General features: G+C 48.4%; 1 protein-coding gene across 1 annotated transcript; it reads left to right on the top strand.

The window, feature by feature from the left end:
- The first annotated feature begins 16,852 nt into the window (after positions 1-16,852).
- LOC144114405 (protein FAM13A) lies at positions 16,853-66,457 on the top strand. Its single transcript, XM_077648127.1, is given in 25 exon segments — positions 16,853-17,065; positions 35,333-35,620; positions 37,486-37,605; positions 39,080-39,263; positions 43,174-43,383; positions 43,685-43,868; positions 44,492-44,672; positions 45,102-45,223; positions 46,188-46,240; positions 47,638-47,840; positions 49,714-49,893; positions 51,091-51,304; positions 52,015-52,105; positions 52,223-52,279; positions 52,843-52,905; positions 54,884-54,945; positions 55,042-55,100; positions 55,266-55,347; positions 58,197-58,393; positions 59,131-59,343; positions 59,345-59,386; positions 60,771-60,934; positions 63,547-63,648; positions 63,773-63,827; positions 64,319-66,457. Coding segments are annotated over 23 exon segments (2,847 nt in total). The 5' UTR covers positions 16,853-17,065; positions 35,333-35,620; positions 37,486-37,545; the 3' UTR covers positions 64,388-66,457.
- The last annotated feature ends 5,081 nt before the right edge of the window (positions 66,458-71,538 follow it).

Below are 71,538 nucleotides of genomic sequence, written 5' to 3'. Positions count from 1 at the left end.
AAGTGCTGCCCGCGTATGACCCATTGGTCGGCTTTCGAAATCCTATGTTCCCGACAATGATTTTGAGGCCGTGCCGTTTGTTGGCCCAAACGGAGTTAGGCACGTCTCTGCCACGTTAGCGCGTTCGGCGCTCGCGTATCGGAGCGGCATAGAGATGCTTGCACAGCGCGGTGCTCACACAATTTCCTCGAGGCGGAGACGAGACGAGCGTTAGTCGCTCGGCTGCGGCGTAACATGACCGGCGGGGGGTGCGGGGGTGGAAGAAGGGGGGGGAGGGCTCTTCCGTTTCAAGAATGCTCACTGGTTGGGGGCGTGAAACACGAAGGAGAATGCGGTGTCGGTGCACGCGGAACCCGCGGGACGCAGGCGTCTTGGTCGCCTCTGAGGAAAGCGATTTCACTGAACTGTTGCCGATTTGCGGGGTGGACACTCGCTGGCCGGACCCGCAAGAATGACATGAATCATTATAGTTTGAAAGTCGCTCGGGCTGCCCCGGACGCGCAACCGTGGGTGGTGTCCTCATGATGACACTCTAATAACTGCTCCGCTAAGTGGCGCCCATCTCTGGCCTCAAGCGGCTGACATCGGGGTGCAAGCCATCGCTCGCGGGTATGCACACACAGCAGCCGCTCGCGTCGTCGATTGCATATGAACCGCGCTGTGCTGAACGCCGGCAGCGGCGAGGACTGTTTTTTTCTTCTTTTTTCCCCCTTCTGGCGGCCGTGTCGTAAGCGGAAGCGGCCGGCGGGCGCGCAAGGGCGTGACGTCCGAACGGGGTGCACGTAACGCAGCGCGCGTGGAGTTTCTAGCTGGCGACATTCCATTGCATCGCGTCGCATGCCGCCCGGGCGTGTATGAGGGAGGCGTGACTAATCACGACGATGGACCCGGTGTGCCGTGCACTTTCTTTTGCGGTGTCGTCGTACGTGGGCGAGCTTATTCTTTGTACGGTATATGTGCGCAGTCTGAGTAACGTCTGAGTAAGCGTGAATTCTGCCTGGAATTGTTTGCTTGTATCAGACGCACATGGAAGGTGGGAACAATGTGCCCCTTTTGAAGACTATATATATATATATATATATATATATATATATATATATATATATATATATATATATATATATATATATATATATATATATATATATATATATATATATATATATATATATATTGTGTGTGGGTGTGTGTTGAGTGAAGCAGTCACTTCAAAGGCACATTAATGTGGCTTTGAGAAGTGCCTACTTCACTATATATATGATATGCGCGCTTTCGGAAAGCATGCAGCCAAGCAACCTTTGTACATAGCTAGTCGAAAAAGTCAAATTTTGTCAAGCCACAGCGCACCGAGGGTAATCACGTTTTCGAACAGCTAAAAAAACTGCTATGGCTATTACGACCGCCGGCCACAATTCTGTAATTGCAACCAGTAGCCAACTGTCTGTATATATATATATATATATATATATATATATATATATATATATATATATATATATATATATATATATATATATATATATATACACGACTCCGAGCTCAAATTATTCGCGAGAACAATTTTTTTTTTTTACGAGTCGTACACAGTTCGCGAAGATGAAGTCGTTTTTGTATGCTATAAGGAGGGGAACGGTGCACGCATTTCGTCGAGCGTAAGCTTGCTCGTAGCGCAGGAGTCGGCAGCGCACTTGTCGCCTCCGTGATGCAATGCAGCGCGGCGGCATCGCACATCGCAGGCGTCATCGGCCCCGATATTTTGAGCGCGCCAGAGGAGGAGGCGACGCGGCCACCGATTTTAATCGCGGTGGGGAAAAAAAAAAAAAAAGGTGCCGCTCATGACACAACTCCTGTGGGCAGGTCTCACGGGAGGAGCTTTTTTTTTACGAGTCGTACACAGTTCGCGAAGATGAAGTCGTTTTTGTATGCTATAAGGAGGGGAACGGTGCACGCATTTCGTCGAGCGTAAGCTTGCTCGTAGCGCAGGAGTCGGCAGCGCACTTGTCGCCTCCGTGATGCAATGCAGCGCGGCGGCATCGCACATCGCAGGCGTCATCGGCCCCGATATTTTGAGCGCGCCAGAGGAGGAGGCGACGCGGCCACCGATTTTAATCGCGGTGGGGAAAAAAAAAAAAAAGGTGCCGCTCATGACACAACTCCTGTGGGCAGGTCTCACGGGAGGAGCTCACGGGGGTGACAGCGTCTGCGGGGAAAGAAAGGCCCGCCGCTGGGGGGGAGGCCTTTCCCCGAAGCCGCGGAGGAAGCTGCAGTCCGCGGAGGCGTGCTGAGTCAGCGCATGGCCGCGTGGTGCAATCGGGTGCAAGCGTTGTAGCGCCGTGGCCATCAAAAACTCTGCAGTGGACGTGTTTGTTCAGGCGGGACGAGTAGTCGTATCTGCATCGCCTTTGTCGCCACCCAGCTGTGTTGGCCAAATTGGAGGCCGTTGGTCGTCGATGCCCTCCTCTGTCGTGACGATCGCCTACACCCCTGCGCGCGACTCTTCGAACTCTGTGGGTTCGCTTCGAAAGACTGCAGTGCTTTATAAGTGAACGGGGCTACAAAGAAAGAAGCGTAATAAAGGGCTTTAGACTGTAGTGCAGTTCAGGAGAAAGAAAAGAAAAAGGCAGTATTGAAAGACGTAATGTAATCGCGAACTGCATTCGGCAGCGGGCTTTTATGTGCCGCTCTGCCGTCCTCTCTGCGCGGCATCTCGAATGCTCGTTACTCATTGTTCTGCTGGTGCTGTGCGCTCCCGCTGCCTGATGAAGTCCGCTCTCCCAGCGGCTCCCGGGGCTGTATTAATAATTAACGGTTGCCTCTTGCGAGTCATGTTCGCACTTGATTGGTGGCGACGGGTCGATCAGCGCATGCTGCAGCTCGCACGCGCTCGTCCCCGTCTCTGCAGCCGCCGGGAAATTACTGGCGCGCGCGGGGTCGACCGAAGGGCGCCTTGCGAAAGGGTCGCCGCCGCCAGCGCGCGAGCTGAGCTCCGCTTTCCTCTGGCCTTCTCGTTCAATAAATTAAACGGGCGACGGGGGGGTTCTCGGGCCCAGCATTGGAAGCCGAGCTTGTAGTCTTCTCTCGAAGAGCTGCGCAGAACAGTGACGTCAGCAAACGGCGTGGCGCCGGCCGCGGAAGTGCGTCGGCAGCGAGCTGCGCGAGCTGAGGAGAGGACTCAGCTGCCGCCGTTGGCACGTGCCAGCCCTGCGAAGCGCGCCGTTTCGGCTTCACTTGCGAGCTGCGCACGGGAGCCGCCAGGACGGCTCCCTGCAGTGCCACCGCAAGCCCGCCGGTCTGTATCGAGAGCACGGGCGCTTCGCGACACGATGCCGGTGTTGTCTTTTTTCCTCGGGGAGGAGGGCGTTCGCTTGGAAAAGGCTGCTCGAAGACATGGGCAGTGCCTAGGTATGGGGAACCTGCGCTGCCATGGTGGCACTGCAATTGTTCCATTCGGTGACTCAAAACTGCTTTTGTCAGCCGCTTGGGCCGCTGCAAACGCGAGAACACATTCTGCGCGATTAGGTACCCGCGTTTGGCTGGCATCATTCATTGCCTAGCTTCTCTCGGCGTAGCCCAGATAGCTGACGCACGGCACGTGCGCCTTCGACAGAGCGCGGAGGCTCACGCCAATAAGCGCCTGAAGGTGGCGCGGAAAAGTACTAAGAGTACTACCCAAAACTGCTTGCTCTTCTCGCTAGGCAGTGTGTTATGGCGCTGCTATCGGCACCGCAAACTTCAGCGCAAGTTTCCCATACACTGAGTATTAATGGATAAGTGCATTCATCGCCGGCATCGTGCATTCATTTTCGTGATGCCAATTAAGTCGGCATTTTTCTTGTCCATTAATACCCATTTGTGAAAGCCCAGGGTGGCGTTAATCTTTGAGAGTGTTACAGTGTTGCGGATAACTGCGATCTATTTGCGCCCCCGTGATGCGAGCATGTTAATTAATGCATGAATGTAGCTGGTGGTGTGACATAGTTGATTGTCGGTTCGTCTACGCGTGGTCTTCAGTGATGACCGTCGAGGAAGTGAGGCTACTTCAGCCGAGAAAGGACGCCAAGTTGCGCGACCGCTTGAAACCACCTCTCCTCGGAGGGCGTCTCGGCCGCGCCTGCGGCCCCGCAGAGGGCACTGTAATTACATGTAATAAAGCGCGCAACGCTCTGCAATCGGCACAAAGTACCCTCTTAAGCTTACAGGTGACGTCACACTGAGCGAGCGGTAGGTTACGTGGCATTTCATTATGACAGGCTTAATTTCCTTTTTTTTTTTCGTTCACGGACTGCTTTTCCCGCCGTCCGTTGCGTCTTCGCGGCGCAAACAGTGACGCTTGTGCCGCGAACTACCACTGTCTCGCAGCGCCTGTTGGGTGGTTTCCACTGGGTTTGTCCGCCGTTATATCCTATAAAACACTGGTTGATCACGAGGAATGCAGAGTCGCAGTGGCTGTCTCACGGTGGCCAACCCGACCGCGTAGAGATGGATGTGATGGAGGAGAGGAGGGAGACCGGGGGGGGGGGGGGGGGCACCGAAGTGAATTTCGACCACTTGAGGCTCTTTAACGTGCTGTGACGCGTGGCCGCATTTCGCCTCCATCGAAACGCAGCCGCCGCGGCCGCGCACAGTTCCGCAGCCGAACGCTGTAGCCACTTAGCCACAGCGACAGGCCCATGGTATAGACTCCTCGTGCCGGCCCTTTGTGCCTCAACTCGGTGCCCTTTCAACAGCGTCCGCCCCCACGGTGCAGTGTCGAGCATGGCGGGTGCTCTCGGAGAACCGCACAAAAAGTCCGCTGGTGTAAGATCGCGCTCGTGACAAAGTTCTTCCTTTTCATAGCGCTTCTAATACGGTCTGATTGGCGAACAGTGTTCGCAGTATACAGTGTTGTCGTTTAGACAAAAAGAAAGCAGTTCCAACGAACTTTTTGCATGCACCATTGAATGTTTTTTTTTTTTTGGATGTTCGAGTTAACAGGAGGAGCTTGTTGGAGGGTCTTCCTCCCGTCTTCAGGGAGTTCCCGGGGCACTTCTCACACTTCACGCGCCGGCGACCGGGCGGGAACACGTTCGGCGGCATTGAAGCGCATTGAGACTAGCTTCTGCGCCTCATCACCTGGGGCGACCTCCGTTTTTGGGGGTCGGCGCGTTTGCGGCAGGGTTCCTGCGTGTTTACCACCTCTGCGTCGCCGCCCGCGTCCGACATCGAAGTGTGCGGCCTCGCCGCTGACGCTGTGCGCGCGAGCCAAGGCACGCGTCTCGGCGTGGCATGTTTTGCAGCGCGTCGCGAGGAGGGGACAGCTCTGCGGGGGATCCCGGCCGGCATCTCTTGGCCGCGTCGGTTGTGGTGCGGCGGGGTGGTCGGTGGTGATTCGCTTGGCGCGCACCGCCGACCGACGACCTCGGCGCGCAAAAATAGGAAGCAGGTGGGCCCTTCGTAGTGCGTGTCTGCGCTGCCAGCGACGAGACTCGCGGCGCTGCCGCTGTATTCTGGGAGCGCGCGGGAAGGCAAAGCGGTCACGTGCTTCGCATGCCCTTGCCTGACTGAGCTGAGCAGGCACACGACGTTTCTCAGGCGGTGGCCTCGTTGCAGTGTCGCAGAACGCGAGCCCTCGCGTAGGGGCTTCTCCGAGTGCCGCCACTCCAAGTGTTTACCCGTGGCCCTGTTAACGTGAGGCAACGGAGCGCGCCTGTCTCTCGCACCCCCCTTGGGGAAAAAAAAAACAGAAAAAAGAAAGACGAATGAAGAGAGAAGATTTGGAATTGTGCCTGGAATAAGTCGTTTGCGGGCGTTCTATGGGCGTTCGATGAGCGCTTCGCGACCGCTGCTTTCTGCTCTCCTCCAAGAAATGCGCTTCTCACGCTAGGAGCGCGCGCGCGGGGTTAGTCTGGAGGGGAAGCGGCGCACTATGGCATTCGTAGCCGCCGGGAATAGTAGCATAGGTTTATTATTGAAAAAAAAAAAGAATACGAATAGGAAGGAAACGGTGCTGCCGGCCGCGGCAATTGCTATCGGATATCTCAAGCACCCGAGCTGCAGCCGGCGGAAATTAAGACAGGGAGGGGATTGCTAGGAAACTAACAGAGGGGAGCGATAGCGAGAAAGGATAGGGGAGAGTTTTATACACTGTTTAGAATATTTACAAAAAGAAAGAAGGTGAACAAGTTTGCGCCGCTCGCTCGCGAGTGTTCAGGCCTCGCCTTGCTGGTGCGAGGTGCCATCTACGCTGGCGGTGTAGCCCTCTGGACATTGCGTTTCTGGGAAGTCCCCTATGAAGGCGACACTCATAAAGATTCACTTACCAACTTCGGGACTCGCCTACGCCTTCTATGAACGTGCCAGAATCCGAACTCCCCGCTGCCAACGAGGTCGTTCATTAAGCTCGCCTCCACCTTTTCCACAGCTCATCCGTCTGTACTCCATTTCACTATTCGCTTGCAGTGCTGTGAAGGTTGCGGTGATCTGAGCCAATGAGAACGGCATGCGCCTCTCACCCCGCGACTGGTGGCTCCACCCCTGCGAAGGAACGAGCAGCTGCTGCGCGCATGGAGACTCGATCGGCTGTAGTCCTCTAAAACATGGAGCATTTAATTCGGCGGATACGACTTCGCAGCAAACATCCGCAGTGCTGTGTTCGTGCGGACTTTCCCTGCTAGTTTAACCAGTGAATGAAACGCTCGCTGTACTTTCAAAACGGCATCCTGAACTACCTTTTCAGTTACTGCAATAACTTTTAAAATTAGCACAACACTGCTTAGATATTTGGGAGACTATTTGTTGCCTTCCTTGGCCCTGACTGGACGGGAGGGCTCCACCTTTCGCACTGCTGCAGACAACTTGTGGGATGAAATATATATCCAGCATGACAGCCAGTACGGAAGCCGTCAAAGATCTTGTAATGGTTGTTGATATATCTCCGATTAGGCCACAACATCAGCAGAGTGCAAGACGTTCCTCGCAACACACGTCGTTCACAACGTAACCATCGCTTGCGCTCTCCCGTGATCGCTCCTTCGCGATTACTTCTGCTCCGGTAGCACCCTCCACTCTACCCCATCGATTTCAGACGGACGGTCTCAGCGCGTTATTATTCTCTTAAGGACACATCTGAAATGTGTTCCTCATGCCTCCTGCTGTAGTCGTTCGGAGAAGCCTGCAGAGATTTTGCAGGAAACCGCGATGCGGGAGAACTTATCAACGATCGCCTCTTCTTTGTGCGAGCCATGGTTACAGCCGCTGTCGCGTAACTGGTCGGCGTATTCAAGTGGACGACATCTGAGGTTTTGGAAACGGCTTACATTCCCGCTGCTGGCAATGAGGGTAACAACCGCTTATCGTGCGCGGCCTGCCTTCCGCTCCGATGGGCATCGATGGAGGAGAACAGGCGAGATGGAAGCGCGGGAAAGCGCGAGCGCGTTGCAGCCAGCGCGGGGTAAACTGATCCCCCGAACCGAGGCCGGCGTCTCGCTTTCATTCTGTTACGCCCTCGCGTGCAATCGGAGTGGAGAGCACTCAAGTGCCGCGTTGCGCCGAGAGCTTCAGCGTGCCTCTCATGTTCCGTCTGTACGCTATACATTACCGTCTTAGGTGACCTAACACACGCTACAGCGAACAGTTATTGCGGAACTGAGGCGCGCTCTACGTGTGTGGATATTCTGGGTCAGTCGTTAACTTCGGTTGTTCCAAATTAGGTCTTTCTCTTAGTGCGTAAGTTGCAGGAGGCGTGTTTTCCGGGGAAACTGTAATTTCTAAGCTGGCCCCGCTTTGACAGCAGGAAGCACGCGACGACGGCATTGCAGGCAGGCGTCTCGGGCCTGTCATACGTAGTGACGCTTCTGGATCGCTCAGATGGCGACTCCCCCGGCTACATTCTTCGGCCTAAGGAAGGAAAGAAGAAAAAAAGATCGTTGAGCGGGAGTCCCGTGGGCAGCGTGGCTGTGGAGGTAGGCAAGCGCTCATGAATGGGGTCGGCGCTGCCTCTTTCCCCATTAGAGTGAGCTCCCCCGCTCCGGGTGATTGTACTGTGCGGTGCGCAGTTGAGCGACCGGCGTCGGCAGAAGGTCTTCCGGGGCCCGTCTCTCCTCCGCCGGCGTGCATGAATAAGGCCTGTCGGTATTTGGGCGTTATGGACCGGCCGAAGCGGCGGCCTCGCTCTAAATTTGGACCCCCCTTTCCCCCACCCCTTCTCGCCGCGAGCAGTTATACGCGCTCGCGGAGTAAACAAGCCTTCGAAGACGACGCGCTCTCCGCTTTCCCGCCGGAGCTTGCTGACGCGGCTGCGTCGTGCCTTCGCTCTTTGTCGTCGACGCTGTTTACGCTGGTGGGCACCTTGGAGCGCCGGAAATCGGTGCCACGCGAGCGCGTTCCTCGGACAGCCGCCGCCATCTTGGCGCGACAATTGGGCGCGCGTGCTCGTCCGCGTCCTGTCTGCGGTCTGCTATGAGAAGGGTATACAGAAGCCTTTATCCACAATGTGCTGCCGTTTCGGCGTCTGCAGGTTTCAGACAGGTTTTCACTGAACTTGGCGCCGCTAACGTTGCGGTTGGCGAAAGTGGCGCTCCTTTCGCGCCCCGTATGCAGTGTTCCTGACGCATCTTCTTCAACCAACACAAGTTTTCGGACAGCAGCACCAGCGACCGGAGAGTGTGATTGGACTCGGCTAGCGCCCTTGGTCCCTTGGGGAAGCCGAGCAGAAAAAACAGTTATGCGTTCCCACCATCAGGGTTTCCGTCCCGCAAACGGGAGGAATTGCTGGAACCAGTGGTGTACGCTGATTGTACGTGGCGGTTTGTTGTTCTAACCTGCTTGCGCTGGTTTTTCTGGGGACATCTGCGGGCGCATGCCTAAGTCGCTTCCCTCCACCGCCTGACGCCATCGACGTTGGTGGCATTCCTGTCTCTACGTTGACGCGCCGGCAAACCAGCCCTAGTCCGCCCAGACGGTAAATAACGTGCTGGTTCTCCTCTTCCGGCAGGACAGGCTTTACGATACGAAGACCCGCAGAACACGGCACGTGACTCGCACTTCGATTTCTCCGCGTGTCTCATTTTACTTCTTTTGGCAGCGCCCGAGTTTTGGCTTCCGGGCTTGTTCCGTGGGTGGTTTGAAGCTGCGTGCCTGCGACTTTAGCTGCCTGCAACCCCCGCTTCGAGAACCTTCGCGAACGCTCTCTAGAATCTAAAGCCCGCGGTTTTCGAACGGCCAGTTACTTCTGCCTTTTTTTCCCCTTTCTGGCGCGCAGCTGGCGGACTTCAATGTGCCTGATGCAAGAGTTGGACAGCGCCACTGTTCTCCGCAGGCGTAGCCTACAGCTTGTCGCACATGTGCGTATGCAGGGGCAATAAATGTCGCGAATACAGTCCTGCGCTCGTCTGAGTTTCGTCCTTAAAATGACGAGCGGTGTAATCGAAAGCGAGGTTCGAGCCCGCGCCAGTGACACATTGGCTCTTTTCGCCTCAGATATCGGCGCGGAGGAGAGAGCTTTCGCATACACAGCATTCCCTCCCGAAAAAAAAAAGATAAAGCAGTCGCGTCAGTGTTTGTGACGTGGTCGATTGGGGCGCGTCGCCGCTGGCGTGGACTACGTGTCTCAGCCCGGAACAAACAAAAAAATTGCGTGCGTGCGTGTGTCTGTACAAGCGCGCCCAGATCTATAGCTCACTCGGTGGATACGCGGCGGTGAAAAGCGGAAACGCCTTGTTTACGTTGTGTCCCAGCCAAGTTACGGGCGCAAGGGCCCGCGGGGCTGCACCGTTCGTCGCGCGAAACGCGTGTGCGAAAATATGCCTCGCCTCGCGCGGTTCAGCCGTGCTGGCCCAAGGAGCGGCCCCGGAGATCGTTCTGTTCCAGGAAAAGAAAGTCGGCCACCAGAAGACGGGGGGGGGGGGGGGGGGGTGCTGCGAATAAAAGCATTGTAGGCCATGGCCGATGCCTCAGTGCTTTATTTATTTTTCTTCCTTTGCATTACTCCTTCAACAGACAAGGCTGTAGGTGGTAGTCTGGTGTGTGAAAGGCCAGTGTGTTTCACTGCGCGGTTTTCTTTTTTGCTTTTATGTGGGGGAGAATATTTTGTATTGAGGGGGGGGGGGGGGGGTTGGTTTGAAGACTCTGCAGACAAACAAGCCTTCGCCCGTGACTTGCTCAAACAACTCCGCGACTACCCTGGGTCTGAAATATAGCCGTATTGCGATCAGTAAAAAGAAAGCTTGGCGAATGTTGTCTGTTTATTGCGTTCATTAGCACATATCGCTCGTTTTTACCTTTCTTAAGGGGGAGGGGAGAGTGCAGTTGCCATCACTAATAACGCGTTCCTGAAATAATGGAAAAAGAAACCCTCTTTACGTCTAGTGTACTGGCTTAACGAGTTTCGCCAGTCTTCGCCGAAGCACCCGGGTGTATGCACAAGGACAAGCAGCTTCAGTAAAACAGCGCTTATTGGCGACGCGAAAATACTGGAGAGGCCGGGACCTCAATCTTTGCTTTTTATCGTTGCCCGCGATCTTGTTCGGATGGCGAAATTACCCACTTTAATTAGGAGTTCGATTACATCACTAATTGTGTTTTCAAAATTTACAAGAGTTCGTTTAATTTGGCGCTGCTGCGGTAATTATTGAAGAAGTTCCCTTGCACTGCGATTACATCTATAGATAATAATGAACTTGCTTTGAAATGACTGGTAGAAAACTTCGGGCGACAGTCGCTGCACGTGTTGTTTTTGTGCAAAGCGTTTGAATCCTCTTTCCTTTCCCTTATATGATAGCTGTATGTATGCGGTTATGCTCGTGAAACCTCTCCTTTCTATATGTTTGTTTCTGAAGGCTTACGAAGTTAAACGCAACAGTTTCGCATTTTGGAGGTGCGCTTGCGGAACGTAGGGAGTAACTGAGTGCAATATTTCCGCCGGACTGCATCAATAATCATCGGCCGGGAACAACAACATGTAAGTTACTTATTACTGAAAAAAAAATTAAACCGGAAAATTTACGACGTTAATGAAACTGCTTCGAACATTTCGGGTGCCGGCACCTTAATGAGACTGAGAACAGTGGGCATACACCCTTTTATTGAAACAATGCGTTGAATTTTCCTCGAGGTGTCTGCGAACTATTTTCCATTTGGAATATAGCCACAGGCATGAGATCGAGCATTCTTTATTTTAGGCGTACGTGAAATTGTTCCCTTGGATGCGCCATGCACACTCTCTGTCGCTCTTCGCAGGGACAGTGTCCGTGCGATATGTTCTGTCCATTACCGCCTAGGACGACGCCACGTGCGTGGTATGGCTAAGTAAGGAGACGGAGCGAAGCTGCTGAGTTTTTTTTTTTATACGTCCCAACTCTCACGTTTTTTTTTTTCCTTTCTCAGGTTGTAGGGGAACGGCTGTTGCAGGGCTGATCGATGTATCCTTTTATCACAGCGTTGCGCATTGTTACTACTTTGTGACGACAGAACGCTGGTCTTGTGTACCTACGTTAGAGGTGCACCATAGTCGGATACAACTTAAGTCTGCAGTGAAGCTCCGCCCACATTCAGGGCCGCTGCACAGAATTCCTCCACGACAAAAAAGTAGTCCGTTGTTAAATCTTTTCTTGTCACCTAAACAAGAAGCAAATCACAAGAAAAAAATTATAAGTTCTCAAATTTTGATAGCTGTCTCGTTTAATAAAGTCAAACATTAAAACGCTGATTTCGTTTACTGTTGTGATTGGCTAGCGGAGTAATACAAGACGCCGCGGACCGTGGCACAGTGTTGACAACTGCTGTTTTTTTTTTTTTAAGTTGTATCCTACTATAAGCAAGATTCTGAGCTCGTCTTTTTACCGCGGGAACTCGATCTACACACTCCGAGCATTCTTAGAAACCTCGATTTAATCTCCGGTGCGGCCGATTTCCCTATTAAATGGAATTAAACGTCCCGGCTCCCGCCTTTCTTTTTTTTTTTTTTAACTCGCCCACGAAAACAGGAGGAGTCAACCAACGCGCGAAGTGCCTGCCTCTCAGCCTGACGACGCGTGGCGGCTTGCCGCTCTGCCATCGTCGGAGTGATACATAAAGCTATGAGTCCACGCGTATTTTTGTTTCCGTGGGCGTAATGTGCGGCTATAATGTCTGAGATGGAAACTATTTTTTTCGCGAAAACCAAAAAGCAAAATAAAAGAGAAATCGACGGGCTGAATGGCACTCCAGCGTTGGTTGACTCCTTTTATTTTCGTAGGTGAGTTCGAAAATAAATTGCCGGTGGTTTAGCGCTGGTTAAACATGGAGTGACGCGATAGCTACAGCTGGCCGAGTGGAACTTGGTCACGTGACGAACCACGTGACGAACCACGCGATCAGCCACGGCGCCGCGTCGCCGGCAGCTGGTCCTCACCATGTGACCAACCACGTGACAGCGAGGCGGCACAGCCACAGGGTTGCGGCGCCGCCACCGCCACGGCGCTGCCACGCTGAAGGGCTCGAAATGCTACCGTAATGTAGCTATCGCTACAAAAGGGCGGAGCCGGGACGTTTAATTCGATTTATTGAGGAAATCGGCCGCACCGAACAATAATTCGAAGTTTCTAACAATGCTCGGAACGTGTAGGTAGAGTTCCCGCGGTAAAAAGACGAGCTCGGATTAGTGAACCTCCAAGAGAAAAAAAAAGGGGGGGGGGGGTAGCGGTATAGCTGTAAAAGACGGGTGAAAAAAAGGACACGCAGGGTGCTGGAGCGCAGTTTACGACGTATGACCCAGCTGGCCTATCATTGAGAGCGCAAACTGACTAAAAAAGAAAGTTGGTCTCGCATTCCCGACCTGTTTACAGCCCACCGTTAATGTCATTTGCTGCTTTTTTCGCTCTCCCTTTTGTGTAATGGAATTCCCCTTGTGTCTGCAGCGCTTCGTTTCGTTGCCTCGTGGCGCGTGGATATCGCGTGTAATGTGGTATTTCTCATGTGGAGAAGTGGCGATGTCCTTAACCTGTGGCCTATCGAGCGTGCTGGTTGAGTATCTGCGGCATTCAGTCGTGTCTCGTGCACGATATTGGGGCAGCCATTTTTTTCTCTCTGTTTTGTTCAACGAAATGAAAGAGACGGCAGGACTGCTCTCGAGGGCGGTGTTGTAAGCGGACGGCCTTGTTATGGCCGTCGGCGTCCTCCATTCAAGAACGGAACGTCTAAGCTTTCGAAGAAGCAGTCTAGCGATTTCGCGTAATCGTTGGAGCAGTGTTGCTGCCGTTTGTTGCAGTACACTGCGTTCACATCAAAGGGGGTACTGAAACACACCTTACCAGGTTGCAAAGTATATTCAACATGAAAGGCGTGCCGAGGGGCCGGTGCGCGCGGTTTTTCTTCCTCTTCCTTTTATTGGCAGGCGGGACTTGAAGCTTAACGCTGTGCACTAATATTTCTCAACGAGTCAAGTGGCGGTTATGTGTCTTGGAAGTGGCGAGTCGCTGTCTTTTTTTTTTTTTCGTGCCAGACGTCTCACGTCAGCGCCCCTTCCCCATTTGTTCCATGGTAAATGTTCACCTGAAGCTCTCGGCGTTGTTAAATGCGGTATCATTTATACGCATCATTTTGCGAGTCTCGTGTGCTGCAACTTTGCAGAAGCGCGTCCGTTCGGCGGGGCAAATTTGCGCTACAGTTGTCTCTTCGGCCGGATCGGAACGAGGGGCGTCTACTGGCCATCGAAGCATGGACCCCCTGGTTGCTCGGTACGCTGGAGCTTGCGATGAAACGGGGAATACAGGAGTGAGCAAGTAATCCATCTTGACCGGTGTGACACGTGTGCGAATAACTATCGCGTAGACCGCCGTAGACCCCGCCCTCGGCCAGCAGCTGTGGCTCTCGGCCCTCCCGTCTTGACGTCAGGCCAGTGCTGACCGTAAGTGGGCCAGTGGACGTCATTTCGCACTCTCTTCTCGCGGTCGGTATGCTGTGATGGGCGTGACGACTCCTTGGGCGCGCCCCCACGGCCGCCGCAGTGTCTAGGTCATGAACAGAACGCACTTCGCCTGTGCAGCCTCGGCATGATGTAACTGTCGAAGCGGTTTTATGTACTCGCAAGGACTCTCGTCGGTGCTGCCGCAGGTCGCTCGCATTTGATGGTACGCAAGGGGGCATCCGCCTTCTTTTTCGTCTGTTCCGCTTTTGCGGGTTCGAATCTCTGCCCCTCGGCGGCTCCCTGTTCCTACGGTGCGAAATGCTATAACACTTGTGTAGGCAGATTTCTATGCATGTTAAACGTACCCCCCCCCCCCCCCCACCATCTAAATCAATTCGCATAACTCCATCACATGCGGGTCTGATAGTGCGGTTGGAACTTTTGATCCTGAAGTAAATGTTTTAACCCTTTCTAACCATTTTTTTTTCATTTTGCACCTGTGAACTTAGATGGTAAACCCAATCTTCAGGTAGAATGAAAAGCCGAAATATCAATTTCACAGCTGTCAATCTGAGTTACGGCTGCCTGATCAGATATCAAGTTATGCAGCGAAGTACAAAAAAAATTCATTTGAAGTGTAGGTCAGTTTTGCTATGTCTATCCGCCCTCTTGTGGTGCGTAAACAGGAGCTATAGGACCCACAGTCCTTCCACGTGCGAATGAGTGACCGAGTCTGGCGTCACGTCGTGGGCGTCGAAAATTGAGGTGAGCTCGCCTGAGCACACCGCATGTGCTTCATGATCAGCGAAACTGGCCAGTTTGAAAGCGATTTCCTTTGAGGTCGATTGGCCAGCTTGGGTGGCACGCAGGGTGCATAAACAGGAGCTATAGGACCCACAGCCCTTCCACGTGCGAATGAGGGACCGAGCTTGGCGTCACGTCGTGGGCGTCGAAAATTCAGGTGAGCTCGCCTGAGCACACCGCATTTGCTTCATGATTAGCGAAACTGGCCAGTTTGAAAGCGATTTCCTTTGAGGTCGATTGGCCAGCTTGGGTGCCACGCAGGGTGCATAAACAGGAGCTATAGGACCCACAGGCCTTCCACGTGCGAATGAGCGACCGAGCTTGGCGTCACGTCGTGGGCGTCGAAAATTCAGGTGAGCTCCTCTGAGCACACCGCATGTGCTTCATGATTAGCGAAACTGGCCAGTTTGAAAGCGATTTCCTTTGAGGTCGATTGGCCAGCTTGGGTGGCACGCAGGGTGCATAAACAGGAGCTATAGGACCCACAGCCCTTCCACGTGCGAATGAGGGACCGAGCTTGGCGTCACGTCGTGGGCGTCGAAAATTCAGGTGAGCTCGCCTGAGCACACCGCATGTGCTTCATGATTAGCGAAACTGGCCAGTTTGAAAGCGATTTCCTTTGAGGTCGATTGGCCAGCTTGGGTGGCACGCAGGGTGCATAAACAGGAGCTATAGGACCCACAGCCCTTCCACGTGCGAATGAGGGACCGAGCTTGGCGTCACGTCGTGGGCGTCGAAAATTCAGGTGAGCTCGCCTGAGCACACCGCATGTGCTTCATGATTAGCGAAACTGGCCAGTTTGAAAGCGATTTCCTTTGAGGTCGATTGGCCAGCTTGGGTGGCACGCAGGGTGCATAAACAGGAGCTATAGGACCCACAGCCCTTCCACGTGCGAATGAGTGACCGAGCTTGGCGTCACGTCGTGGGCGTCGAAAATTCAGGTGAGCTCGCCTGAGCACACCGCATGTGCTTCATGATTAGCGAAACTGGCCAGTTTGAAAGCGATTTCCTTTGAGGTCGATTGGCCAGCTTGGGTGGCACGCAGGGTGCATAAACAGGAGCTATAGGACCCACAGCCCTTCCACGTGCGAATGAGGGACCGAGCTTGACGTCACGTCGTGGGCGTCGAAAATTCAGGTGAGCTCCTCTGAGCACACCGCATGTGCTTCATGATTAGCGAAACTGGCCAGTTTGAAAGCGATTTCCTTTGAGGTCGATTGGCCAGCTTGGGTGCCACGCAGGGTGCATAAACAGGAGCTATAGGACCCACAGCCCTTCCGCGTGCGAATGAGTGACCGAGTTTGGCGTCACGTCGTGGGCGTCGAAAATTCAGGTGAGCTCGCCTGAGCACACCGCATGTGCTTCATGATCAGCGAAACTGGCCAGTTTGAAAGCGATTTCCTTTGAGGTCGATTGGCCAGCTTGGGTGGCACGCAGCGTGCATAAACAGGAGCTATAGGACCCACAGCCCTTCCACGTGCGAATGAGTGACCGAGTTTGGCGTCACGTCGTGGGCGTCGAAAATTCAGGTGAGCTCGCCCGAGCACACCGCATGTGCTTCATGATCAGCGAAACTGGCCAGTTTGAAAGCGATTTCCTTTGAGGTCGATTGGCCAGCTTGGGTGGCACGCAGTGTACATAAACAGGAGCTATAGGACCCACAGCCCTTCCACGTGCGAATGAGTGACCGAGTTTGGCGTCACGTCGTGGGCGTCGAAAATTGAGGTGAGCTCGCCTGAGCACACCGCATGTGCTTCATGATCAGCGAAACTGGCCAGTTTGAAAGCGATTTCCTTTGAGGTCGATTGGCCAGCTTGGGTGGCACGCAGTGACGAGCCAGAGGATGCTGAGGACATTTTCGTCGGGTCGCCCAGTTGGCGCGCGAGGCCGGATTTTACGCGTGGTGTTTAGTCTGGCGACTGCCATGCCGGCCGGAGCTGCGCCAGGATGCGGTTCAGTGCCGGAGAGAGGGACTGCTGCAGCTGTTGTTGCCTATACGACCCCCGAGGGGGAACTGGGGGAACGCCGGCCGGCCTGTTGTCGTGCGCGCGGAATCGAACGCGCGCCGCCGCCGCGAGGAGGCAGGAGGCGGGGTCGGCGGCGCATCAGGCGAGCGCGCACGTGCGCGCATGCGCCCTGCGCGCCTTCTTCGGCCGTCCTTGGCGCGCGCTGTCTAGCGAGCCGCGCGCAGTTCGCCGCAGTCCTACTCGCGCGCACGCTGCGTCTCTCTGGCCTCTCGTCGCTTCACCCGTCGCGACGAGCCAACGCAGCTGGTGCCGGCCGGTGTTTCTGCGCCCGGCGCGTTTGCGCGTTTCGGCGCCGCGCTCTCCGGTGCTCTTCTGTCAGCGCTGTCTTCTCATTCGGGTGCCGGGTCTCCCCGCGGACACGGGAGTCGTCGAGGTGAGCCACTCATCGCTGCTGTCCCTCCACGGAGGGAGCTTGCGCCCTTTGGGATCCGAGCGCAGCTTTTCTGCCTGCTCTTCTTTGCTCGCTTCCTCGCTGGCAACCGCTGGTGGCACTCGCTGGTAGCCGCCGTTTGCCAACCTCACCTCGTCAAGCAGCTGTGTCAGGGCGAACGTTTCCCTTCCTCTTCTGTGACCGGCCCTGTACGTGCGAGATGCACAAACCTTTTAACTCGCGGAAGGTTAGCGGTCGTGCCTTGTGCGCCGGCCGGTGTGGCGTCCGGAGCGTGAGGAAGCGGAGCATGTGTGCCTGCGCCGCAGCTGCGTTTTCTCGCTTTTTCTGCGTCGCCGCAATCAAAACTAGCATATGAACACTGGATGCCGATTTTATTTAGCTTCGCTTCGTCACGTAGAGACTTGAACGTTTTTTTTATATTGCAAGCTGCGCCGCGTTGTCAAATCTCAATATGTTGTTACTCGAAGTGATTACTCCTCATCTACCTCGCTTGGTTGTCGTTTCAATCACCTCCAGGATTGAAACCAGGGGCCGAATTAAGGAAAGGTCACAATCTCAAGACGTCACAAAACGGTCAAAAAGCCCCTCTTCTATTGGTGGGCACGGACTGGCGGACATGTGGACCAATAGGAGCTGTGCTGATTGATCCGCTTGTGATTTGATCGTTCCGTAATTCGGCCCCAGGACTCGGCTGCATCTCTTGAAGTACACGTGCTTGCTTACATCTTTTACCTCAGTACATTACAAGTACATACCAGCACGTCTCTTGCTTGGCATTCTAAAGTCTGCTTCGACTATCGCAACCGTCTGCGCTGGACGGAGGGGTAGACGCCTCTGCCTGCTGAGCGGACATTCGTGGACGGTCGTTTGCGCGGCAAAGGTCGCGCGTACCTCCTGTGCATCTCGTCGATGGAGAAAACAGCCGGTAAAACTAATGTCAGCTTTCTGATTAGGTACTTCGGGGATGTCGTTTTGTGGCGACCACGGTGGTGGCGACATATTTACAAGGGGAAAAAAAAAAAACGCCAGCTCGGCCGGGGAGCGGTGGCTGCATTGTTTTCAGCTCTGGGCTCTCGCAGTAAGTAGCACGCTGCTTGCGCCCCCTTCGCCTTAGATCCTCACGCGCACAGCTGCTGCCGCCGCTATCCTCCTCACGCGGCATCCGTCAATCAGCGCGAGGGGCTGCATTGCCGCTTTCCGCCAGCGAAAGCCTTTATTAACGCCTCGAGGCCGGCCCGTTGCCCCCCCCCCCCCCCCCCCCCCCCCCCCCCCCCACATTTTTTTTATATCCACCCCATCTTTGCGACCTGGTGTGGGAAAGTGTGGAAAAAAAGAGAGCGGGAAGTGGATTGTGAGGCATTTAGCGCTCTGGGGAATCGACACTGTGGTGAAGCCACTGGCAAGAGGCCTTGCGCGACATCGGCTTTTTTTTTTTCTGTTTAAATTGGAGCTTGATCCTTTTGAAATCTGCTCTTATGGCAGCCTGTAATTTTTGCTGTTTCACGAAGGGTTGGTTGCTTAGAAAGAAACGTCTGTCAGGCTTCCTTTGCGTGCGCGCTGCCCCGCTTCTGTTTCTCAGGGTTTTGTTAACAGTTCTGCGGCTTTCCTAAGGTTAATTGAGACTGCTGAGCAGCTGTGACCAAGCTGCTATGCTTTGGGCAGTTGCTTCTGTGTCGACCTTTTCGTTGATGGTGGAGGCTGCGAAGCCAGCGCGCTGTAACTATATACCTCACTCTGGGTGGGGCGCCAGGAGGAGGCACAGAGAAAGGCACCCAGAGGGGAGGGCGTTTGGTGCCTGTGTGCGTGGCGAGAGGGAGGCTAGACGCTGGTTCGCGCCGAACGTCCAGCGCACAGGGTTTCCTCTCGGCAAAGGAAATGGCTGCGGGTGCGACTCCAGGAAGAGCGTCGCTCGAGGAACCCTCGTTTCGCCTGTTATCGCTCCGTGCAGTTATCGGCCAATGGTGGAGGCACGTGCGATGAGGGGCTCCGCTGAGGGGCACGCGCGGCTGTACTTCACACTACGGCGGACGTTCCAATCGGCCGTTCCCTCTCCACAAAGCGCAGCACTTGAGAGAAGGGGGAGGGAAAAGAACCGCCATTGACGTCATGTGTGACGGCATTTCCTGTCCACTTTTAAGTTGCCGGTGAACCTGTTTTGTCTCCCCTTGCTGAGGATTTACCGATGCCTCCGTTATCTGACTGCTCTAAGCTCCATTTACGCAAGTACACGAAATGTGGTATAAATCCCTCCTATAATGTCTTGAACCGATAGAGTCCTCACCGGACGTAGTGCTGGGACCGGTTGGATGTCTAGTGACCTGTCCCTCTTGCTAAAACCATTTGTAGGGATGAAGGGTATACATCTCCCTATACCTGTATTCACTTCAGAAAGAAGTCTTTTATTATTTCAAGTGCGCATGCAGTCACATCATTACCGATTGTTCGAAGTTTATTTGGACGAGCCATGCATTCCCCTAGTTCATCTTAAATACTGGAATAGCAACGCCTCGCAGCACCATCGGTCCAAACGTGTTGTGTGGTTCGGCCGCTCACTGAATTCGGGACCCACAAATAGACCGGAGCAATAATATGTTTGGCCTACCACGATGGGACTGCCGCTGCCTCTCCACTTGAGTGGGCCTTGCGAGTGTCAGTGTTTACAGAACGTGGCGTGTCGCAACTGGCGCGTGGTGAGCTAAACTGTCACACTCAGCGTCGGTTTCGTAGCGGCTGGTGTTCCTTCTGCGATTGTTGGCGTGCGCAGTGAAAGCAGCAGCCTTATCGGTGCGCCATCCGCCCGGAAGCACCGATAAGGCTGCACGAGCCGCCGTCGAAAGCGTTGCACACGTTCGCACCCCATTACACCAGAAAATTATTTAAAACCTATGGTGCGCATGCGCAAGCTGCGTGAACGTAACCCGTGTCTGACCGTGGTTTACGTTGGCGCGGCTTGCGTGCGTTTCCTGCGCGGTGACCCGCTTTCGTGCGGCGACTCTCTTGAAGGGTGACTGGGTGTGCCACGTGGTCGGGAACTCCTCGCACTGCAGTGGCTGACGATTGTCACAGGGCAGAAAAGTTCCTCGAGGTCCGCGTTTGGCGAAATGGCCAAAGTTTGCGTGCAGCTGACGCCGACGAGGGGCGGCCTGGCTCTGACTGGGCGAGAGGCGGCGCGAGGTTTTGCCCCTTTTTTTGGGTGTGTATGGCCGCTGGACGATATTCCGAGAAGCGAGCTCGAAACGAATTATTACGAGGGAGTCTTTGAAACTGTTCGAGACGAAAGTACATTCTTTGTCAAAAGTATGCAGCCCAAGAGGTTTGTTCGGTACCGCTGGAAGTGGTTAGCTTAGGGGTATTAGGGTGAGCGTTCCTCTAATCTCCAGGAGCCTTGGAACGCCGGCGATTCAAAGCAAGCCGTACTGCGTGCTCCAAAAGCTATCCAGTGTGCTGTATATTTTTGACATGGGATTTAGGAATATAGCTGTTTGGGTTGGTGAATGTAATGTTATTTATTCATTGTCGTATTCTCTGGTAGACTGCGCATGATCTCTGTCGTGACGCGACATGACTGCGTTCATACCTCTCAGCGTGGTGGGGGGATTTGTGCACCGCTTGCGTCAAAACGCTGACCTGCTGCTACACGATTACAATGTGCAGTGTTTCACCTAAGACTTTCCACAATTTTTTTATAATAGGGTTTTTGAGTTGGTTTTGGTTTTTTTTTTTGGGGGGGGGGAAGGAAATGGCGCAGTATCTGTCTCATATATCTTTGGACACCTGAACCGCGCCGTAAGGGAAGGGATAAAGGAGGGAGTGAAAGAAGAAAGGAAGAATAGGTGCCGTAGTGGAGGGCTCCGGAATAATTTCGACCACCTGGGGATCTTTAACGTGCACTGACATTAGAACGCTTTTTTTCGGCATTGCATTGTCAGCGGTGTAGTGCATCAGAATGCAGCTAAGACGTGCTAACTAGCAGGCTGGTTAACTAATATTGAATAGTTAACTTTAACTATTACTGTTAGGCGCCCTAATTTCTAAGAGGCGTGTAGCCCACCGTAATTAATACCCATATCAGTTTTTAGAATTTCGAAAACGCGGTCATATTGGTGTTTCAGGGAAGGTGGTCACTAATTTTTAAAAATAGGGTTTTTTAGGTAGAGAGAAGCTTTATACGGCATAGTAATAATACCAGCGTTGGCGGACGTAAAAAACAAACAAACCGGCGAATCATTTTAACTAGTAAAGTGATTAACTAAATTAAAGTAGTTAACTTTTTAACGAACTGGCTACATCGTGCCAAAATACATGCGCTTTCGAAAAGCATGTAGGCAAAGCAACCCATCCAGTGCACGTAACTAGTCGTAATAGCCAAATTTTTGTCAAGCCACAGCGCCAACGGTGATCACATTTTCGAAATTCTAAAAACTGATATGGCTTTTATCGACGGCCGGCTATAAATCTCTAATTGCAATCAGGTGCCTATCGGTAATAGTTAAAGGGGTAACTACTAGAATTTAGTTAATCAATTTACTATAGTTAGCATGATTCGCCTCTTTTTGACGTCCGCCAACACTGGTATTATGCCGTACAAAGGTTCGCTTTACCTCAAAAACGCCATTTTTTAAAATTAGTGATCACCTTCCCTGAAACATCGGGTACAGCCGGCCAAATCTAATCTGGCGTGATTTTTGCATTCTTAAATGCACCTTGTAAAAGGCGTCTCTCGGCTAAACCCAATATTGATTTATTCATGCTGTAATTTGACGCGCGTGGTGGAATTTGGGGGTCCATTTTCTTTCATGTTATGCCTGAGTGGATCAAAATTATTAGTAACCGTCATCTTCTGTGCTAAGAATAGCCAAAACAAAGGGGATACGTAGCAACGGTTCTGGTGTCGCAATCGTGCTTAATCTGGGTAAACGACCTGTCTAGCATGAGAAGGCGAGGTGGTTTACCCAGAGTAGGAAGCGAGATGAACCAGAACCATTGCTGCTTGTGCCGCTCGTTTTTGCTCGTCGTAGTTTCAGACGGTGTGGATTTCTAATAATTTTGATCCACTCAGACAAGTACTCCATTCAAGCATAATGTAAAAAAAAAGAAAAGGAATGGACCACCAAATGCCGCCACACGCGTCCAATTGCAGCATGAATATGCCAGCGGTTCAGCCGAGAGAAGCCTTTACAAGGTGCAAATTAGGGATGCGAAAATGACGTCACGTAAGAATTTAGCCGGATGTACATATATACCTATATTGAGCACACGCCTGCATCAGACGTTCATTTTGCTACCCCAAAACACAATTTCGGCTGCGCCAACAGGTGCGCCAAAGTGATTTGGGCCAATCACGTCACTGCACCATTCGTGAAGCCATCTTGACCGAACTGCGTGGTGCGTCACGCGTTGTAATGACGTCACTGACCAATCAGAGCGGAGCAGGGTTACGCCGACGCTGCAGAACCGGGAAATGTGCCACTAACAGCTGTCGCTGTAAAATGGCAGAATACTTGTAAAGCAAGCACTGCATCCACCCCGGTTTTTTTATTTTTTCCCATCTCCGTGGAAGGGCTAGCTGAAGGGGCGAGGGAGATGGCGCTTGCTTGGTGATTGCACAGGTATTCATCAGTGTCGATGGAAGCCGGAGCGCGAAAGTGGTCACTGCCGGGTATGGTTAGCTGTGGTTGTTCGCCCCTGGACGCAAGCGTGTTCACGTGTGGCCTCAATCCTTGGCGCGCAGCAGATAACATAGTAGTACTACACGGGAGAGATAATGGCACTGAAGCGCGTGTCAAGAGAGGCGATTATTAAACGCCCCCTCGTCCCGGGGCCGTGGCCGAGCAGGAGGCTTGGCGCACGTGAGGCCGCTATCGGCGGCAGGCGATTCTGCTCTCCCTTCCTTCTTTCCAGGCACGTCGGAGCGGTGACTTTGAGAATAGCTCTCGGTTATCTCGGGAGCACCGGCCGAGAGGGGATGCGCGTCCCTCGACTTAGTCTTCGCCGTCCGCCGGCCTCGTTCGCGGAGGTGCTCTGGGAAGCGCATCGGGCTGCGTCCGGTGGCAGACGGTGCAACATCTCCGCTTGGATGTGGGAAAGCGAGCGCTGCCGGGCTGCTAGCTGCTACGGTTTCGCAGAGGCCCGTGGTTTCCGCCTGCGAACAGGGCGTCACGTTAGTCGGCAGCGCCGATCGCATTCATGATTGACAGGGCCTCGCATGGATGTGTGTACAGTGAACTAGATGCGTGGGTAGGAGGGAGGGAAGGATAGGAAGGAAGGCAGGGTAGGGGGAAAAGCAAATTTAAGCAAAAAAAAAAACATGGTGCGAGTACTGTCGAGCTCCTCTAATGGCACTTGTTCAATGGCTGCTTCCACTGAGTGAAAGTTTGGCGTTAGTGTCGTTAGTGGCTCCCTACTGGGCAATCCCGACTAGCCGCTGTTCTTACCCGCGTCTGGCTGTGTAGCTGTCGCATGGCTTCGAGTGGCCATCGCGCGAACAGACGCACATTGGGTGAGTGCGTCTCTCGGAGCGCTGCTGTTGAGCTCTAAACAGGCGGTTAAAGCGCCGAGAGAAGGTCGTGATAACCCTATGCGACACCACCACTGTGTTGCCAAGAGTGCTTGCATAAAAAAAAACACAAGATTAACGTTTCACTGCTTTAGCGAGTATTGGAAGCCCGCTTTAGAGAGAACGTTTTCGTGTTTCTAAAGCACCCTGCTCTTAACGGGACAGTGAGGACAACTACATCGAACTTTTGTTCGCAGTAAAAAATCGATTCAATGGCCCCACTCAGTGGGTTATGTTCATCTTTCCCTTACAGCAGGGACGCATTTATTGTGAAAAGAATTGGATTTAAGAATTTTCCTGCCACTGGATATAAAATCTGGACATCAAGACGGGAAAGGGCTCCGTGATCACACCACCATGAATGAAGTCGATGGCAGCGTAGCCTATACATATGTATAGCCTCAGGGATTCGGGCGCGAAAAATTATCTTGACGCACCACAGTTTGCTTGCGAGAACAGCCGGTAGTGGCGGGACCGGTATTTCATTTTTTAAAACATTTTATAGCGTACAAAAGCTCCGTTACCAGTGAAAATAGCGTCTTGGGCATTAGAACATAATTTATCGATGCCTTCAGTTTGTTCTCAGTGTCCCTTAGAGAGAGAGAAAAAAAAGCAGGCAAGCTGTTTGTTTCGTGGCAATAGCGGCCATCATGGTACCTACCGGCCAGAAATCACGTGATCAAAAAAGATCGTTTTTGCCGGAGTTGTACTTCGCCATCGTAATGGCTGCCGCCACGTTTACCAAGATGCGGAGCGTGGTGCGGCCAACGCTGTCGCGCTCAATATTTGAAAGGGGTACTGAAGCCGACTCGATGCAATTGCTATTCCCAGTAAAAATTTATTTTCTGGCTATTCCGGGCTATGTTGACGTTTGTCTGGCAGCAAAATACTTGTTTATCGGCTAGAAAATTGCATTTAAAAAACCTTCTCGTCAGTCGGTTTTTAAACTCGTGTATGGTGCGCTTACCGAAAACAACAGGTTGCCACCGTTTTGAAAGAAAAAAAAAACAACAACAAACAAACGTCGTGTTGTGTAGTCTCTGGGTTCCACGCCTAGAGTTTGTGTAGACGCACGCGTTTTACACTTTACAACACGAATATGCCTATATGGGAGTAAAAAAAAAATGAGCCGACGCTGAGGCAGCGATCGAATATCGAGCGTTAACACACCTCACATAGGTCACCGGTTCGAATCCCTGCCGAAACGCGAAATGGTACACCACCACACCGAACACTGCAACAAACGCTTGAGACGCAATGTTTCCTATGAAGATTCGTAAAAACGTGGAATTAAGGGTAGATAGGTCATCGGTTCAAATTCCTGCCGCGAGCGAGACTCTTAACTAGTAAGAAGTTCATGCTGCACGAAGCGTTGAATCGTATGACACCATCCGGAACATTTTGCGGCAACCCAGAAATACTACACGAATATCGGGACTAAGTGGGCCGACTTTGACGCCTGCCAGATAGGGATATATGTATATACCGGATGGACATAATTTTCTTTCGAGTTATGGGGCTCAGGCACCAGGTTGCCGCCTGTTATTATTTTATTCCATTATGTAACCACCTCGGTTGCCATGGCAACCACTGGGATACAGTGTCGTTGATATATAGATGCCGCCATCTTGGATTCTATCCGTGGAATTGGCATAACTCGGCGGCTCGAAACGCGACCAGTAGAGTTGAACGCTCTAGAAGAGAGTAAGCCTCTCTAGCGCACTTCCTTTTATAAAAGGGAGGGCGCTGTAGGACAGCCAACTCTCTTTTTACTCCGTTCTGTTGCGAAATTGGCGGGTGATGGCGGCACCTGTGCTTCGTTTTTTGGTCATTTGTAGCTTATAAAAGCTCCGTTTTCTGTGAGACTGGTCGCTTTGTTGTTACAACGCTGCACCCTGTCGATTTCAAGCCGAGTTCTGTTTGTGCTCAGTGTTCCTTCACCTCTACGGGTCGAAAGGGGCGCCTACCCGGTGGGAAGCTGGCCGCTCAACCGCTGTCCCATCAACCGAGTCCCCTGCGCTGTTTTTGTGAAACCGCGATGGAGTTGCTCGCTTTGTTTGTTCCAGTCTAGCCGGTATGTGGCCCCCGAAGTGGAACGCTGTTTAGCGTTCACGCCAAAAAGAGGCTCCGCCCGCCGCATCGCCGTAATCCGAAACAGCTGCTCTACGCTCGCTGCCGGGCTGCGGCGTGAACCGGCGTGTCTCGTTGGCCGATACAGGTGCGAATGTCCGGACCCCGTAGATTATCTGTTACGGGTCCAATTGGACTTATTTTTGGAAATGTGGCGGAGAGTTTGAAGGATGCTTCACTCCCGCCACCGGTTGGCCCGGTATTGCACTGCCTTCGGGATCGGCCTTGTCTTTAGCGCGTCTTTACTATCCTGTCTTTCTAACCCCCGTTTCAACTCTCCTACTATCTGCACGTGGTAGCGATTGTGGATCGGCTTGAGCCAGTGAGCAGGCCTGTGCACTTTCCTTTTCTTTCTACCTGGCAACAACAGACAGACAGGTGCGGGCGTTGGTCGTTTCTTCCGTCCGTCAGAAGTGCGTACGCGATGACGCCGCGTCCTCCCTGAAGCTACCGTTTTTCTTTGTGCCTACGGGCCTCTTATGCCTCGAAAGCGATTAAAGGTTGCTTTATTCAGGAATGTCTTAATGCTGTAGGAATGACAGTTATTCCGGGATGTGTTGTCGCACGTTGACGTTTTCAGTTTGCTGTGCTCAGCGATGTCCTTAAAAAAAAAAGTAGGAAAATTGTCATAGCTCCGTGAAGGCTGCAGGAATGAAAAAAAAAAAAATTCCGGCTTACTCTTCTCTGGGCCTGCTTCATGGCATGCCCTGAGATGAAAAACATTGGCGAATCATTTTTCCAGAGGGGATGGTATACAGAACGGGTGTGGTCCCTTACTTCACTTTTTTTTTTTTTTCACACGCCGTAATGGATCTGTAAATCAGGGGCGCCCGCAGCAGCCGAACAGTGTTCAAAGTTCCGGTTTGAAATGCTCCCGGTTGAAGGTGTGCACATCTACAATGCCGAAGAAGTCGAGAACTATAGTTCTTAACTCGCGAGCTGTGAGTCACCACCGAAGCGGCCTGAACTGGGACCAGAGAGCGGCATACAAAAACTCGGAAATAAATAAATAAACGAACATGTGAATAAATAAGCAGCGCCAGTCGAAGTCATTATTGATGCACTCTCTGAATTAATGATTTGACGTCTGCTCTGCAGTTGAAACACAGTGAGTGTTGATCGAGGGTGGTGTGCCCGACAAGAAGTGCACGGAAAGTTTTGAGCCTGTGAGCGACAGCCGGTTTTGCCACTTCTCGCTGCTTCACCCCGCAAAAACACTGTGCACGCAAAAATGCAAAAGAAAAGGCCGCAACATTTCGGGGCGACTTGTTTACTTCTTTGTTTCCTTCCACGGCCGGATCGTAACCGCGCTTCGCGCCTACGCTCTAAATCGGGCGGCGCCGCCGCCCAATACGCTGCCCTTCAGATCGACAAAGCCGTGTTGTGATCGCGCAAGGAAGTAGTGTCTATTCATCGCTTTCAGGAAGAGCGGCGGCCTCTCGGTGCAGCCAGTCCTCCTCCTGCTGTCATTTCCCCCCCCCCCCCCCCCTTTTTTTTTTCTGATTGCTTGGCCACAAGACCGTTCCCCTCTCCGTTTCAGCTGCGTTGGAAAGATGCTGACATGAACGTATGTGTGCGTGTGTGTACACCATGGGTGCCTGTGTTGTAAAAAGAAAAGAAAGAAGCGCATTGTTCTGCTCTGCGCGACCGATGGTTTATGAAGCCGTGCGCACCGCGGGTAGGCTGGTTCCGCGGGCGTCGACGCTACATTGACGTCCTTCCTTTTCTCGCCGGCGTGTGGGGGAGGGAGAGGAAGAAAGTGAGAATTGCATACGAGGAGCGTGTATCGCGCGGGTAAAGAAAGGCCTCGACCCCGTTTTGTCAGCGTGTTTACGTGTCTTTGCCCCGCTCCCTCCCGTAATAGGCGGCTGGGAAAAAGAAAAAAAAAATGGCGCAACTTGTCTGACAAGACGACCCCTCGCTTCGCGCCCGGAGCAGAGAACGTTTTGGGGCGGCGAAGCAAGGACGAAACGGAGACGCGCGGATCTCTTGTTTGGGAGGGGGACCGGACTTCCGCGCGCGCACCACCGACCGGGGCGGACGCGTGGGGGGGTGACGTCCTGTGTGTCTTTGTTTGTGGCTCCGGTTCTGATGGAGCGCCGTCGTAGCCACCGTGGCTTGAAAACATTGTTTATCGCCGCATTTGGCATTCACACACACCGAAGCGTATTGAGGGCGGCCGGTGTCATGCTTCTGTCGCGTTGTTTTCCATTTTGATGTCCTGCTAATCAGAGTCGCTGTATGTTTCCTGCCGGATGGCAGTAATTGGGAAAGAAGGTCGTCAAGCGTACTACGTGAAACTAAAGGCAATGCCGTAACTGCTGGCTTCCATAACGGGTGTCGTAACTTGCGTAGAATTGGTCTTACTTTTCGGGAGACGCTTATAAATGGTGAGGTGACAGTGGGCTCCGGGTTCTAATTTCTGACTCTCATCTTTTTTTTTTGTTCAGGGCTAGTTCTATTAGCCCAGTTCCCCCGTTTTCGCGTCGTCGTCATCGTCGTGGTCCCGCCTGCATTCTGTAGCAAAGAGACAGCTATAGACGCTTTACAGCGCCGTATCATGGGGGCTGCCATCTTTGGTCACGTGAGCACGCCGCCATTGCACGCCTCCTGACTGCTCCGAGCGCGCCTCGTCGCGACGGCTGCCGCGTCTGATGGTTCGGTTCCAACAGGCTGTGTTTCGGCTGATACGGTTGTAAAATAGTGGGAAGGAGACAGTATGGTTTGGCCAAAGATTCGAGGGGCACGTGAGAACTCTAATTTGATCTCTTGTGGCCTTGAAAACGGTGTCCGGTTTCATAGCCAGCCAATGGATGGATTTCCTGATACTTGTCTTTGCGTCCGCAGAAGGCTTTGCTGAATGTTTTTTATTGTTATTATCTTAAACGGCAAGGTTTAATGCTTCTGCGGCAGCGCAGGTCGTTGTAGTATTCTGTACTTGCACGCAGACACCGCTCTAAAACGCTCGCATGCACATCGTACGCATTTGTTTGCAACCTGTTAACGGTGCTTAGGAAACCGAAAATATTTTCTATTGGTTTGTTAAGCACACAAAGGTGACAAAAATAAATAGACACACAAATGTTAACTACCATGTATAGCAGTACCATTCATCAAGCAGCCTTCACAATCTGGCGCGCAATCGTTTCGAAGGATTCCGCGATATAATTGTTATAACGCGCACAGCAACGCATTCACACTACACGAAGTTCATAATTATGTCAGTCTCACATATGAAATTGCGGTACGCTCCACTCTCGATATGCGGACATGCAAATGCTCGAGGTCTCGTTGGTGGTAAGTAATCAGCTTCTCTCTGAGCGCTGGCCTGCGGGGTAACTTTTAATGGCTGTCTCGCATGGACCGCGAGGAAGTGGCAATCATCCAGCCCAGCAGCCGTAACGCAAATGCTGTATTCCGAATCTGGTCCACGAAAAGCGCTCTACTTGGAGCGAAGTTCAAGAGTAGCACCAAGAAGGCAAACAATACACGGACGGTAAGCGTTGTCCGTTCGTACGGCTGTGCAGCGCACGATCTACAGTAGCGGCATGTAGGAGCATAAGTCGTCCTTCTTTTCCGTACCTGATCTGGCCTCCGGCACTGCTGTTACTACAATTGCCGAACACCTTAACTTACGAGCAATGGGGCCTCACTACACACGTAGGCGCAACTGCACAGCAACTGAAAGCACGAAGTGACGGTTTCGGTGGCGGAACACTTTGATCATGAAGCAATGTTGCACACTTACCCTCGCAGATTTTCCAAGATCGTAACCTTTCTTTCTATATTGGCCATCTAGCACTGGCGGACGTGTTTGTCGCGTTCGCCCGTTCGGAAATGATGCATGGCAAACGGGCGCGAACAGGGGCAGTACTTCCTTGTGCAGTTCGGTTCCGTGAGGCTCGTAAACGATCACATCCTGCACCTTTAACTCTCTGTCGCAATTCTTGCAATCCACAATAAAGCACGTATTTCCTCTGCCTTTCCCCATCTTCGCAGAAAGAACACTTCGGCAGCCACCCGCGATATTTCCATTACTGCATCGAGGCGTACACTCCGGCGACTTACGAGGCCCGTAATGGCGCCGTGTTCCGAGCGCGTCTGTGGCGCCATCTGGTCTCAAACGGAAGAACTGCGCGCTGTAAACGGTCTATACGCATATGTACAAAGCTACCTGCTCGGGGCCACTCTGCCTTTGTCGTCTCCACCCTCCGGCGAAGGCCAACTTGGGCAACCGAATGCGAACCGGAGGCTCTAACCTGGACCGTTATGCTGAGTCCTTCCTCAGCCACGAACCTTCCCAATCATACATGGGTTACTGCGGCTATTTGTGTTTGTGATAATTGTGTTAATCATTCCGCAAACCAGCTGGTGCTGTTCACTCGTCGAAACCTAATGGCAGGCGCCTGATTTTTTTTTTCTTACTATCTGTAAAAGAAAGGGCAAAGAAACTCCATGTAATAAATAGCGCGTCGGTACGAAAAAAGCCCCTTTTTTCCTTTCTCTTGAGGGAAAGCAAAACAGAACCCACTCGTAAACGAGTCTACGCTTTTGTTGCCCATGTTCATTTGCTGCAGCTGGCGCCATTCACGCGTTCTTGCTGCTGGTGCTGCGCTTCTCCCCCTCAATCGTTGAAACGGCGCTCGCAGCCTAAACGAGGCGCTCTGTTTCGCATCCTGGACCGCTCGCTGGCTGTCGGTAGCCGTGTGTGCGCGCGCGCGCGTCGGTGCGATGAGTCAGCGGGAGGCGCCGAGTGCACGGTTGCTAGTTTACTTAGTAGAGCGCAAGTAACAGCGGCACGACTGCGCGATCAATCATTCTGAACGAGCGGCCGCGGCTGTAACTTCACGAGGTGCGCTCACCCATTCGGGTGAATAGGTATTGCCCGCTGTCGTCGGCTGACGTCTGCAGTGTGTCAAGATATGCACGCCTTTAACAAACAGAAGATAGCTTTGAGGTTTACGACACGCAAAATGCTGCCTGAGATTCATTGTGGGAGAAGGAGGGACATTTCGATAGGCTTCCTTCGCCTGTCTGTATTTTGGTGACGTGCGCGCGGCGAGCTCAAATGCGTTTGGGGGCCGAGGTTACTGCTGTTACTTGGCAGCTTTGCTTTACTCGCGTCGTCGTTGCCTCGTCAACTTTTGTGGTATCGACGACTGGCTGTATCCAGCTGCCATGTCAGCGTGATGTAGTTCCGGATATCCGTCGTCGACGTCGCGAGAACGGATCTAGTTGTTTGGGTTGCTAGGTTAGCCTGCTTCGTTTGAACGTGTTTTCTGTGAGAGTATGGCTCCTCGCCAAGTTTCTCGCGCGCGCGTCGTGAACACTTCCCTGTACGTTGAAGCGTTCGCGCCTTTCCACGCCTGTTCTTGAAGTCTCGCTCCGATTCATTTTGACGCCATTTTAGGGCGTTATAGTTATCTCGTCGTGCCGTCCTTCGGTTGCGTGCTTAGTGCTAGCCAAGCGCTGCCCGCTACAGAGCCCAGGCTGCCTTGATACAACGTTACTAAAGGAAGATTCATTGAAGCACCCTAGGGCAGCCGGGCGAATTCTGCCCGTTGTGCCTCTGGCGCGAACCGCTCGAAGGAACGATGCTGGACTGAAGGACGTTGCTGGACTGGACAGCAGTGTTGCGCATTCTCATCTTCGGGGGGATACATACATTTCTAAAAAAGATCGGCAACATTCAACTTTTTCGTAGCAGAGCCAGCGCTTTTGCTGTGTCGGTGCGCAGCGACTTGAAGCAGGTATACGCTCGCACGTACCGGCAGCCTTCTGGAAGGTTCGGCAGTGCGTCCTGGCAGGCGGGAGCTCGCGGCTGACTGGCTCTGCGTCTCGTGGGACCGGCGCCCGCCGGAGCCAGCGGCTGTCGCCGGCGGCTGCTCGCTGTTGCGTGCCCGCTGCATTGTTGCTGCCCGGGTAGCTGTAGTACTACTACTGCCCGACTGGCGCAGGGCTTATATCACCAGCGCCAGCCGCCCGAGATCGATCCCCTCCGGCGCGCGCGTCCGGGGCGTGTGCCGAGGACTGTGGCTGTTTGTTCCTTGCTGTTTACGCCCACTACAAGCAGCAGTCCTTCGTGTAACTTCGATGCGGGGCCGGCTTTCATGAGCCTCTACTTCGCCCTGGCGGCCATTTCGCGCCGCTCGTCGTTAACTTACCGCGCTCATTCTGAGGGGAGTACGCTGTGGCGACTACTTACGCGTAATATTCATTTGCACGAAATATTTATTTTCTTCTCTCTCGCACCATCCCTGCTTTGCTGAATACTCCTCAGTCAAAAAAACAGGCTCACTACTAAAGCGACCTACCTCGGGCAGTATTTCGCGGTTATTTACGTGGATGTATATTTCCCACCCCAGAGCTCAATGCCTCACCATGCAACAATGTGCATGCCTCGATGTTAGGCACGTAGCCAGAAATTTTATCTGGAGAGGCCCGAGGCCACGTGCTTTGTCAGGCACTCTCGGAAAGTGTACGTAGCTGCAAAAGCTAAGCTAATAAGGGCATTCTGACGAGGAGAAGAGCGGTATCCCAGAGCGGCGCCTTTTACACCTCGAGCATGCTTTTGCGCCCAGGGCTCGGGCATTCGCGAGTTCATCTTAGCGCCGAGCCAAATGCGCCGCTTTTCACATGGCGCAGGAATGATATTTTCAAACAAACAAACAAACAAACAAAACAGTTGCTGTGAGGACCTTTGAGAGGCCGGCTGTAATCGCGTTATGAGCGTCCAGCCGGAACTTTGATGGCTTGGTTGCCTGCGCCACGTACGATGGGACGGCGGCTGCTGCGTAGTCCCCTCGCTGGCAGCGCGGGTGCCTGCCTCTTTGTTCACAATAACTCTCCCCCCCGCGCACATACGCTTTCTCCGCCGGAGACGCGTGCTTGCTGGCGACGTGCGCGGGGTTTGCGAACAGCCGGCGGATTATGATCGGTTTGCTGGTTGCCTAACGGCGAGATCTTTCGGGCTTGTCTTTGACGCACTCATCTTCGCGGGGGTTCGCATTGGGCGCTCTTTTATGCGCCCATGGCGGGTTTTAACCAAAGGGGAAATTGGAGCTCTTTGCTTGGGCCATAAATGGCTCGATTGACTTTGAGTGGCTGACCTTGATCAAAGGGAACTGACGTGGCGATCGAGCGCCGGGTTTTCGTGCACCGCTGTGCCGCCACCGCGTGCTGGTAAATGATTCCAGTTCTGTACGTTCGCTGGTGGTGTCGGTGAAGATGGTCGCAAAAGTTTTCGGAACACGGGTGTTATGAACAAGTTCTTCGATTTTTTCCTTGACGGCAACGCGTATTTGTCTAGTCATGGCCAAGTGCATGCATGCATGGAGGGAAATAGGAGCGGCCATGAAATCGTTCCTTCTGCAAGGGTGACGCTAATCTGCAAAAAGGGGGCGGGGGGGGGGGGGGGAATCGGGGAGAAGCCCTGCAAATTTGCTGCCCTCCCTTATAGTGTGATTCGTGCAGTGTCAGGCGGAAAACTTCAGTAACACTCGATCACTGCGGAATGAACTCGCTCTGAATGAGTTCATTTCGCTTGGTTTAGACACACTTTCACGCTCCGTTTACCGCTGTGCGCTGAAATTAGTGCTTTTTGAGGAAAGGAAATGGCGTAGTAACTGTCTCGCATCTCGGTGGACGACACAACCGCGCCGTAAGGGAAGGGACAAAGGAGGGAGCGAAAGAAGAAAGGGAGAAAGGTGCTGTAGTGGAGAGCACCGGAATAGTTTTGACCACCTGGCGATCATGCAGTGGCAACGCACTGCACACGTGCGCATTTTGCGTTTCGCCTCCATCGGAACGTGGCCGCCGCGGCCGGGTTCGAATACAGGTTTTCCTGGTCAGTAGCCGAGCGCTCTAACCACTGAGCCACTGTGGCGGGTGTTCACAAGAGATTGCATTAAGTGGTGGAGAGTACAAGCCCTCGATGACTTCGTCAGCCCACTTCATCGGCAGAACTTGGGCTCTGGGGTCAGGCTAGCCAGCACGGTCTTCCATTATGAAATGACGTGTTTTCAACCTCACAATACGCGGTTTTCATGGATAGCTACCGTCCTCTAGTGTTGAAAATTGCAAGCTACGCAGTTGCCCAGCATAACTCGTCTTTGGCGGTGGGAGCAGCGCAAAATCAGGCCGGACGAGTGCGACTTGTCATTGCCGATAATGGTACTATCTCCCATGGCGATTACAGCTCGGGACCGGTGGTTAAAGGGTTAATGCAGCCTGGCAACATTTGGCAAAGATGGCACCTCTTTGTTGACAACGATAGACATGCTAGGGTGGAAATGCCTTGGACTCTGTGACGCCCGTTATGAGCGGTGTAGTCCCGAAGATTTTCTTTTAAAATGTGCAACAAAACCGGACAAATTTATAACATTAAGATTTCGCAGTTTCTTTAAATTTTAATTCTTATCGTCGTTTCTTCACGACTCGCCCCTGCGGAAGCAATTACCCATCCACTTTGACGGCGGCCGGTAACCGCCTGTGGGAACCAGGCAAGGCACCGGTGCAGTGGCCTCTGACGTCACGCGAGCGGTTGCTGTACGACAGCACATATCTCAGACTGCAAACCGCTGTAAGAAGCAAATAAATTACTTTACTTTGCACTTCGTTCATGAGTCCTGAAGGGGGACACTGAGTATAAATAGAAGTTAGCTTGTAACTAATGGGGTACCGCGTTCTAATTGCAAAGAGAAAATGGAGCTTTTATGAGCTAGAAAAGACAAAACCAACCTAACAACATACAGGTGTCACCATCACTGGCCGATTTAGCAAGTAAAATGTGTGCGTTGATGCCAATTTTTTGACGCGGATTCCAGTGGCTACGCTATTCGGTTCAAAACGCTGGCAGCCAGTCTTTTTCGGTAAGGCCATTACGAGTTTGAATTGGCTGTTGGGAAGACGTTTAAATACAAATACCTCGGCGATAATGTGTCTTTTGCTGCTGGGCAAACGGCGCCACATCCAGAAAAAGTCAGAGAATCAATCGCGGTGGCTCAGTTGTTAGGGCGCTCGGCTACTGATGCGGAGTACCCGGGTTGGAACCCGACCGCGGCGGCCGTGTTTCAATGGAGGCGAAACGCAAAGGCACCCATGTGCTGTGCGATGTCAGTGCACGTTAAAGATCCCCAGGGTGGTCGAAATTATTCCGGAGCCCTCCACTACGGCACCTCTATCTTCCTTTATTTATTCTTTCACTCCCTTCTTTATCCCTTCCCTTACTGGGCATTCCTGTTCCCCCAGATGTGAGACAGATACTACGCCATTTCCTTTCCACAAAAAAACAATTTTCAATTTTTTACCAAGAACAATAAGTGGATGCAGTTGTCCTCAGTGTCCTTTTATGCCTTGTGTTGAACCGTGTAACTTGATGCAACTTTGCACCATATCAGTGGGCATAACATTGCTCTGCAAGTGTGTATTTTTGACTTGGCACATCGGAGGGTGCTTGAGGGCCCCGTTTTAGTGGGCCATTTAAGCCACAGGTGCAATGCAGTTGCTTAATCGTTCATCTGGCATTAATTGGTATTTCTTTCCTTTTCTTTCCATTGATGCAGGAGAACCCGGTGTGCCTAAGTGCTGTCTTGTCTAGGTGACGGCGTGCAAGGCGTGAACAGTGCAGGCCCTCAGGAGCCGCTAGGGTTTAAACCAGCAGTCACCGTGACACGAATGCTGTCACTGCGGTTGGTCTCTTGCCGGTTTCTCAAGCAGCCATAGAAGGGAACTACTTGTGCCGTCTCAGTGTTGCCATGTAACTCACTCATCTATTGTGCTTCACCAAGTGTGTTGTGTTCCTGTGATCAGTTATTCATCACTTCGTCATAGTAGCATCGTCACGCAAACCCGTGAGTATATGTTCTTACATAATCCCTTAGCATGCACGAACATATACATGTTTGTGCGGTGTAGGAGGGGCCAGCAACAAACATGTATCGTTCACCCCTTCTTCGTTGGTGATGTGGATGTATTGGTAAATTGGTTGTTTTACAGGTCCCATGTGTTTATGCTGAAATTTTTGTATTAAATATACAAGTGACAGAGTGCTTCTTCTGGTGCTTTAGATGTGGAAATGTTAAAAAAAGATAATGATTGCCATTCTATGTTTCCAAGTTGTACAATTTAAGCACAGAACTGGAGAGCGGAGGAGGTATGGCAGGAGGTGACTAAAGTGTAAGGATTCGTGAAAACTTTTTTAGTATTTGTGGAACTGGGTTTTGTGGAGATCTTGCAGGATCACCAGGTCAAGTGTGTATCCTGAGGTAGTACCGCATTATTTGCTTCTTGTAGTTACACTTCTTAACTTGTAATTCCGTCCTCTTTTTTTTTCGTATATTTCACTGGGCAGTTTTCAAGTACTGTCAGGTTCGGTGCCCAAATTCATCAGCATGCATAAGAGTACTGCGTGTGGTCAACATTCCACAGATTTGAGGAAACATTGCATAAAGTGTGCCTGTGATGTGGAAGTCATCTTTATTTCTCCTTCCTCTTTGTGCCAATTTTTTTAAATTACAGAAACCAAAGCAACTTCCAGCATCACGGCTATCGAAAAAGCAAGTTTTATAATGAAACCATCAACTGAACAATTTAGTGGAAGCTGCTATGGAGGAGCAGGAGCAGTTTATACTGGCCCAAGCACATGGCATGGGGTTACAAAAAAGAAAACTGATAGTATTTCTTGCATGGAAGCTTTCTGGTGCACAGAAGAAAGGACATAGTATGCAAGCTGTGGCAGTTTTGAAAGATGAAGTATTGACAGATGCTATTGGTAAGGGGCTGCTGCTTTGTCATGCTCATTATATTTGAGCGTTTACATGTAATTCATGATCATTCTTATTGTAGTTCTTTTTTGTCATGGGTTTATGAATATAATTTTGAATAGTAAAGATGTTTTCAACCATTTTTGGTTGTGAACTGGCTTGTCATGCAGACCTGTCGTATTTTAGTAGACTTTTGTCACTAGTGACAGCTCGTGAAGGCTTCAAACAGCCTTTTAAAAGTAATGGTAGTAAGACACCGTGTTCCCCCAAATTTTGGTTCTGAATGCAATACTTATTCTAGAAACTGTGTAACGGGGTGTCAGTTCGTGCCGTGCACACTTGCTGATGCTAGTGCCTTCCACATTAACTTAAATGCCCATGCACATGCTTTGGAATGAACAGCACCCAGGTTTCTCCCTCTCCAATTTGGCAAGAAGGAGAGCCTAAACGCTCTGTTTTTCATTGGCTGTCAGACTGGAACCTTGCCAGATTGAGCTGGCTTCCCATTGAAGTGAATTGTGCCGATGAATACGACCTTACTTGTCAGCTGCCCTTGCATCACGTTTTTTTCCTGCCTGCCTTCATGTGGCTTAGCACCGCGTTTAGTAGTAGTCATTGTGGTGGTTGCCAAACTGAGGTCACAAGAAGACGTCCTCACATATTTGGTATAGCAGTTCCAGGATCTGGAAACCGAGTAATAGATCATTCCCTTCTGTGTCTATATAAAAACTTGGTGCGGAAGTCATGCTGTTGTGTTTTGTTTGTCTGCCAATTTTTGTGCTATCTTTTTGCGGGCATAAGGGCTGGAAATAGCGGGCTTCGTGGCTGTGCTTCAGTAATATATACCAATTGCTAGTTGTTTACCTAACATGTTTGTAGGCTTCCAAGAGCATCATTTGTGATTTTTGTAGCTTCACCTGGACTCTTTCTTTGTTATTTTTTTCTCCTAAAAGTCAGGTGCAGTGGACGGCGACTGCCAGGCTGGCCTGCGATTGTAACGTCACAGCTTGAGGATGCGCAAACCCACCTTTTGCACAGACGTCACAGTTGCTGAAATGACCTCGGCTAATCAGGTAAGGCTATATGTGTGAATGCGCTGGCCAAGTTTGTTTTAAAGAAAGCAGTATTTCCAGGGGTGAATTGGTTCAGCCACCTTAAAGGCCATCCTAAATTTTGGATGTTAAAAAATTAAAAACAGTGCAATTGAACGAGGCCAGGAAAGGTACGCACAAGGCAGGACTGCTGCTGCTTACTACTATAAACTTTTACTGTTTTGTAAAGAACCACGATATATGCCACAGCACAGGCCGCATGTTTATTAAGCGCCCAGTGGGCAGAATTGAGAAGAAGCCAATTCACACAGTTTTATCTTAAATGTCCATTCGGTACGACTTTGTGCTGGAGCATACACTTTTCTTATCAATCCCATGCTTTCTGAGGTAGTCTGGCGCCATTGTGTGTCATATGCTTGCACTGTAAACTCTTTCAAATCGTTGGAAGTGTATTTTATGTGAGGGCAACATTGAAAGGCATGCATCTTAAACTTGCTTAGGTTTGATTTTACAGCTTGCGCTGGGCTGTGTATCATAATTTGAAATTTCGGTTTTAGGAAAGCTAGTGCCTCTGGGTTTAAGCGGTGCACTGATATATGAATAAATATGGAATGGCCATGTCTGCTTAAAGCATACAGAGGAAAATGATGTGTTGCTGATTGTTTTGGTGCTCTCTTGGGAAAAGCTTACTGCTCTCCTCATTTTGCATACTTTTTCCTAGTTCGTTATTGGTGTTCAGCTTTGTACAAGACATTCTCTAAAAGCTGCAGCAGCACCAGTTGCAAAGCAAATACCATATTAAGGCCATAGCCTTTAATGGCTCATACTCGTGCCCGCCCGTTACATTTTAGGCCATGTGACCTTTTCTGTCCGCTAAATTTTAGGTCACGTGACCTTGTCCGTCCGTTACATCTTAGGTCACATGACCTTGTCCGTCCGTTACATTTTAGGTCACCCGACCTTGTCCGTCCCTTACATCCTAGGTCACGTGACAAAGTCACATGATCGCAACCTGCCAACTGGACTGTGAGCTAACTGCCCACTGTTGCAGGTGGTGTGATCCGCCGCCAAGCACCAACTGCGCATGCGCAGCGTGACGTCACCTCTCAAATTCAAATCAGTGCAATGAGTCGCAAACGACTTTTGCCTTCCCGCAGTTAAGAGATGTCTAAGTGCCTCCAATGAATTTTTTACTGGGCACGTTGGCAGATAAATGCTCCAGTATATTTTGTTGTTAAGATAGATTTTTGCTAATGGATGCATCCCCCCCGCCCCTAAATTTTAATTTTGTGAAAAAAAGTACCTTTGTTTGCAAGTAAATATTCTAACTGTTGCCTAATTGTTGTTATCCTCTGTTTTTCCCTTTGAACTTTGTGCATTTGGCTTCTAAGTGTGATGCTCTTTATTCTGTTGTCAAAACAGAGCTCTAACTAAGATTTGAAAAATGCGGAGTGTCCCTCAGCTTCCCTCATGAATACCTGGTTGCTCATTGCAGAACCTGGAGGTGTGCGGGGAGAGCCGCATGGAACGGGTGCGCAAGCTGCTTGGCTCGCCGCTTGCCCGTCGCAAATCTGGCGCTTTGGCATTGCGCATCTTTGGTGCACCCCTTGACTCCCTTGCACAGAAGGGCTCAGTGCCATTTGTAGTTGTTCGCCTGTGCCAGTACATTGAAAACACAGGTGTGGAGCAGTTTTGTTTCCTTCTTTTCATTGTTTATCTTGCTGGTTTGCATTAGGAGAATGTGGTCTTTGGTGTATACAGCACTGTGTGATGGTGTGCTATTAAAATTTTTACTTGGCAATGGTTTTTGATGAAAGGCGTGACCGTACATGAGCCACTTGCATGTTTTTGAGCACTTTTGTATCTGTATCCCACAACTGAAGGCCGCACACTCTCATTTTAATGCGATAGCGTTAAGGGCCCCATTCAGTGGAAAATCTGGCATCGTTGACATGAGTGAAAAGTCCACAGAGAAATCCATAGAAGTTGCTCGGGAAGCGTAACCTGGGTCTCATAAGCCCTCCTGGTGACTGCATTTGAAACAGCCACCTTCCAGGGCAGTGGGGCATCGCTTAACCGTTGCACCACTGTGCCAGGAGTGGTATGAGCACTTCCAGCGATCTGTAAATGTGAAGTGGAAAATAACCAATTCTGTATATATGTGACATTAACCAATTAACGCAATACAGTCGAGCCCACATATAACGGCCCCAATTAAGACGAACTTTCGCTTATAACGAACGAGACCCGCACGACCGTCAAAATATACATTATTTCAATGGCACAAAATCACATGTATAGCGAACGTCATTAAGCCGTGCTGATCGGTTACAGCGAATGGACGGTGTAAACCCGGTGCCACGATGCGAGATAACCTGCCTCGGACCCCTTTGTGCGCCCGGCGCACGGTATGTTTTCAGGAGTCTCATCGCAGGCGAACTGCCTGCCCCGTTTCGTGCTGCTCTCGAGCATGCTACCCATTCCCCACTGACGCGCCTTCCAAGTTCGCCCCTCCCAAGTTCGCCCCTCCTCGCAACTCCGCTCCCCTCTCCTCTCTCTCTTGCAAATACATGCGTGGCCTCCACGATCAACCGCGCCGCCACGTCGGCTGATCTCGATCTTGGAGGCCATGCTCCGTGAAGTAAGCCTTCCGTGGGAGCCAAGAGGTGGCTGCACTGACGCTCACGGGCGCCCCTCATTGGTCTCTCCGCTGGCGCTGTGCGTCTATATATTTTGCTTGATTGCCGCTTGTGCACGTTACAAGTCTACCCTGTCGCGCGCTTTTGTCACTCTTGTTGCGGTGCGGACATTTCGTTGGCTTCGTTCAAATCTTGGGCCCTGGTTGTAATTTGGGATGGTGGACGGGAACACCGTGCCCATTTCCATTTTATTCAGTGGTAGAGATGATGAAAGCGGCCTGGGCGGAGGTGGCGGCCACTTGCGTGCGGAACTGCTTCCGCAAGGCCGGCTTCGTCGACATAGTGTCTGATGCAAGATGACCAGCCCGGCGGCGATTTGTGGCAGCGCGTCGTCGACTCCGACATGGGGGGTCATGACATTGGTTGGAATGGATTTTATTTCTGTCGATGACGGCGCCGACACCGCGGAACCGTGCACAGACGAGGGTATCGTTTCTGAAGTGCGGGACGAGAGGGACGCTGAGGAATCAGACGAAGATGAAACTTCGGAGCCAGCACCCGTAAGCGCGCCTGTAGCAATGGCCTACATAGAGAGCCTCAGACAACTTGTCTATGCCAAGGGCCTCGGCGAAGAGCACGCTTCTGCTTTAAATAAACTGAAAACCTCCCTCATCAGATCTGCGCTGCAAAAACAGACGTCCATCACGGACTTTTTCGCAAAGAAAAAATTTTGTGTTTTGACAAGCAACTGTCTTTAAAGCTGTGGTCCACTTACTACGAACTTCGGGATATAACAAACGGACGCCGCGTGACGCTCATGTTCGTTATAAGCGGGTTCGACTGTATTGCATCATACCTTTTAGGCAGGGCTTAAATATCCCCTCTAGTTTAGCACTTTTTGTTAGCTTATTGCACTCTCTATACACACCGGCTGCACTGAGTGCCACATCCACAGTGAATAATTGAGAGCCTTTTTAGGTCTCATATATTTGTTGTGCAACGACATTTAGTGGCTGAAATGGGGACAGCTAGGCCCTCTTCAGTGTGTCCTGGCAGATGTATATAGGAGCGCAATTGCTGTCGTACACATTGAAGTGGTCACTGAGCTTGCTTGTGGCTTAATAAGTATATCAGTTATATATTGCCAGCCCAAGTTCAAAAGCTTACTGCTTAGTATTGGGGTGTGTTCCATTAGATTGATGCCTATTTTATTTTGTCTTGTTTCTTAATAGCTGAATTATTTGAACCTGTGGACTGTAACAGTTACAATCAAGGATTGTAACTAACAGTAGCAGAGGATATCTTCCGAGCATATCGTAGCAAAATATGGTAGCAACATACATAGTTAGCTTCATGATGCGGGTCTAGAAAGTTATAAATATTGATTGTGGTATATATCTTGGTTGTGTGTATGCTTTGCTGATTTCTCGCATTTCTAAAAACTGCTGAAACTAGGTGTGTCAGTGAGGACGTAAAGGCCGTGCTATGATGACACAGGTGTTCGTCTTATGAGTAATTTGTCTTCTTTTGAAAGGTGGCACTTCAACTCCATCCCATCTCTGTAGTTACTTGCAGCATTACCAAGGCTGTGATGAGTGCAGAGGCAACATGCTGAAGCTGCGAAATGTAATGCCAGTATAAAATGGGCATATGAGATAATCTGCTTTAAAGTGTGCATGCGTTAAACGTTGTTTCAAATTGAGCCATAATGTACACTCGTGTTATGTACGCTATTTACAGAGTTTAGTGTGCATGAATTGGGTACGCCAAAACAGTTTTTCCAACATGGAAGTACGCTTCGAAGCAGGACCCCTCGCTTCGGAGTGAATTCATCTTTGTTACTAGGTTTTTCAGTATGCTCACTGTTCATAAATGGGGCATTGTGCTTTCGTTTTGTCTCATCTCACCTACAGAAAAATCCATGAGCGATAAATTTACTTTACTGTTTTATTTAGAGTGATGATTCTGCCGCTCTAAGCCCTAAAGAGGAGCATGGGTTTGTTGACAAAAATGGTTTCCATTCTAATGACCAGATGGGATAACCAGAAGTTATTGTTACATCTCCAGTTGTATATGTGACAAACAGTAAACAGTCTACGTCCTGCATAATGCTGCATTTAGTGTGCATGAGCATGCATGCACTATTCTACAACTGCTTAATGTTCTTTCAGTGTGCGGTAACATAGACAGCGTCTATTTATACTCTTTTCCAACCAATTGATTTGCTCGTAAATTGCTTCAGCTTGAATTTGTACGATCTTGTCTAGCTGTTTTCAGTTTCTTCTTTTTTGTTCGCTACTTTCAAACCACTGTTCGATGTTTTTATTAACAGTTGGGTTCTTGAGATTTTTTTTTCCTGTTTTCACTATTTTGTACTTGTTCGTTTTGTGCTATACTATGTACCAAACCTGCCACGGCCTCAAATGAGGCTAGCATGTATGTTGTAAATACATAAAGAAGTAAATATCTGCATACTCCGTGAGCAAACTATAAGCAGACGAGGCATGGAGGAGCATGTTGAATATACTCTCGTGATAGGCTGAGGAGGTCTCTAGCTTCTATAGTGCTACAAGGAACTTATAAAGTGGAGCATAGGAGCTGTTCTCTAACATGTCCTCCTGGGATATGAGGAAGTCGCAAATTTTTTTGGCCTAGAATGACTGCTCGTCTTTCTTGTGGCTTCAGTAAGGGAAGAAATATTATTTGTGTGTTAATTTGCATGTGGGCAATAGGATTGAGGCTCCTACCTCATTACAGCCTCAATCCCACTGCCTGAGTGTCGCCTTGCACTTGGTTAGGAGTCTCACAGTTGCACTCAGTTAGTTGTACCTAGTTGCACTCTCATTTGAGTGTTTTCAGGGGAGAAGGGGCTTGGCAAGTGCAGGAGCACGTGCAGTGACTACACAAGTGGCTGTTTATTGTGTGAGCTGAGGTTGAGGCTTGGTTGCAGGCATGGGCCAGGAGGGCCTCTTCAGGGTGAGCGGAAATGCGCGCTTGGTTGAGAAGCTGCGCTGGAGCTTTGACCAGTCCGGTGATGCGCCCCTGGAGGCTGAAGGGGATGTAGCAGCAGCTGCTGCACTGCTTAAGCTGCTCTTTCGTGAGCTGCCTGAGCCTCTGGTGCCCATGGAGTTGCACCAGGCATTCCTGAACGCCATCCAGGGTAAGCTCCCATGGAAGTTTTCAGACAGTATTTGATACGATTGTCACTGGTGTGATTGGAAGTCGATAAGACCTGCTACAAAAATTCATTTGTCAGCTAGTATGCCTTTTTATTGAACTTGCAAAATCCAGTCATTGAAGTAGGAATTAAAAGGAAAAAAGGTGAGGGGGCTCATTGATATTTTTGCACTGTTCTCATTCGAGCCATGCCTACAGTTGGTAATTTACATGCCATAAATTTTAGCTTACCAGTCATGAATTTGGGGCCCTGTGTTCAAAATTGGCACTTTTTGTTTGTGCAGCCACTGTACACGACAAGGAAGAGTGCACACGGCGCCTCAAGTACCTGGTGGAGCAGCTCCCCCCGAGCAACTTTGCTGTGCTCAAGTATCTCTGTCACTTCCTGAGCCGGGTGGCTCTGCTGGAGGAGCACACACGCATGACCCCCAGTGCCCTGGGCATCGTCTTTGGACCTAACATCTTCAGGTGGGTCATATTTTCAGATGTGAGCACCTTCTTGACTCATTGTGGGCTTAGACTTCTTTTTCTTTTATTTTTTACATTGGGGCACAATCTGTGCAGAAAGGCTGGTTTGCTAACTGTGAGCAGCAGTATTCACTGGAAAGGCACCCATTTGAGAGGAGCAGACATCCAAAAAATGGTTGCTCAGATGACCTCTTTTCACTTCCCACCTGTTCCACATTCCTGTTGTTCTTTTTTATCAAAGAAGTATGCAAGGTTGGAAGCATCAGATTCTTTTCTGCTGTTGTGCTGGAGGCTGTTGCAACATTTTATTCATCTGACTTAATTTCTGTGGTGGAACGCTAATGTATTGTGACCGTTTGTATTGATACATTTCGGTGTTTGACTTAATGTAAAGCCACCTGTGCCATTTGAAGCTTTGGTTATTGCAGTACTTTCTTTTAATGAACTGAAAAGAATGCCATGTAGGCACTGAATAATGGCTAAGTAGTCATATACAATGCACCACTCAGGGATTCTAGGTAATCCAGACTGCCTCGTTTTGAACAAGCAGACACTGAAGCAGCTTGATCGCTGCTGTGAGTGAAATGCTCATGTTTCCTGCATTTTTTCTTGCTGCTCTCCAGGTTCAGTGAAGACCTGCAGGGCTTGAAAGAACAAGCGGTCACTAACCAGGTGGTGACATACTTCATTGACCACTACAACTCCATCTTTGAAGGCGATGCAGAGCTCTCATGCACAACTGATGCTGCCATGAGCATTCAGAATGGCGGCAGCAGCACCAGCAACAAATGCAGCGGAAGGGTGGTAAGTTGGCTTTGATCACCACAGTTTTACTGCCTCTTTTAAAGCTGGTGACTCAGAATTCTGTATCACTTGCTTTCAAGGCATTTGATCGATTCAAATCGGGTGGCAGTTTTGTTTAATTGAAAACTTGTTATTGCTGCATGTCTTTGACAGGGGAATACTCAGGAATGCTCTTAATATGTGTGATACAGCCCTAGTTAAAGCTGATGCTGCAACAGTGAGCTGTATACTGAATGCTTTTATGCAGTAGTAACTTGGAGGCACAGGAGCTAACGTGTGGGTGTGTACATGCTCTGCACCTGTTTGGAGTGTTTAAAAAAAAAAAAATGAAGCCCTTTCCAAGTAGCTCATTTTGGTTTCCCGTAGAAGTGCTTCAGAGAAGGTTAAATTGAAACAAGAGCATGTTTTTCTTTTTCATTCATATTGTAGATCACAGGCATAAGTGTTGCGTCTATGCAACCTCTCACTGTTGTCATCCCTCCATTGGATGAAGCCATGCTGGCGCTGAAGCAGGATACGCTTAATGAGGTGCCAACGCTCATGATTGACAGGTGAGTTTGTATACTACAGCTGACTAGCATGTTGCTGCAACTATAGCAGCAACAGGCGTCACACAAGTTGAGACATGCGTACAGTTTCCACCATGTTGTTGCATGCAGCTGCACAAAGAATGAACTTTATAATTTTAATTCTGACTTCATGTCAGCACTAAAACATGTCCAATTTGGGGCTCTCGTGGACAAATTGAGACTTCGTTAAACTGAACAAGAAGACTCAAGATTCTAGTGGCTCCCCGCTCCCAGAGGAGTCGCTGGCAGCACAGCAGCAGATTACATTGTGCAAGAAGCTTGGTTGTGCCTGGAATCGGGGACAGTTCCAAAACATGAGAATTTCACAAAGCCGCTTGTATCACACCACTTCCTGTTGCTTCAGCTGCCTCTGTTTAAAAGCAAACACTTCTGTGACACGTGATGCACCATGAGAGAAGGCCATTCTCTTTTATTAGCTGTGCACAAACTCCACCTACATGCCTGCATGGCCATGCCTCCATTGCTGCATAAGAACTGTCGTGCAGCATCATGTATTGGTTTGAGCTGTGCTTTGTGGGCAATGTACAATATGTTCTCGCAACGAGCATTAGACAATTCTGCACATTCTGAGGAAGTGGAATGTGCCACTGACAGCATCATTCGCATGGTGTTCCCTGAAGGTCCATGAACTTGGAGGTGCATGGCTGCAGGGTTACTTTCAAATTCTTGGAGGATACTGGCCTTCAGGGGCAATGGTAGGATTATTTTGTTCAGACCATGAGACAAAGGCGGAGCAGTTGCAAACATTATCAGTGCTCCTCAGCATTACCACCATTACCAAAACGAAAGTGTTTCCAATGCATTCCTCTCTTTACAGGCACTGCCCGCAATGTTGAATTTTAAGTACCGCATTCGTTGCTTTGCTTTTGCTTTGGCTCATAGGCACTTTCCTCATTTTGGCCATTTATTATTTTTTTTTTTTCAGTTTGATTGATGATCGCTGCAACCAAGCCATCATGTACAGGGTGGCCAAGGAAGGTGAGTTGCTGATTAAGCGTTCTGCGTGGCATGATTGTGCAGAACTTGTAGGTATTGCCTCTTCAAAGCATTGGGAGGTTGGTAATCAGTTGTCTAGCCAGTAAAAATAGTGAGGATTAAAGTAAGCAAATGGAGTGCATTTCATGAGGGCTTTATTAGTGGTTAATGGCTTTAAGTGCCTAAGGAACATATCGTAGTGGTGGGAAGGGGGGAGCTTCTTCAGCCAAGGTTGCACCCGCAAACTTTGGCTTAGCAACAGGCAAATAGGCATTGTGGCAGGGTGCGGCTTCATTAGCTCTTGAGAGTTCTTTGCTAGTATGTCACTTTGCGTACAACTGATATTTTGAGGGGCCCTGAGCTACTCTTGTTTGAGTGTCACAAGCAGTAAACAAGGGATGTTGCCATACTGGATGTGGCAGTAAGTTTCTAGGCCAAAATATGGGCCCACAGAATGACCAGGCAGTTATATCTCCTCCTTGCCATAAATGTGGCATAGCTTGGCCAGTGGCCAAAGCACTTCTCGGGTAAATAACTCGAGTATTGCTGACTGGTAGTTAGTGTTAGCAAACAACCTGGGCTGAGATGAGCAGAAAGATAAATGCACAAGAGTGAAAGGGAGAGGTATCAAGAAGAGTGCGCTTTACTTGGAAACTGCATATGTATAAAAGAAGGGTGGACATAATAAAGTCTGCCTGGTGTGTAGCCCTCTGCTGTGGGCTTGCATGGAAACATGGGAGGAGGAGAAAAGCAAGAGGCACTATAGACTGCTTAGCAAAATGTTAGGCTATAGTAGGCTAGTATGATGCCACCTATTATACAGGGCTTTCAAAAATGCATCTGGTAGGGGATAATTTCTTTTGGGCTAATGTAAAAGGAAGTGTTTAGGTCCAACAGAAAGTACAGTGCAAAAATAGACGGGACAAAAGGAGCGGACAGACTAAGGCGCTGTGCCATTGTCTGTCCGCTCCTTTCGTCCTGTCTGCTTTCGCACTGTACCTTTTCCTGCGAAATGTGCCGACTAGCCCAGTCAAGTTACCTCTTGCAACTGAAAGTGCTTCAAGGCTGTTGTAATTTTGTCCCATTTATGCTACGCTCACCATGTATACTGAAATTTCTATAGCTTCCGAAGTGCTAATTAATGCTCCTGTTACAAGCTGAAGTGGATGCCTTGTATTTTGAGTTGAAATTCATTGTTTGTGATGTAGGCTTGGAATATAGTGTAATAACAAGGAAGTCGCCACATTTTGGGTAAATTGCAGCAGGAGCTAGTTTATGATTAAGCTGATCACCTTGATAATTAGGGTTACTTTGAGAACTCAACTCTGTGATGCGTGGGTGTATTGTTGTAATTCAGCTGTAATTTCACTGTCCAAAATTCTGTGTTGCTGTGTGTGCAGGCAACTCAAATGGAACCGCTTTACCAAGTCGCAGCTGTAAGCGCAAGGAGCGCAGGATCTCTGGTGAAGACACTCCAGCCCCTCGCTCGAGCTCAGAGGAGAGGCCAGCTGCTGGCCTTCGCGTGGAGCCTGAGTTGGCGTCTCGTCGGTGCAGCAGCCATGAGGAAGTGACCACATTAGAAGCAGTGCAAGGGTATTCCTCGGTGAGCACTGTGGATGCACTGTGGATGCACTGAACATGGTCTTGTGCATGAAGTTGGACTAGTTGGGTAATTGTTAATTAACACATTAACTATAGTTGAAACAAGTGGGACACAAGAAGTGCTCCTGTTGTGCATTTTTCCTGGGTCCCATTTATTTGCACCAGTATTCCACGTAATGTTCACATGAGCTTATGATGTCTGCGGTAGCATGGCACTTAGGTATTAAAACTTACACTAGGTGCTCCTGTGCTGGGATAGCATTAAAAGACTCAGAGTTTTTTTTTTTTCTCATATTTTCGTTGCACAGGACTAAAGTGGTTTTATGAAAAATATAGGTTGATGCACAGAGCTGTGTGTATTGCTGAGCTAGTTGATTTATTCTGATGCATGGTGGGCCAGCTTGAATTTGTTAGTGAGATAGTGTGAGAGGGAGAAGGGAACCCTACCGTTCTGAAAATTATGCTTTGATGAGCTTGTTGACTTTTGCCTATGTGGTCAGTCTTACCATATATACATGCAGGATTACGTTGCCGAGAAACTTGCTTATTATATAGTGGCATTGTCCTTTCTCATTTCCTTTTTGTTGTATTTTGTGCATGTTCAGTGCACCCAGTGTAAGCTAGTTGAATTTCCATACAGCCTTGTATAGCAAGTCTTAGGTGTAGATAGGGCTACCCTCAGTAGCAGTAATAAGAGCTGAAGCATCTCTTCATTGTCTTTCAAACACCAGTGTTAAGGCAGCAGTCTTTTGTTGTGACTATTTAGTGGAGAGCCTGGCTCGGCTGGAACCTGCTTATTGCATCTAATTTTTGTTGACCCATGAGTTGTAGGCATGTGCAGATGCACCGATGCTGCATAGGAAAGCAACATCTGCTTAACCTTATTTTTTTAATGCAATAGCATTTGGTCTAGTCTCACAAACATTTCTGGCTTCTCTGTCACGAAATGCCCTGATTGGTTAAGAGAGGTCACGTGACCTTGCAATGCCATCACAACCTGCCCACTGGATTGTGAGCAAATGCCTGTCGTTGCCAAATTCAGTGCAGTTGCCACCTGCCCACCATGGTACTTGGTATGAAAGCTCAGGAAGAGCAGCCTGGGCCACACAAGCCCCACCGATGGCTGCGTTTGAAAAAGGCACCTGCTGGGGCAATGGTTCATCACTTAATTGCTGCACTACTGCATCAGTAGTGGTATGAGTACTCGCTGCGATCTATGAATGCGATTGAGTGGCCACCAGTGGACCAATCATTGATCACCACCAAATTTGATAATCTGAGGACCCCCAGAATTGGAAGTTAGCCCACCCCCCAAAAAAATTCCAAAGTACCTCCAAAATTTAGGAAGGAGGCCCACCTCAGAAAATGGATTAAGGTGGATTAATGGGCAGGTTAAGGTGGATTAGTGGGTCTGGTTAGTGTAATCTCATGTGATAATCCAGTGGAAGGTACTCCAACAGTCTAGAGGGTGATGACTCATGCAAACCATATAAGGACAATGTAACTGGTTCGGACCGGTGTTTTGGCAGGAAAGAAGTACATTTGGCAAGAAGTACATTAGACACTGATTGTAGACACCATAGCAGGCAACCTAAATGCTGTCACATTTTCTTCTGTAAGAATGTGGGTAAGAAGGCCTCCCAAGTATTTTTTTTCCTTCAGCAGAGAATAGAACCTATGAAAAATGTAGTTTACTAGGGTAGGTAGTCAAATTTTTCTGAGTAGTTGTCTTGCGTGATTTAAAAGACTATCCTGTAAGTGTGACCTTCAGCTTGTGTAGAAGGTGATGATGTAGTCTTTGTGTCTAGAAATTACGTTATGTCCTGGAGTATACCTGTGTGAGGTTTGTAACGAGTGCACCCTGTTTCTGGCAGCAGATGGCGCCTGGAGGTGGCAGCGGCAGGAACGGGACTTCTGGGGACGATGCAAGTCGCGACTTGAGTCCACACCCACCGCAACCCAAGAGGCGCGAAATTGAGACTCCCTCCAGCCCCCGCCCAGACAACTCGCAGGAGTGGCGTGAGGCCTGCCGGAATGTGGAACGACCCAACCCGGTTCGTGATCGAGAGAGCATTTCTTGGTTTTTGCCACCACTTCAAATGATTTGCCATAATGCAGTTGTCTCGGAACTGTCCTGCTTTCTTTAAGCTGCTTGGTCATAAGCAGGGGAGTAAGCTTTATGTAAGGATCTGTAATGTTTCTCATATTAAATTTTTTTAACCCTTTTATTCATTCTGTAGAACCATAAAGTATTCACATTCTTTTTACAAATTTGAAACCAGCATAGTTAAATAACTACCTTTTTTAGCAGCTGACATGTCTAAATGTTGAATTGTCAGAGGCCCATGTTCTGCTCACTCATTCCTGCAGTGAACTACAGTAAAACCTTGTTGATTCGAAGTCATTGGGGCTGTGAAAAATATTCAAATTAGCCAGGCTTTCGAACACACAACAAATGGGACCCAGGAAAAAAAAAGAATTGTGGCAGAAACGCGTGACCTTTATTGGACGGGCTTTGCGATTACCGTATATTACTGCATCAGTGTCAACCCTCCGTCTCGTAGCCCATGCCGGCTAAAAGAAGTTGACTCCCCAACTCCTGCTTTTTCCCGCTGCTGCACTTGTTTTGTAGATTCTTGCAGGGTGCCATCGTGGAGCATGCACAACTCGGAGTAGTAAACGCTTAATGATGTGATCACAAAATGCCAGAGTCTCTTAGTTTTGGATTCCGGCACGGTGCAAGCCCCAGAGATTGTCAGAAGTAAATCGAAAGTTTGCTCTTGCCCTATCTACGGCTTATCTGAGGAAGTGACCGCCAGCTCGAGCGAGCTTGGTAAACTGCACGCAATTCCAATTTTTTTTAGTGGAACCGATTTGCATGCGAATTAACGACTTTTTTTGACACATGGAGCGTCACGTGTCCTACTGGGAATGGGCACCGGCATGGGGTGCATATTACACGCTGCTCCTCCAAACTACCTTTGACCCCACAAATAGGTCGGCTTCACGTATATTTCGATCATCCTGTTTTCCAGGATTTCAAATTAGCCGAATTTGAATTATCAATGTTTTACTGTATGTTATATTGGCTGCCACAGTTGTATCCAAATTGGACAGAATTGTGCTGGATTGTAAATTGCTGGATTGTGCTGGAATTGACTGAAAACCCTCTGGTGTGCTGTCTGCTGCATATTTTGTTCTTCTTTGCTGCGATAACTGTAAAGTAATGGGCTGTGTTTGTGTGGGCGCAGCTGCACTTGCAGGATGTCCAGTACCAGGCTGCACCTGACGAGGCTTCCTCAGACCGGCCCATGGTGGATGTCGAAGAGCCCTGTGGTCCACCTTGTGATGGCCGTGAGGCTGGTGGTAGCCCAGAGGAAGTAGATGGCTCTGTGCCCAACACGCCCAGCACTATCAGCAAAGACAGCATCCCACCGCTGGACCTGAACAGCTTTCGTGAGGAAGGTCAGCTCCCCAAGGATGAGTTTCTGATTGTGATGTGTTCACCTGATGGTGCAGCAGCCTTGTATGATAAGTAGTGAACATTCTATAGGCTGGAGGATATGGTAATTTTAAATGTTCCAGTAGTACTTTGCATGCAACTGTAACAGTTACTAAGCCATTCAATGAAACTCCTTTTGGGTTCTTGCTGGTATAAGTTGTGTGATAGTATTTCTCATTGCTGCAAGGCATCTTTAGAGTGTCAGCATCTTAAAAGGAGTGCCACTGCACAGCTTGGTAACAGTTGCAGTCACTTATCAAGTGGTCTCAAAACGCCTGAAGTACTGCCTGCAGTACACACAGCCTGAGCGTTCTCTTGAGCAGTAGTAGGAAGCTGGTGCAGTGGTTCCTTGCGCTTACTTGTTGGGTTTTGGAGGGCGCATATTATGCGCAGGTTTCGATTTGTTTGTTTTTGATTGTCTGCTGTCGACTCATGAGCACATGACTTGCCACCAAAAAAGCACTACCAGAATTTAGTTTGCCCTCTTAGGGCATTTGTTGAAAAGCCACCGTTGCTGATTATACCTTTGTGTGAAGCTGTTTGACAGCAAGTTCCTTTTCATGTACTTGGTTTTGCTCCCAATCTTTCTTTACCTCTGCTTTCACTGTTTTATCTTTCTGTCTTTCTTTGCGCCAGTGTTTTGTTTGACTGTCGGCACATGGTACTGTTGCAGAACCTGTTCTCTCGGAACATCGGTTTAGCTGGCCCATGGTTCAGGCCCTCGCTGATGAAGAGCCAGTGATGCCGTATCTTCAGAAAGCAAAGTAAGTTCTCAGCATTTTTGCTGCTTTTTTTTTCACCTTCTTTAATGAGTTGTTCTCGCTAGAATTGTGGCTGTTGGTATTGAACCTGACACTGAGTGATGTTTCTGTGTGTTCCAGTTCTTACGAGGCACCCCTGTCGCCCAGTGCTTACAGGAGCTACCTGTCTCATAGAAGGTGAGTGAAACAACTCTGGTTAATTGCGGTAGCTCATAGATACTTATGTATATATTGTTTGCTGCTGTGCGCTAGAACCATGCCTACAAATTGTCCACTCTCGCTTTTCGTCTATGTTGTTGGAACATAGTTTCATAAGTTGCCTTTCTAGTCTGTTTTCTATAGTTATTCCTTATTTGTTGATTGTAATCCACACTGAATAAATGTGGTGTAAATTGTGAAATATTATTGGCATAGCAGTCATCTGTTATAGAAGTTAGCTTCTTGGTTGCACTATGCATTTTCTTGGCTTTTGTGCTTTCCACTGTGGCTCTATGAAATTGCAATCTTGGCATTCTGCACAAGTAAGCATTCTAGTTGGAGTATATTCAGTTACCTATAGATGTTTCCTTTATATACTAAGCCTTTTCAGAGGTGGTGGGCTGGTAGCTTATGAAACAGCAATGATGAAAATAAAATATCTCAGCTGGGAATCATTGAGCTTTATTTGTAGGCGTAGTTAATTGTGTTTAGACGGAAAGTGGAGTGCTGAAATGTATGCTTTTCTTTTTCGCACTTTGTAGCCTTCACTTGGATCCAAACCTGCCGCCATCTCCTCCTGTTGAGCAAGATGAGTTCCTCAAATCGTAAGTGTACCTATGAATACATTTGTTGAGTAGCTTGCCCTCCGCTATAGAGGTTGCTGGTTGCCTTTCCTCAGCTTTAGTATTGTGCGTGCATGTTGGTGGTATGGACAGCTATTGGACATGGAGATGCTAGCTCTGCTGCTGTTTTTGTGCACAAAGCTGAGTACAACTCTACAGCAGTATGCCATGGTAAACACAATCCGGACCAAGTTTGGATAGCTTATCATGCTGTTTTTATGTTTCCATCTCTTATTGATGAATGCTACAGTAAGCTCTTATTAGCCCGGACTTGTATATATGCGTCAAAATATTGGTTAAGTTGAAAATTTGCACAGTGAAACCCAAAAAGCACTGTCCATTTCTGTTGCTGCTTATCTGTACAGCTTTTTGTGACGAAATTTGGATATTTTAAAATCTGGTCTGTGAAAACGTAAAGAAAGGGGGGGGGGGGGGGGGCATAGTACCATAATTACTCGCTTAATTTGCACACCCTCAATTTATTACTTGGGCTTGAAAGAAAAAAAAACTTTTACTCGCATATTTTACGCGGGTAGATAGGCATGGCCGCGTCGCTGTGTGCAGCTGCGAAAGGTGTGAGGGGCAAGGGGACGAATTTCATGCTGTTTACCCGGCTCGCTTGTTCTGGCGGTCACTTTGCGGGACGAACAGTTGTGCGTACACCGGAATCCGAAACTACCAAACCTCTTGCTGTTTGGTGTGCCGCTAGTCAGCTGGGCTGCATGCAAGGGTGCCTTTTTTTTCGCCTTTTATTTCTATTTGTATCTGACTGCTGGCTTCGAGATTGTTGTGTGTTTATTGCTTTGAGCTGCGCATGCGCTGTCATGCCATCTCGTGGGGAACTACATAATGTGAGGCGGTGCGGGAGGGGGTATGTGCCTTATATTTGTGGTATTCGTAGTCAACTTTTCTTTTTGCCCTCTGAGGGGTGCGATCTGTGCGGGGGGGATGTAGATGTATAGGCGGGAATATGCAGTATGTATTGTGCGTTGTGACCTTTGAAGAACTTTTTGGACATGTTTGCAAAATCTTCAGGTAATTTTTGCACCGCCCTTTTTAAGCCTTAACTTAAAGAAAAATGTGTGCAAATTACGTGAGTAAATAGGGTAGTTTGTGTGGCTTGCAGTTCGCTCCACAAACCATGCTGCGGACCAGTGAGCAAATGTGCACTAGCGCGATGCAGTGTGTGTCCCTTGCCGCTGCTTTGTACCAAACTGTCCTTAGTGCTGCATTAAGAAGGGTGGAAATGTGGGAAGGAGTGCAGAATCGTTAATTTACCAACTCTATTTGCACCCTGTGGGGTGCACCCTTGCACTGTGCAGATAATTCGTATCCAATTCTGGATTGTGTTTCATTTGGAAAACATTAGTGTAGCTTCTGACAGTTCTGCTAACGTTAACAAATAAACTCCCAGAATTTAATGACTGCAGCATTTCAAAGCTTATTTATAATGGTTGTGCATGGTAAGAATGGAGGGTGGGAAGTTGGTGCTAAGTAAAAATTATTTGCCATTGTCCAACCTGACAGAAGGCATTAATTAACTCAGAAGTACTTGTATTTGGGCGTGTTGGTTCATAACTTTTCAGGTGGACACAGGGGCGCAACAAAAACACACGGACATAGAAGTAGACAGGGACGAGCGCTCGTCCCTGTCTACTTCTATGTCCGTGTGTTTTTGTTGCGCCCCTGTGTCCACCTGAAAAGCATTAATTAACCTTGACAATCATGGCCCCGTGTACAAGAGTCTCCAAACATTGCAAGCTTTGTACCAGAGAGGGGTTAAATAAAACATCACGCATTGCTACACTGCAATAGCAATATTCAAACCAACTTTCCATGTTGCAGAGGTGCTTTCATGCTTAGTAATATTTGCTCTTAAGCTGGAAATCGAAAACTGCTGCATTTTTTAAAAATGCTGTGTGACAAGTGCACCACTGAATGCATTTGTATGGCATTACAGGAGCTTTAAAGATGAAGAGGCCAGCCAAACAACAGTAAAGCAGCTTTCCAAAAGAGTTCATTGTGAGTATTGTAATGAAAAGCATGTAACATCAACATTCACATTTCTCTGCATTGGAACATGCTTATTTGACATGGTTTTCTTTAATTACTCTTTAGGTCTGAAGAAAAAAGTGAAGCAGTTTGAAGAGAATTTTGAAAAAGAGCATGGATATAGGGTATGTTTGTTTGTATCCACACTTTGCCTAAAATTTTCTGCTTGCTTCATAAGCAGGGAATTTTTTTTTGTGCAGAGTTTCTGTTGCATTAGGCTGGCGATTGACCTGTTTGCCCTTTAATTTGAGCTCTAGCTTGGTTTCACCTTGTGCAATTGTTCCCCCCAGCCTTCCCATGCCGAGAAGATGAACCATGCTGAAATGAAGAGGACCCTGCTTGAACTGAACAAGCTGCGAAAGGATTTGAAAAGTAAGCACCCGCCGAAGTGGTTCTGTGGTTAGGGCGCTCGGCTACTGATCTGGAATTCCGGGGTTTGAAGCCGACCACGGCAGCTGCGTATTGATGGAGGCAAAAAGCTAAGGCGCCCGTGTGCTGTGCGATGTCAGTGCACGTTAAAGATCCCCAGGTGGTCGAAATTATTCCGGAGCCCTCCACTACGGCACCTCTCTCTTCCTTTCTTTCACTCCCTCCTTAATCCCTTCCCTAAGGCGCGGTTCAGGTGTCCGCCGAGATGTGCGATAGGTACTGCACCATTTCCTTTCCCCAAAAACCAATTATTATTAAGCAATTTGGGCTCTTGTCTTGTGACTGTTTGCACATAGAGGAAGAAGTGGCTATGGAAGGGTGATAGCAAAAAGAATATTACTCTAGTGTGAGGTGAAGTTTAACGCACAAACAACGAATGTAATGTACAACCTTTGTAAAGTTCCGAGACTGAGTCCATTAAAAAAATAGGTTTAACATTCAAATCATTTGTGAAGCACCCCTTCGAAATAGTCTCCTTTGCAGTCTATACACAGCTTCCAACGCTTCTTGAGGTCTTGGAAACAGTTGGAAAACGCTTCTTTTGGCAGGGCTGTCAGCTCCTTTGTCGTGGTGTCTTGAATGGCCTCCACGCTCCCCATCCAGCAACCTTTTAGGGCTCTCTTCACATGAGGAAACAGGAAAAAATCACATGGGGAGAGGTCAGGCGAGTATGGCGGATGGGGAAGTACAGTAATACTGTGCTTGGTGAGAAATTTTGTCACGATGAGAGCAGTGTGCGGCCTTGCGTTATCATGGAAAAGGCTCCATTGTCCAGATGCCCATAAGTCAGGGCAACGGCGTTGCAGAGCATCACGCATATGTTGGAGCATGTGGACATAAAACTCCTGATTCACTGTCTGCCCTTGTGTGATGAACTCGTGGTGTATGAAACCTCTGGCATCAAAAAAAAAACTACCAGCATCGTCTTTGTTTTGGTCTTCTCTCACAGCACCTTTCTCGATGCCGAAGAGCTTGTGGACCGCCATTTGGCGCTCGGCCTTTTTGTTTGAGGATCGTATTGAAAACACCATGTTTCGTCTTCAGCAATGATGGTGTCGACGAATGCAGCATCCTTCTCTGCCTCGGAGAGCAAATCAGCGCTCATTGATGCCCGCGTGTCCTTCTGGTCCCATGTGAGGGAGTGCGGCACAAGTCTGGCATTCAGCTTTCGGTTCCCCAAGTTCTCACGCAAAATTTTGTGACATGTTGTCTTACTAATGTTGAGAGCATCTGATAGCAAGCGGACTGTAATGGTGTGGTCTTGCCGCACGATTTCCCTGATCCGAGCCATGTTGTTTTCATTCCGTGAGGTTGAAGGGCGCCCCTGCCTTGTGTCGTCTTCCACTGACGTTCTCCCCGAAACGAACCTCTTGTGCCACTCGAAAACTCGCGCCCGTGATAATGTCTCTCTGCTGTAAGTGTCACGAAGGAGCTCATACGTCTGTGTGTCTGTCTTGCCAAGCTTCACACAGAATTTTATGTTTACACGCTGTTCAAGGTGGACGTCCATCTCTCCACATTCTCTCACAGTAGAATGCGCAGACGACTAGTGACAACATATTTTTCAAAATGTAGTGCCATCTAGCGGCTGCCACAGCAATTAACATAAATAGCTCAGGTTAGCTCAAAAAGATGGCGTTACACATACGCACCAACATTTGTTTTGGGGAACCATTTCTAGAGAAGAAAATAAATCGGTCTCGAAACTTTACGGAGAAAGGTTGTATAAATCAAAGCAAACATCAGTGCCTTGACTGTAGGTGTGATGTGTTAGATGTTGCGCCTATTTGCAAGAATAAGGTGAATGAATTAGTGGACTGCTGAACAGCAATGTTAATAATGCAAATGAGCAAAGCGCTTGAGATTTGATTATACTTCTATCTTGCTAAATGCCTTTAATAACATGGAGAGAAAGGTCATCATCCATTATGCCAGTAGTTTTGACAGGAACTGTTTTCTTAGCTGTATTTCAGCATGTACCGTCTTACTTTGTGTGACTTGTAAAGCTCAAATTATGGCCGGAGTGCTCTCTGTGGTGCATTGTGTGTGTGTGTGTGCGCGTGCGTGCGTGCATGTGGGGGGGGGGGGGGGAATTCTCGTTTAGAGCATCAGAAAAAGGTTTTTACCATTCCAGTGCATTATCCCCCGAATGCTTGGCTGTAAACTGTGAGCAGCCTTTTTCGTCACGCCTTCACTTGCAGATCACGCATTTTTATCACTCAGTAATATCTCCTTTTTTCTTTTCAAGACTAATTTGTAATCAGTGAGAAAAAGAATAATAGGCAGTGGCCTGACAGTGGCGAGTTAAGTAGTGCGACTGACATGACAGCATGCTCGTTGGCAAGTCAGTATCCTTCCTTAGGCAGACACTCCCTTGCATTTTTGGAAAGACAGAAGGAACAAGAAGCATTTGGGACACTGCAACTTTGGAGTGACAAACCCTGTCTAGTTTTTTTTTTTAGTGTGTTGCATGATCGAGGTCACCAACTTGCCCAGAGTGCACTCCAGCTACGGCTCATGCATTCCAAGTCATGTGACAATATGTTTGCTTTGTACCCTCCGATATGTAACTCTATGTACTTGCAAGCATCCTAGCCAGTTTTCTAGAGGGAATTTATGATGTGGCGTTTTTTTTTTTTTTTTTGTAGTCATTGAATGTTGTTTCTTTTGCTCATTCTTGGCTGCCTGAGCAGCCTTAGGGTAGAGCCTCATTCTCATTTGTGCCTTTGAGGTATGGTGAACATTAAACTAAGAAACTTATCTTTATTTATTTATTTTTCATTGAAATATAGACTTGAAGGAGGAGAATAGCCTTCCGGAGCCTGCTTACCTGAGCTTTTCATCGTGGAGTCGGGAATCACTCAGAGGGCTGGCTGATATGGACGATGGTGTAGCCAAGCCGACCCATATCATGGAGAAAGCACTGAATGACACCCTCATGTGCCTGGCTGAAAAGCGCAGGGCTGCTCAGCGTCCGGACAGTGTGGATGTAAGTTCCACATTTTATTCTGTGGTTCCTTTCCATGGCACCAGCAGCTTCGATTAAAGCCTACATCATGGTCAACTTCATCACATTGTAAATGCATGATAAGATGTTTATGGACACGGCAGCTTGGCACAGACAATTGGTGGTTGTAACTGCAATGGTTCTGGCTCTCTGCAGGTCCTCATAAACGAGTTCTGAGTGGTTCCAGTGCATTAGGGGTTTGTTTCTATTAAACAGTTTAAGTTGAAAGTGGCTTTATGAGAAAGATTTGGTCAAGCCTTCATGCCTGAAGCTTGGAATTTGAGACATTTGTGGACAAAGTTACCAGGACATTGTATGGCAGTATACCACTTCCAAGTATTTTGCTAGCCCTGGGGTAAAGAGAGTGATAGAGAGTGTGCCATATCGGAGCGTCATTGATGTTGCTTGCTAGTTCAGGGTACTTAAGCACTCTTACAGTTTAGCGGCAATTTTCCAGCATCCTGAAAGTCTGATAAAAGCATCAAATACAGAGGTTAAAACTAGTGGTGTTTGAGCTTGTAACTGAAGGCTTTCACCACAAGGCTCCCCTGTCATTGGAAGCTATATGCACATCTCACTTTCAGTTCAGAAATGCCACATTTTTGCCTTGCAATGTGTTAAGGAGAGGTGCTTCTTTGAACTCCTGCCCAGTAGGCTTTTGTCTGCTTGCACAGTGAGTGATGGGGCTTGTCTTGAGGTCTTCATTTCACATCCTGCAGGACATGACACGTGAGCAAGTGCTGGAGGAGAAGCTGGCACTACAAAAGGCGCTGCTGCGGTTTGAGAGCGTGCATGGCCGGCCATCGCGCCGTGCTGATCGCAACCTTATGCGGCCCCTGTATGACCGGTATCGAAGTGTCAAGCGCCTGGTGGGCAGGAACCCCCTGGCCAAGGGCAAGGACTCTGAGCTGCAGCCCATCCTGGAGCACGTTCGCCATGAACTTCACCTCCCCACAGCCCCGGTCCCCGCCCCAGGTGTGCTACCAGCCATGGCTGTCTCTGCGATTGCATGCTCCTAGGAAAGGGGTTGCTCTGCTACAGCAGATGTATAAGGTAGTGATTACACGTTGGCATCCACACTTGGGAGACTCCCCTAGAAAGATTGGACTAACAGCTGATGTAGGTGCACTAACAACAGTCTGCATGTGATGTCGTGCAGTTTCTTTGCATCGCACTTTTTGATGTTGATTGTTCCGCTCTCTTGCAAGTTGCACGAAATGCACCTTTGGTGCACTTGCATTGAGGGGAGAAAAGGTTTTACATGTGACTTTGCACTTCTGAGCTTGCATTCGTTGCGCTGTGCCTATAAATTTCAACCTTGATTGAGTAGCATTAATTGAAATGCAAGAGTACAAGCAGTTCATTTTAAAATCCCAGCAAATTCAAAGATTTCTGCTGGGCCCGAAATTTGCAGTGAAAATATCACTGGATGATTTGAGCAACCACTGCACCGCTGACCAAGTAATTTGTTGAATTTGTCACGGCCTCCAGGACACCGACCCAGGAGAATGCCATGCTGGCTCTGTGCTTCCACTTATCTCAGAGTTATGTTGAGTCTGCAAGTTGGCAACTGCAAGTAACATTTCAGTTTCAGGTTTGCTTGCTTTCAGTTGTGCACCTTACAGATTTGCCTGTTCAGGTGCTTCGCTAAGCTCTAGCTTTTCTTCCTTTTCTCTGCAGTGTGAACTACAGTGCAGGTGCTCGTGCATTAACATTTTTTTTCTTTTTTGACAGCTTTTGAGTGATGTGCATAGTTTCATTTTTCCTAACTAGGAAGCTAAGCAGTAAAGTTGTTTTAAAACATACTTCACATGGTGCATCCATTATAAGAGTTTTGATACTCCATGCCCTGTTGCATGGACGGCAACCAACCGTAAGGCTGGCTCTGCCAGTGAGTGGTGAGCTTTGCCAGTAATTGAGTTACGTCAAAGGAGATTTGTGAACCTGTCCCATGGTAGTTAAAGCTTGTGTAACGAAAATTATGGTGGCCAGTAATGATGGGAGCCATGGTTTGTCTGCTTGAGCCCCACCTGTAGCAGCAGTTAATAGCTAAACATTGACCACAATTTTGTTGAGTTCAGTAGTGGTGGTTTCACTGTGTTGCATGTGCTTAAATCAAGTTTAGCTTTTGCCTTTCTTTTGCTTCCTTTTTTGGATGATTCAAAACCCCGTTGATTCGAACGTTTTCCTATAGTCCAACAGACTTTGAACTAACAAGGCTCCACTGTATGCTTGTGTGGTTATTGCTTGAGAAGGAGCACTCAGCGTGAAAATGGAATGTGCCTTCTAGTTTACAGTATACAGTGTTGTGGTTTGCCAGATCAACTGAGTCATGTTTTTGTATCTGTATAATCTACAGGAGCTCGAAGAAGTCGTGGAAATTGTGACTCCCGTCTCTGCGGTGGCACAGAGTGAGGCAATCACTGAGCTGGAAGAGCCGGTCACAAGCAAGCAGGAAGTGGTTGAGCAGGTGTCCACGGTGCTGGAGAAGTGCAGCGACTCCAACCTGCATGAGCTTCCTCTGTGAGTACCACTTATGCTTGGGCTTGGGTGGAGTGGCCGTTGGGCTACACAACCTTGCTTACCTTTGGAGTGGAGCTAACAGAGTTGTTTAACCATTTGCTGCGCTTCTGTGTGTGAATGACTAATAGTTGATGACAGAAAATTCAGACCCCTGATTTTTTGGACATGCTTGGTTATTCACTTTTTTGCTGCACTGCGACAGGCCCCATAGAGTCAGTGTACAAGAATGCCAGAAATTTCGGATGCATTGCAAGTGATTGCTCAAATTTTGTAACTTCATTTGCACTTGTCACGACACTGCTACTATAAAATGTGTATAGTGGAACCTTGTTAACCCTGACTTCAAGAGAGATTGAAAATTTGATTGAATAAAGTGGAATTAAAGCTAGAAGGGAGCCTGTTTAACGGCGGAGCTGGTAATCTGTCCACAGGTTTGCACATCGCGTATGCGTGGTTGCAAGCTTTAGCGTTCTTGGATATTGAAACTCTTAATTGTAGTTTAAGTTCACGAAACTCACCTGTGACGAGTTCTTTTATTCTGAATACGGTGAGCGGAAGGGAATGGTGGTGCATTTTAAACCAATGATCTCATACCTGTGACAAAACGCACCGCAGCCCCAACACTGTCAGAAATTGCGTTTTGATATGACAAGCAAAATGCTTTTCATTGTACGCTAGCCACAGCTGAGTGCATACAATAGCTTATAAAGTCAAACCTCGATATAACGAACACAGATGTTACAAATTATTGGCTACGTTGAACTGTTCGGAAATATTTTTTATAAACACATGCAATTTTTTTTATTGCACAAATATGCCCTTCGGCATAAAAGAGTTATATGTACATGTGCAGGTCGGGTGTCGGCTATAAATGCTAACAAAGACCGGTATTGGGGCCCATGGGTCCAGATTCGAGTGTCTAGTGGTGGTAACTGGGTAGTAACCCTGAATGCCTGGGTACAATTCTAACTTCATATATCGAACGCAGTTGACCATAAAGCGGATATACAGTCGTGCTCTGTTAATATGGACGATTCGTATTATGGAGAATTTTTCTGGGGACCAAACTTTTTCATTGCATTTATGCCTCGTTAGTATGGAAACTGCTGTCCCGACAATGGCTATGGTGGAAATTGCACGGAGCCCATTCAAGATCATGTCTTTTTATCGCGTTAATATGGGCAGCCATGACAACAAACCTCATCTGCCCCAATCAGATATTTCTTTTCCTGTCTTTTGAGTGCAGTACACCAGCGAGCGGCAGTGCAAAAGAGCAGATGTCTGGACAAGAGCCTATTTATTTTATGGGTTCATGCTTTATACTGCCTACATGACCAGCTGAGTGCATCGCCTTCTGCATGAAAAGTTGTCAAAAATACGCTGTGTGCAGCTTTTGCCACTCTGCAGTACGAATGAGTACAGATATGTGCTACCGGTGCATGGGGTGTGGAAAATTGTAAAGGAGATCTGCCATCAGGCCATGATCTGCCATCACACGCCTCGTGGGCCATGATGTGCTCCATACAGCACCGTATTTTTCAAAAGGTAACGACAACCAGAGTAATGTACTTGGAGCACCCAAGAAAGGTGTAATTTCCGCTTAATGATGGGCAGTGTATACAAAGGCATACCTTAATCATGATGTGGTTTTGTCTTACATTTTTTGCTTTTATTCTTCATGATTCGTTAATACGGACGGTTGGCTTTATATAGGTTTGCTCGGGAACCAAAGTGTCCATATTAACGAGGCACTACACCAGTGACTGGTGGGGATGTGGAAAGCGTTCGTGCCAAGGTTCATGGTTTATTTCACTCGTGCCAACAGCGCTGCGGAAACGTCTTTTTTTAGCGCACAGCCTCCAGAAAAGATTATTTCTACGGGCAACACTGCTTTTTCGATGTCACAAACATTCCCTGCACGTGTAATACCCACTGCCCATTTCACAAGGAAAATTTTGAGGCTCGTATTGGGTCGTCTCAATTAGTTTATGAAAGGACTCATCATTTTCAGTAGCTACTTCTGCTATTCAACATGTGTACGTGCATACGAGTGCTGTTCTAGTAACAGACACCTTTAGCATACAGTGTACTGTGTTCCCGTTACCGGAGTATTGGGAGCTGTCCCACTGCCAATGCACATGCACTGATTTGTACCGATGTCGCAGGCATGCGCACAGCTACTGGGTATGTGGTGATCTCGACATGCGCATTGACTATGCGTGGGCTCCCGGTACTCCAGCAACAGTAATGCTGTACACGGTATGATAAAGGCGTCTAATGTTTGTGACGTCGTCACTGCGCCATGTGAAGCATTGTTTCCGGTCACAGACTGAGTTTTGGTTTGCTGTTTTTGCCGTTTTAAAATGGTTCCACTTGTGTATTGAAAAACGGTCTGTTGTGGCAAAGAGAGGGAACTCCAAGGAATTTGGTGCAACTCAACTGAGAATGTTAGAAAAACCCCTGGAGTTGCCTTCAAACAAGTATGCAGGGGAACCTACTGGATATTTCAGAGTAGTATTCTATTGTTGTTTTGTGTTGTAACTTTTTATTCCTTTATTTTGATTGATCTTGTATTCGGACATGTAGATCTCTCATGTCTTTTTGTTTCGTAGTGCGGAGCTCCTTCAGCAACAGCAACAGTCGAAGCTTGAGAAGCGCCGCCTGAGGAAGATGCTGAGAGAATTTGAAGAGGACTTCCAGAAGCAGACTGGGAGGTATGAAACTCTCGATCTAGAAATTTTATTAGTATATTGTGTTAAATATGTGACATGGAAGGCATTTTACACGGACTTAAATGCATATTTGATATTTAATGCCTGCCTTTATTATTTTTTGCAGGAAAGTGCAAAAGGAAGACAAGGCCCCAATGGACTCTGTGTACTGTGAATACAAGGTATGTACATTGCCTTCATCCCCCTTCTAAGGCATGCTCTAGATGTGCTTGCCATTGCATCTTGCTGGGTCAGCTGGGATCATGCCAGGGCTAATGCATATAAATGAAGAGTGCTCTTCTTCAGAAAGTACCATACAAGTACTGCAGCTTCAGTAAAGCTATGGTAATGAGAGCTTAGCTGGTTGTTTACTTGCGCAGATTATTAGACTTGCAGTCTTTCTTTCGTAATCTAATTAAACATTTTCTTGTCAGCTACTGTTTCTAGATGTATCTAATAGAGTACCTGTGCTTTACAGTCACTGTACAGCCTAACTGCATTAGGGGAAGCCAATATTTGCTGCATTCAAAAGGCTAAGCTGTAGACAAGGGAAGCACTAGTATTTTATTTTTGTGGTTTCTTCCTTGTCAGTGTCTTGCAAAATTTTGTATTTTATGCTACACTGTGAGCTCTGCCAGCAAGGTGCTTCATTACAATCTTGATTTCCTTGCAGCATGTCAAAGCTCGGATGCGACTGTTGGAAGTGCTGGTGTCCAAACATGAGCATCGGCGGGAAATTTGAAGCTGGCAGGCGTCGTCTGTGCTACCCGGTTCTTTGACAATGTTGTTTGGTTCCTCCTTTTTCTTTTTGGCTTCAGAGGGTTGCTGTCCTCCTTAGGGCCACAAGTTCGTGCCGTGCAGCACGAACATGTTCGCGCTGTACAGTTCCTTGGCAGCATCCATTTTATGTTGGAGCATTTTTATCAAATGCTCCTGTTGTTGATGAGCTGCGTGTGTGTTTGTGCGTGTGTGAGCATTTTTCGTTTTGCTCTGTATTCTTTAGGTTTTTCTTGCATGCAGCAGAACTTTGTTTGGAACAGGGACTCCATGAATACATTGCACACATCGTCTAGCCATTGAGCTGTCATAACATCAATTTTGCTGTGAGGTAATGCTGTCATTTCATTTTTTGCTGTTTATTTTTATTCTGAATGATTTTGAGCAGTGTTTTAGTTTTATGCCTCCATTCGAGCTCCCACACTGCTCTGGAGCTTTTGTAATGTGTGATGCCACGCGTACATGTGGCCTTATGAGTGACACATTGGGGTAGAGAATACTGAGCCCATCTGTTAATGCTGTTCTTGTCGTCCTTTGTAACTTTTTATGTCCGACAGAGCTGCAAGCCTCAAATCGTGATATGCAATAGATGCAGTTGCCTGCTGCATCTTTTGGAGTTGGCACTCTGTTCCTTTGGTTTGTATGGCATATCTGCATAAACAACAAGTCACTTTTTTTTGTTCACTAAGGTTGTGCATGTGTATTATGCACATAAGTTTGTGCATGTGTGTTTGCCAGGGCCTGAAATAACTGCTGCTATTGACATTTCAGTTCTGCTTCTGAGAAGGAGTCTGTCAAAAATCTGGCTGAGTGCATCTATGGGAACTTACATGGGCAGCTTCCCGAGTTATGGGATGTGTTTACATCTGAATGAGGCTGCACTGGGAGCTATGTATTTTGAACAGTCACTTTTCTTTTAGGCAGCAGGCCATTCTTGAATACAAACATGAACACTGTGTCAATTCCAGTGAGTTTTTACGTTGTTTTGAGCTGGTGACTGCTTTCTTTTACATTTATTGTTATGCTAGAAAAGAATTAAGCTCTTGGCATTTTTTAGTGTTTGTACTGTTGTCTTCTTGAGTGCTTGCCTTCCAGGCTGCCTGGAATGCATGGCAGTGGTGTGATGACCTGTGGTAGCTTTTGTTCAGACTGGGATCATGAGGCAGTCAGGGAGGGAAGGTAGCCTTGGCTACCTTTGTCACGTCTTGTTTTCGTGTTACATCTGTCAAGATGTGCCTGGCCTAGTAGTTGGATATTTTGGTGGTAGCGAGTGCCCAACTTTCTTGGCAACTTGTTTGCTACGGGGGCAGCACTGCTTGCGTTTTGGACGATCGAGTGCCTTGATCGGATGGAACGGGACAAAGTGTTGTTTGTTTGCCAAGTGGCGAGAACGGTGACCCCCCCCCCCGCCCCCTTTTTTCATCATGTGCATGTGTGTGTCTGCTTGTAGACTGGTATATATTGTACCTGACATATGTGTGTGTATTTGTCAACATGGGTTACACCTATTCTCTAGAGGCATGATATAAAAAGCCACGGCATTTTTAGTCTCCACATGCTATGTGCGTGGCATGGTAGATGCTACCATGTTGTGTGTGTGGCTAGTCTAGTGAAACTTTCTCACTTGAGTTATTCACTTCTATGGACCCAGTGTGATGCTATGTTCTTGTGACTTTTTACGTTTGTTTTACCTGTAGGCTTATAGCCACGTTTCTTTCTTTTTTTTGTTTCCTCTTTATGTAGGAGTGAAGTGGTATACTGTCAAGAGAGCGAACTGTCAGATGATATTTTGAGTATGCAAAGCGTTGTATAAATATCAAATATATATAAACATATATATACGCATACATACATGCATATACATATACATATACATATATAAATACTATTTGTCCAAGTGTCGGTGCATAGACTAAGCCTGAAATGTTCATGGATGACAGTATTATGTGTGAAAATGTTGTTGGATGGATGATTGGACACGTTATTTATGGTAGTGAATGTGATGCTGTGCGGATTAAAGAGTTTCTAGAGAGTTTTTGAGATTGTCTGATTACATTTTCCGAAGCAGGTGCTGGTTTCAGTGCCTTTTTGATGGCAGTATCCTGCCTGTTATGACTGGATTACTGAAGTCCATTCTTGTAGCATGTTTTTTATGGATGTTACACAAAGTATTAACCATGATGTTAGTGGAATGGTCATGGTGTTTTAAACATATTTTGCGTAATGCCATTTTGTATGCTCTCTCTGTTAGTAGGAACACAGGTTTTATTATCTCTCGTACATCTATGAGAAAGTTACAGTGGTTGATTTTCATTTGAGAATTATTTTTGCCAAAGTGCATGCTAAAGCGATTAGATTACTTTAGCTTATAGCTGAGAAATCCTATGAAAGCTTGCAGAGTTTCATTGGGGCTGCTGTTAGTTTTTAACTGTTTATGTGACCATATGCTGTGATGTGTCATTTAGCTTGCGTCGCTTAGTTTGCTTGACTCCCCTGTGCTCGAGGTAAACTTGGCGCATGCATCACGGTGACATTTAGAGGTTACTAGCTACTGGTCCCGCCTTAAGTTTTTCATATCAGTTTTCCTTTCAACTATTGTCTTTTGTTTGTAAAGGATGCAACATCATACTACTCGGAGATAAATTTTTACTCTTTGACACTTGTTTCACAAGAAAGAAGAAAAGTAGAGGATGTGGCCAGTCTTGTATGATAAGAAACTAATTTCCGATACTGGCACTTTTGTATGGACTGCCTGCTCCAAATTGCCTCGCTGCAATATATTGTGCTTTGTGTTTTTTATGGATGGTATATTGCAGTGCTGACATTATATTTACAATGCTCAGCAATGTGTACCATATGTGGCACAAGCTGATAGTAGTAATTGTACGGTGTGCATGTACATGACTGCGTATTCTCTGTGCATACAATTAGTATGCTGCAGTGGTGAACACTGCATGTGTACACGTGTAGTGCATTATTGTAACCACATCTTCCTTGAAAGTGGTATACAAGAAGCATGGAGGTTGCCAATTAAACATATGTGAGGCTTTGTGGTTTTGCTCGTGCCTTAAATTGTGGCAGCAAACACATTCAGTCACTATAGGTTAGACTGAACCAATGTGCTAGAAACCAAGTGGGAGAAAAGGTGAAGGGGGGCAGAGTTTTACTGGAGAGCACGCAAACTTTAGGCGGTTGTGTATGAGACCATGGGCGCTTTGGCTGCATCACAGTGCCCGGGATGTCTACAAGCACATCCTGCACTTTCTGCATGCGAAGTCCCAACATTGGTCATGTTTTTCCGTGCTACCCGCTGAGTGACTTGGGAGGGACATTGATCATGTTAGCTACAGAAAAGTATCTTGGGGGAGCTGAGCTGTTCAAATCTACTGGTATCCACCCATTTCAAGGTCCGCTTGCACAACTGTGGTGTACAGCCGTGAGCAAATGTGTGGGGGAACAAACTTTTTGCAGAATGCTGCGAATTTTCTGGTTATTTATCCACTAAATTTGAGAATGACTTTTGGATATTATATGCCAAGATGGAAACTTGGCAGCAGTAAAAACTGCTTGTCACCCATAATTGTGGAGTAATTAATAAATTAATGCACAAACTTTGTTCCCTCTCGTATTGCTCATGACTATTGCTCATGACTGTGCACCCTTAAAGGGCAACTGAAGAGGTTATAGAATTCGATAAGTTTAAAAGGGCCGATTGTGTGAAACATGGAGGTAAAGCCTGCGGAATCATTTTGCCCTAGCATTTGAAATGGCGATGTAATCGCTGAATAAAGCGGCATCGCCGTTGAGGCTTCTCTGCAGTGCACAGCAATGAGCAGAGGCTCCATTTATGACGTTACATAGGACAGCACTGCGTTTCCGGCGAATAAACAGTTGTTTCATGGAAGAAAACCAATGCCATTAAAGGTGAATCTCACAGAACATTGCTTCCCGGTATCGGATGATTCACAGCAGCATGCACACGAAGGCAGCGGACATCTGAAGGTTCGGCAGTAATGAGGTCACGAGTTTCCTCGCACTTCCCTAACACCGTGAAGAGAAGCCTGAACATTGTCGCGGTTTTAATTGACTATTACGTCACCATTTTAAATGCTAGTGCCAAAATACTTTGCATGCTTTACCTAGAAACTCCGTAGATTTGAATTCTCGAATAGCCTCAAATTCCCAGAAAACCATTTCAGCTTCCCTTCAAGTAAAAGGTCCAGGGGGTTTCACTCTCAGCCATGCTTGCTATGCATGTTTCAAATTTCTTGAGGTTGAGGGAGCGTCCTCGCCCTTCTCAAACTTTGGGCTTCCATTGGCACTACAAGAGCTCCACTAAACCACTTTAGAACCAAGCCTCTTGGGCTCTAAACTTTTTACAAAGACTGTACTTGAAGTTATCAAAGGAACACGGGGATGACAACATGTTTCGTTCCTAGTTAAAATCGATAGCTCAACCTTTTGTAGCCCTGTTGGCAGTTGTTTGGCAGAAAAAAAAAAGGCATTCATTGCTTGGAATCTTTGTTTTTACCCGCGTTTCTTATTAAACTGGGTGAAGTTCGCGATGACGTCGACAGCATTAGGTACTTGATCCGTGACAAAAATGGCAAGTGACGTTCTCGCAATTTTCTTGGAAAACAGTGTGATTGTCACACATATATCTTGTAGTTGGTTAGTTTCTTCTAGCTCATTATAAACTCTATTTTCAGGGAAAGTAGCCTCCTTGCGATTCGAACGTGGCAATCAATCGATAGGCCAGCTTAAGTTTGTCCGCGGTGTCCCCCTGTTGTATCTTCAGCTGCGCGAGAAAACAAGCCAGAGCTAAAGCAGAACCTGACGAGCGCTTTTGCTCAGTTTGGCAGTCATAGTGAGCGGAATCCATGCACACAAAACATTCGCAACCAACTATAGCATTCATAAAATTAATGCAGAAACATTAATGGCTAGCAGTTTGTTCCGGGTTTACGGTACAGAAAATAGCCCAAGCCAGGGAATACAGGTACAAAAATACAGTAGAACCCCGCTGTAACATTTTTCATGAGACCGCAAAAAAAAAAAAAACGTACCAGCCAGGAAACTAGTAGCAGGATACAGCGCGTGACAAAAAGACTATAGTCGTTGAAGTAGATGCATGATATACTCTGCAGGAAAGGCGTACCACGTTCTAGGACGGCTCACAGATATTTTCACTTCCCTTAAATTTCTTCGCGAGCGACGGCGCGCACTGCTTTCTTTGCAGCTTTTTATGCACGGCGAACCGTGTGACGCGCGTTCGACACGTGCCGAAAAAGAGGGAATGTGCCAGTGCCACTATAGAAAAAACTTAAAACAACTTAAAAAACAACTTATACAACTTAAAAAAACAGCAGTTGTTAACACTGGGCCACGGTCCGCGGCGTACTGTATTACTCCGCTAGCCAGTCACAAAAGTGAACGAAATCAGCTTTTTAATATTTGACTTTATTAAACAAGCCAGGTATCAAAATTCTACAGCTTATAACCTTTTTTTTTCTCATGGTTAGCTTCTTGTTTAGGTGACAAGAGAAGTTTTAACAACGGCCTACATTTTTGTCGTGGAGGAATTCTGTGCGCCGGTCCTGAATGTGGGCGGAGCTTCACTGCAGACTTAAGTTGTATCCGACGCTAGTAGCTACGTACTACACAGAACGCTGGGACTTCCGCCTCCACTTTTTGAGTTTGAACAGCGTTTTTTTCCCGCATAGCATTGTCAGCGGTGTAGTGCATCAGAATACACTGTAGCTAAGACGTGCTATAATTAGCAGGCTGGTTAACTAATATTGTATAGTTAACTTTTTAACTATTAATGAGAGGCTCTTTAATTATTGAGAGGCGTGCAGCCCAACATAAATAATATCCATATCAGTTTTTAGAGTTTCGAAAACGCGGCTACCCTCGGCGCTGTGGTCCAACAAATTTTGGCTACTTCGATGAGTTGCGTGCACTGGAGAGGTTGCTTTGCCTGCAAGCTTCTCGAAAGCGCATGCATTTTGCCCGCATGTAGCCAGAATTTGTTGGACCACAGCGCCGACGGTAACCGCGTTTTCGAAATAAATTTGATACGGATATTAAGGTGGGTTATGCGCCTCTCAATAGGAGCCTATCAGTAATAGTTAAAAAGTTAACTATTCAATATTTGTTATCCAGTCTGCTAGTTGGCACATTTTATTCTGATGTACTACATAGCTCACAATGCTATGGCGAAAGAAGCACTCTAGCTTCTAATACCCCTGTCACACGGGACTTCTTCTCGGCCTTTGCCGTAAAGTTGTCTTATTGCACTAAAGGAGGAAAACCGAAAAGGAGCAGCGACGCTGCTACACGGCAAATCCAAAGGAGCTAGAACGCGGCCTCAGTGAATGCCAAAAGTCACCGCTGAGTGTGAAGCGACGCTAGTAACATTATGAAATTAAAGCAGACGGTAGCACTTCAGCTAAGAGTGCTTTCGTTTGTGTTGGAAAAAGTAGCTATCACGATAATAAACGAGCGTTCTGACGGTGAGAAAGGGATATTTTGAAACAAAGTTTCTTTTTTTTTTCATCGTTCTCGGTCCGACCACGGTAGGCGCACTTTTCCGTTCGGCTCCTCGTTGTGTTCGAGAAGCGTGATTTGTTGTGTCTTTGTACACACAAGCAAACTCAAAACACGCACACAACAAAGAGCAAACGAAGAAAAAACAGCAAAGCGAGATGCGCAAGCACGTGTGTGTCGATGCGGCTGCTGAAAACCGTTCAAGTCCTTTCTTAGCAGTGTGGATGTCTTTAGTCATAGCCTCCTCTACAGTTAAGTGCACTGTAACGCAAAATTAACCATTGAATAAGATAAATTAGATATTTTTTACGGTTTCAAACCTAAAAATTGTGTCAATTTTTTATTCTTTGAGCTCGCTAGCTGGCGCTGCCGTCTGGGTTGCTCCTTTAAGCAATTTTAAGGCCGCTGACGGCCGCCTTTATTGCTACGGAACTTTATCGCAAGGGTCTCGACGCTTTGCCGTGTAGATGCGCGTCACGCGCCTTTGGGGCAAAGGACCTTAATTTCTAAGGCCTTACAAGTGCCCGTGTGACAGGGGTATTACTCAAAAAGGTTACCTTTAAAAAA

This window comes from Amblyomma americanum, chromosome 1 (genome assembly GCF_052857255.1).
Source record: "Amblyomma americanum isolate KBUSLIRL-KWMA chromosome 1, ASM5285725v1, whole genome shotgun sequence".
Taxonomy (NCBI): domain Eukaryota; kingdom Metazoa; phylum Arthropoda; class Arachnida; order Ixodida; family Ixodidae; genus Amblyomma; species Amblyomma americanum.
Note: the sequence above shows the minus strand (reverse complement) of the source record. Positions and strands in the feature narration are given on the sequence as shown.